Source organism: Cygnus olor, chromosome Z (genome assembly GCF_009769625.2).
Source record: "Cygnus olor isolate bCygOlo1 chromosome Z, bCygOlo1.pri.v2, whole genome shotgun sequence".
Classification (NCBI taxonomy): Eukaryota; Metazoa; Chordata; class Aves; order Anseriformes; family Anatidae; genus Cygnus; species Cygnus olor.
Genome location: NC_049198.1, coordinates 76,404,603 through 76,476,691, shown reverse-complemented (window position 1 = coordinate 76,476,691; position 72,089 = coordinate 76,404,603). Strand labels below are relative to the sequence as shown.

General features: G+C 39.7%; 2 protein-coding genes, 1 long non-coding RNA gene and 2 other non-coding genes across 7 annotated transcripts in view; 2 read left to right on the top strand and 3 right to left on the bottom strand.

Moving 5' to 3' along the window:
- Positions 1-29,309: 29,309 nt before the first annotated feature.
- LOC121061934 (cytochrome c oxidase subunit 7C, mitochondrial) lies at positions 29,310-59,011 on the bottom strand. The gene is made up of 5 exons (XM_040541412.1): positions 59,001-59,011; positions 54,788-54,797; positions 31,539-31,696; positions 30,478-30,623; positions 29,310-29,408 (listed from the first exon to the last, which is right to left on the bottom strand). Exons 3-4 carry the CDS (start codon positions 31,611-31,613, stop codon positions 30,507-30,509), a joined length of 192 nt encoding a protein of 63 aa, XP_040397346.1. The 5' UTR covers positions 31,614-31,696; positions 54,788-54,797; positions 59,001-59,011; the 3' UTR covers positions 29,310-29,408; positions 30,478-30,506.
- LOC121062400 lies at positions 30,058-30,119 on the bottom strand. Its single transcript, XR_005815536.1, has one exon. It is a non-coding gene; the product is annotated as a small nucleolar RNA Z39 (small nucleolar RNA).
- Positions 31,060-31,123, bottom strand: LOC121062401. Its single transcript, XR_005815537.1, has one exon. It is a non-coding gene; the product is annotated as a small nucleolar RNA Z39 (small nucleolar RNA).
- Positions 31,696-43,068, top strand: LOC121061936. 3 transcript variants are annotated; one of them, XR_005815337.1, is made up of 2 exons: positions 31,696-31,895; positions 40,979-43,068. It is a non-coding gene; the product is annotated as an uncharacterized LOC121061936 (long non-coding RNA). The 3 variants fall into 3 exon arrangements; XR_005815339.1 differs by lacking the exon at positions 31,696-31,895 and adding an exon at positions 31,904-31,941; XR_005815338.1 differs by lacking the exon at positions 31,696-31,895 and adding an exon at positions 36,032-36,088.
- Positions 59,012-70,817: 11,806 nt separating the features above from the next.
- The window catches only part of LOC121061933 (phosphatidylserine decarboxylase proenzyme, mitochondrial-like), a 1,643-nt gene continuing 371 nt past the window's right edge, over positions 70,818-72,089 (top strand). The window contains 3 exon segments of the mRNA XM_040541411.1: positions 70,818-71,788; positions 71,791-72,019; positions 72,022-72,089. The exon segment at positions 72,022-72,089 is cut by the window's right edge and continues 371 nt beyond it. Coding sequence (XP_040397345.1) covers positions 71,021-71,788; positions 71,791-72,019; positions 72,022-72,089 — 1,065 coding nt within the window. The 5' untranslated portion in view covers positions 70,818-71,020.

Here is a 72,089-nt window from a genome sequence, read left to right as displayed (position 1 = left end):
GTGAACGTCATTATTACATGGGTTTGAGGTACAGCAGTACCTTCTTGTGCTGCAATAAGTAGAACCACAGAACCATAAAATCATAGAATGGCCTGGGTTGAAAAGGACCTTAAAGATCATCTAGTTTCAACCCCTTTGCTCTGGGCAGGGTTGCCAACCAACAGAGCAGGCCGCCCAGTGGTAAGTAACTGAGTTGTGGATGCAAAACACAAGGTAATACCACCTGTTGGGCCATTTAGAGATGTTAACCCTCATCTCTACCAGAAGGCCCATAGGTGGTATAGTGGTTCCCTGTGGTGCTACACCAAACATTGTAGAGCACCTAACAGTGAACCACGTGTGCTTATTTCACTGCAAGTGACAGCATGTGGAAGGTCACAGCCATGCCTCTCAGCTGCGTTTCAAAGTGAGGGCTGACTGGGCTCTGGAAGTGATACCAGGACCGGGACCTCAGGGCAGGAAGGGCACCCAAGGGCCACCAGAGGCAGACAGCGGATTTTCTGAGACTCGCCATCAGGGCCCACCTGGGGGACAACACCGTTCCCCACTGTGGTGCTGCTACCTGTTATGGCAGGCACCCTTCCCCCAAGTTTCTTCTCAGCCCTTATCATTTCCACTTTGCAGCTAAGGAGAATTGTCCTCTGACAGGACTAGTAACCCTTCTTTCAGTCTTACACATATATATATTCAAAGCATATTCACCCTTTCTCTGCCTGTTCTTCTTCACGCTCCTTTCTTTTGAAGGACCCTTAAAAGACTTCCATCTGCCTAGCTCTGCAAGCACACCACAGTTGTGACATGTAGCTGAAACCCTGTGGGCATGTCTGAAGTTGAGTCATTCCTGTGATGTGTCTGGGACACATTTTGTGCAGAGCTGCCACGACAGCCCTGGTTGTCTCCTACAAAACTCTGGACCAACAATTTCACTGCTTTTGAGCTCATTGTTTTGTCCTTAATGATGTTGAGTGTTGTTTTTTTGTAGCAGGGCTCAGTCAGTTTCTGCTTTTCTCACCTCAGGTTTTGTACACGATGGTGCTAAAATGAACATGCTCTGCTGAACACAGCTGCCCTCAGCTTCTCCTTCATATCAGCAGCCTAGCTATTGCTTCAGCTCTTGGCGCAGCCTGGAGCTTGCCCCGATCTGGCCTACAACTCCAGGCCTGGTGAGCTTTTGTACAGAGGGCCCTTCGCTGGTCCGATGCATGCTGTGCTGCCTTTCTCTGCTGAGTCAGAAGAGGAAAATCAGGTTTGCTTTTCTGCTCTGGAGGATTCAGCTGGGAATTCCTTCTATGGAATTTTTCTATATTCTTTTCTACATACTTGTGGAAGTGTCATAGACTTACCAGACTTCTTATCTGAGTGTGAAATGAACATGGAAATACCAAAGTGCTGTGAGGAATTTGAAGCTGGGAGCTGAATGAAGCATCCCCAAAATACAAAATACAGGTTAAATGGTTAGCTGCACCTCCTCTGACATATACAGAAGTGCTCAGGGGAAAGACAGCTCTCAAGACCTTACAAACTTACTGTTGTTGAAGGAGAAGCATACCTAGAGTTGAAGGCCAACCTGTAGATTTAACGTCCTAGCTACAGGTGGCTAAAACCTTAAGTGTATAGATACCCAAGCTGGACTTTAATACGGTATTGGGAAGAAGTTAAGATATTGCAGCATGCAGTTCAATGTCATCTGATTTAGACTGCTTTTTAGATGAAGCCCATGTCTTAGGAGGCCTGTACAACGATCCACTTGTAATCCTTTTTCATGTATGTATAATGACAGCTCCTCAGTATGGACACTCGTGTTGATCTTTTCTGTAGCAGAATGACACAGTAGAAACGAAAAGAGATCTTGTCAAGCAAAGGTTTTCACAGAATAATAAAAAATGGGATTGGAAAACAAAGACGACCTCATGAGGTCACCTAGTCAATGTTCTGGTCCCAATTATAGCTAAACCATTTGTGACAGATGTGTGTCTAGCTCTTATTTTTCTTATCCCAGCATGCCTTTAGTCTTTGGCTGAACTTATTCTATTATGGCACTATCAAGTCTCCATAAAAGATTAAAAGTTCTCTTTGAATAAGAGGCTGTACGTTGTAAGAAAAAAATATGTACAGCAGGCAAGGGAAGAATTCAGAAGAAAATATCTGACCCAGATACTGCTATCGTGACTAAAACATCTCCTTTAAAATAATTGAGGATTTAATAGATAAATAATCATTACAACATACACTGACATAAAAAAAATGAAATAAAAACACAATGAAAAAATCAATTATACTTTAAAAGGTGTTAATAGTGCTTATAATGACACATAGAAATCTCATGAATAAACAGTTAATGTTTACTGAATTAAAATTTTGGCTGAAAGACAGCATACAAATGCATACTATTATTACTAGAAAGAATCATGTATAGCATTTTATTATGCTGCTTTAACTGCTTTAATGGGAAGGTGTTGTTTTGTTTTATTTATTTATTTCTTTTTTTTTTCCCTTTATATGTATCTAGCTTTTGTTTTCCTTGATGTTGTCATCTTTCTCTCACATCCAAAAATCCTTCTCTTGGTGCAGGCTGAAGCCTGGGAAACATTTAGACCGCCAACATACAATGCAAAGCAACATGGGTGCTATGTAGGTTTGCTGTAATTACATATTTTTGGCACAACGTCCCTTGCCTGTGATGCATTAAGGGTCAGTGAAAGAGTACATTGTACTTAGAACCTTGCAGAAATTGAATGCATGCTGCAGAGGGCAGTATTTACCAAGAAAATTAAAATAGGCACATGGGTTAAGAGGGGTGAACAATGCTTAAAAAACACACAGGGTGTTTTGATCCATCTATTTTCTTATTCATTTTAATCAGGTATGAAGTATGGATTCAATTCATTTTTTTTCTCCCAAGTTCATAGATCTAGAAACGTCTGCACTCTGAATTTTCTCAGGATAATATATATATATATATTTATATAAATATAAAAAAGAGAATGAAAAAACAATATTTACTAAGACGATATCTGACAAAATGTTATGTCTGAGACAGGCAGTTTTTATATTCTGAATTTATTCTGGTCTGTAATAATTCACTGGAAAATGATGTAAAAGTCAAGATGTAATCTCATAGAAATTAACATTATTCTGTAGTTTTCCACAAAAAAAAAAAAATACATAAATAAAAAGCACTAATAAAATGACTGAGTAAGATAAGATGGTCAAGTTCCATTTTAATGTTCTCAGAGAAGATGAGCATATCACTCTCTGTACACAAAGTATTTTGTATGTTAATTTAAATATAGCCATCCTGCTGGTAATAATCTACATATTGTAAACTCCCTGATGGATGTTGCACAATAAACAAATTCAAATTTTCTTGGGAATTAAAAGGGAAGTGGGAAGATATCAGGTAAAAGAATTAAAATGTCTCCACATGTGGAGCTCTCAATATCAGTATATCACAATATTCCAGTCATAGTCTGACTGCATATTTTATCACAGTAGGTAGCTTTAAAAATTATTTATGAGACTTGCAGAACACTTAGTGTACCAAAGAAAGGACAAATCACTTCTGCTCAGTGTATGCTTATGCTAAATTCTCACTGGTGTGTAGCAAGTTTAAGAAAAAGCTTCTCCTGTTTTCTTTTTGAGGACAGCAATACAAATGTGGTAGCAATCAGTGTCAAACATTTTGTGGGTCAGCACATGTACCCATGCACTTTCACAAGGCTGGGAAACAGCTTTCCCTTCCAGCTCCACAGACACATAACAGCAACGCAAGCTACCCCATTGTCAGTGGAAACTGTTCTCAGCAGCCTTTTGGTGGGTTTTTACTTGACTGAATTAATAGGGGAAACATGCAATCAGATCAATTTTATGAGTGTTAGTTTGAAAGGAACTTTTATCTCCAAATCAGGTTACTTCACTCAGATCTTTAGCTGTTGCTAATAAACTCTGAGATTTGATCTTCGCTGAGAGACTGAAGTAGACTCTCTGTTCCATTATATTAATTAGGAAAATCTGAATCTTGATCCAGTCACAAGTACAACCTCCACAACACAGTTTTCTTGCTTGCTATACGTCCTGCAAAGCAGCCAAAAATAAATATGCATCGAGATATCCTGGCCTTAGAGGACACCTTGTCACTTGCTTTAGTCAGTGGAAGTGTAGAGGATGCAAAGGGACTGGCTTAACTACCCATACCTGCTGGTCCTCTGCTCTGGATGGAGCTGGAAGTTTTAAGTTTTTCAAGTGGTGCAGTGAGAGGTGACACCTGCATAATTCATGTAATTTGTTTTATGCTGTTAACAGTAGTAATTCTGCAGCTGAAGAAAAGAAGCCATCGAAAATAAAATAAAATTAAAAATCATACAACTGTATTATTGGAGGAGAATATAGGTTCACTGTGCTTCCCAGAATTTACCAGCACTCATTCAACCCTGCTTCATCAACCATAGGTGTTTACTATGCACATTCACCAATTTCTTCCTTGCTGTGTGTCATATGAAGGTAATAAAGTGTTACACATTCCTCTTCACATGAAGACTTCCGGTGATTTTAGTCACTTTAAAAAAAAAAAAAAGTCCAGGAAATGTGTTGGTTGTTATAAGGGAAATAAGATGATTTGCCTATGAGGAGGAAAGAGCTAGCTTTTTTGAATGTTGCAAAAAGCAATAAAAACTTCTGATGTACTGACTTGTTAGATTCAAGCATATCTACATTTGAGAATGCTTTCAGAAGACATAAGATCATTTTGACACTAACAATGGTATAAATACGGAAATGATACAACAGTAAGCTTACTTATTTTTAAGCAGTGGAATAAAAGACCCTAAATGTATAGCAGTGGTAAATGAGTTTGTGCACATTTGAAAAATGCCTGTTTTTTTTTTTTGTTGTTTTGTTTTTTGTTTTTTTTTTTTGAAGATGCTTTGGAGAAATAGAGAAATACATCTTCCTCTAAGAGGTAACCTTTCATGTCATTTATTTGTCTTGTTCTGCCAAGTATTGAGGACACAGGGAGAAGGGAAGACAGAATAATGCTTGCAAGGTTTTTCTCTGTCAGAATTCAACTTTTCATTTAGAAATGTAGTGTTAATGTCTCCTTTTTATTTCTGCTTTAAACTCTGACTTTATGTAACAACAGACTGATTTTGAGCATAGCAAGCTTTCACTGGCTCCTACATAACCACAGTCTAAGCTGTCAGCAATATCTACAGGATCTTTTTACATCTCCCTCCTCTGCTATAAGCAGCTGAAATAGTTGGTCACAGATTTATAACTGAAACTGTAGATACATTACTTCTTCATGAGGAAACAAAACCTTTTTTGAACTGCAGAACTAAACCACTGTCACAGAATAGATAAGGAAATTGAAGGAGGTGTTCAGAAGCCATCTCACCATTGCCCCCAAACCAGGATTAACTAGTTTTAGCTCTAAATGCATTGGTTGCACCCACAGGTGGAACAATCTGATCCACAGAAGTTAACAATGAAGACAGTAGCGTTGCCAGTTACTGACCAGTGACCTGCAAAGATTAGCTGCGTTGAAGCCTCACACTGAGTTAGTTGGGGAAATCTTTTCAGAGATTGAACAGTCTTACTTGTTGAATGTGAGCTGGCTTTGTGTCACCTCCTTGTTTTTTGTAATCTTTGGAGGAAAAAACAAAACAAAACAAAAAAACTTATGACAAGAATCTTCTGATTTTGATAACCTTTCAGTGCAGCAGCAAGATCACAGGTAGAATTGGAGTCAGCAGTGACATTTTATTTCCTTTCCTTTCACTAACATGTAGAAGAACAGGCTTGCACAGCTCTAGCGTAGAGGTGAGAACCCCAGAGGTCCCTGACTTTGTGGAGGTTTACATGTGGGCTGTTTTGCTGTCTCACTCCCAAAGGCTCTGCTGTCTCAACTCCCAATGGTTGGACATGCTCCCAGCATTTACTGCAGGCTACTGATTGCCTCAAGGAGAAACTCTATGGATAAATTTTATATACAGTTGCAATCGTTCAGATTGGACAGTGGTATCTTTGACTCATTTTAACATTTGAAATACATTATGCTAGGTCATTTGCCAGCATAGCTCCTTTTGCTTTTAAAAAGTGCATTACTTAAAATGGTTGTCCTAGTATGGACACACTCCAGTAGATGCTGTTGTTTGTGAGAGAGATCTTCTTTTCTCTCTTAATGTTATGATCAAAACCAGTGAATCTTCATGCTCTCTTCATTGTGGTGTGTAGTTTCCATGCAACATATGCTTCCTATGAGCTTTAAGAGCAAACCCTTGCTCTATGCAAAATGGAAGACCAAGACTGATGAGAAGTTTATAACCCAAGAAAAGACAAATAGGAAAGCTCAGTGGTTCAGTGAAATGTACATGACATGAAATGTTAACAGTTAATACAGCTCAGCAGGGAGCCCAGGAAAAGATTATTTTCTCTGAAAGTACAATACTAATCTTTGAGACAGATACCAAGATTGTTTCCTGTTATCTTATTAAAGTAAACCTAACTACAGTAGCAGGCTTAAGGGAAATGAGACAAAAATCTAGTCATAAATAACTGCTTATAGCCATTTGTCTTAGCTCCCTCATATCTGCTATTGCAGTCAGGTTTGCTACAGTAAAATAACAAAACAAAATATTTTGTTGCATATATAAGAGCAGCATCAACACATTCACTTGGTCTTGGTTTGATTCCCCACTGGAGTTAAGAGAATTCATTTTGCTAATTTCAGTGAGTGATGGAGCATTGCTCTTACAAAGGAATTGGTGTGATTCCTGGTGAATTGTGTCAAGAGATGTTTTTAGTGTCTTTCATCTATACATAGATTTTCTTTATGAAAGTCTTACATGCACATTTGACACATTGTTTGTCTCTGCTTTTTCATCTGAAAAGAACACCATAGCAATATCTATTTTAGCTTGGTCTTGCGCACTCTACCCTTTGAGTAGTGAACCATGCTGCTTTATCTATTCAGCGTGGCAAATTGGTTGGGTTGGCAAACCCAACTCTTGGCACACCATGAAGGTTCCTTCCCACCAAACCCTGGACCAGATGTGTACAGGCTGTACTTTGTGAAATGGAGTTGTGACTTGTAAGAGCTTTGAAGTGGGTCCAATTATTCCATTTCCAGTCTTGCCTCAAATTGCTCCCCATCATATATGCCTATTCCTCAGCATGTTTTAACTGCACTTAAGGCTAAAAATAATATAGAGCCGAATGTCATATAATGATTTTTTCTAAATAATCAGTGATAATATGATAAGGGAAATGTTTATAGATTATCTGACTACATTGATGTACTAACCACATGTCCCATTAGGTAAGTGCTTCCTTGTATTCTTACTTCACACATATAAACACTGCCGAAAGATATAGCATCAGATGTTATCAGTGCAGTAGGAAAACAACAACAAAAACAGACAGACACACACACACACACACACACAAAGTTGCCTCAATATCCTTACCTCCTGAGGAAAAAAAACATAGGTGCAAATTAGTAAATACTTTGCCTGTAAACTTAAAAACATGTTTGTATGTGTCTGAGACTTAGAGATTTTTTTGTTTGTTTTAATCGAAGAACATTGGAAACCTGAAATTTTAATTTCTCATCAGGAAAACAGTAGGCTTCTTCTTGCATGTCATGGAAGGATTCTTCCCATGTCCAGAAACAAAACTGGCACAAGAAACTGGCCTGGGTCAGTATAACATAGATTACAATAATCAGAAAAACATTGACTTCAGTGTGCAAATGCAATTTTCATGCTGTTTCAGGGAACTGCAGCATGCTGATCGGCCTGCTCGATCTGGCTGTAGCATTAGGGACATATTTACAGAGCATTTCTGAAGTACTTTCCCAGCAGGTGCACGTGCCCACAGCCCCTCTTCCTGAGGAGCCTGCTGGCAGAAGCCGAGCTGCCTGACCTGCCACCAGCACATCAGCATCGCCAAAATGCCGGCTGTGTGGCAGTACCCAGTGCTGCCTGGGTTATCAGCACACATGGCGATGGACCTCGAGGCACAGCACATCGCCCTCCTGCTCTGCTCTACACGGCTGTGGCCTCACCTCGAGCACTGAGTGCAGCTTTGGTTGCCACATTATAAAAAGGACTTAAAACTATTAGAGAGTGTCCAAAGAAGGCTTCAAAGTGGTGAAGGGTCTGGAGAGCAAGACGGATGAGGAGCGCCTGAGGTCTGTGGGTTTGTTCAGCCTGCAGGAGACTGAGGAGAGGCCTCGTGGCAGCCTGCAGCTTCCTCACGAGGGGAGCGGAGGGGCTGGTGCTGAGCTCTGCTCTCTGGGGACAGCGACAAAACTCGATGGAACGGCATGGAGCTGGGACAGGGGAGGGTCTGGCTGGAGGAGGAAAAGATTCTTCACTGACAGGGGATTTGGCCACTGAAACAGGCCTCCTGGTGAAGTGGTGAGAGCAGCAAGCCTGCTGGAGTTCACAAAGCGTCTGGGCACTGCTCTCAGACATGTGCTTTGGTTTTAGGGGGCGCCTGTGTGGAGCCAGGAGCTGGACTCGAGGATCCGTGGGGGTCCCTTCCAGCTGCGGACATTCTAGCATTCTGTCATCAACCTCAAGAAAAATCCAGTGCTGGATATGCGAGTTTCAATTGCTGACATAAAGACACAACTGTGCAGGTAAGGTGCTACTTGTTTTTGGAAACAGAAAAACTATGTTCGATGTGCTATTGGTTTGTTTTGCTCTTCTCACTGAAGAATCTCTTTGCAGCTGAATGTAAATGTGGACAGTGTTGCTTCAAATGAGAAGGGCTGACAACTGGGAGTGACCAAAACCAGGCTCATACTGTAAACAGTTGTGAGATGTTAGCTATGGCACTTTCCTCCACTGACAGTATGTGGAATAACCCTGTGTAGCATATTGAAATACCAGTTAATTTAATCTTTTGCCATCAAGAAAGTTTAGCTAAATGTTATTTCCACAGTATGGATAAAAACGAACCATTAAGAAAACTAAAAGCCGTAGAATCAGGACCCATGTCCCAATAAAAGAGTTTATGAGTTTGAGCCCAGTAAACTTGTCCATATTTATCAGACTGTCTGTAGAAAAGCAATTTCCTAGCTCTGTATTTTGCCTCCAGATCTGTCTCATGTGCCTGTTGCACATATATAATTTTGTTTGTAAATAGCATATACTATCAAGGAAAAACATTAACAATTTCAGGCAATGAAAAAGAACAAGTCTTAATTTACACAGAAGTACTCAAAGGAATTTAGGAACTGGTCAAGCTTGTAGTAATGACCTTCTTTATTTTGACATCCAGTCACCATTTCTCTCAGTGGGTTTTGAACTCTTGTTTTAGTAGATTGGCATTATGACAACCTGTGTATTGTAGCTTTAAATTACTTTGTAGGCTGATGTCTACTGAATGAAAATAGAAAATCAACGAAAGTTGTTTTTTTTTTTTTCCAGGTGCTTGCAAACTAATATGTTTCCCCGAGGGCTAGAAATAAAGCGTCTTATTAAATCACATCATAAATGACCCATGTAGCACAGTTTATTTTACATTACCTAGGTAAGGAGGCACTGAGCCAAATAAATCAAAGTGAACAAGGCAATAATTGTTCCTCCTTTTATATCACCTAAAATATGGAGGTAATGAAGGAAATGTGATTAAAGTGAGAATGCTTTATTAGTAATAGGCTTTTTTTTTTCCTTTCTTTTTTCTCCAAGAAATAGTGCTCACTGTGGGTAGAGAAACACTTTTCCCTATTTTCAAGCTGACATTTCATATATTTGAAAGGGATAATACTGTACTTGTAAAGTAAAATCAAGCACATTATGTAGGTGGCTGCTTCTTCTTTTCCTTTTTAAATCTAGAATACAGATTTTATGAGTTGGATTTGTTTTGAAATTTTTCTCATGACTTCTGACTGTGAGAAATCATATGTTCAGGAAGAGGTCAAAACATGTCTTCAGTGCTTGTATTAAAATTTTTATGACTTTCTGGAGACTAAAGACCACCAGAGATTCTTTCTTTCATGTGCCAACTAGTTTCATTGAAATAAATGGAATTACTTAATGGAGGTTACGTGGTGAATCTGTTTCTTAACTGAACTGTGTATTATACCCATTAGTCTTCAGTAGGATTAAGATTTCACAGAGTAGCAAATTAGATTTAATCATTACAGTTTAAGTAAATGAAATAGCAATATGGCCCAGAGCAGAAAAATGGCTTTAATTATGATTAAAAATATAAAACAAAGAGAAATATATCTTCCTGATCAAGATTAATCATGCACTTGCCAGGTCTGAAACACAATTAGATTTTTAAAGGTGCACCTAAAAGAACTGGATGTTTAAGATTTAATATTCAAACCTTTTTGCATAAGAATGTCCCTACTGTCTCAGACGCTGGGTCATCTTAATTCAGTGTCCTCTCTCTGAGGTCAGCCAGCAGCAGACATGCAAGAACATAAGAAGTATGGCAATTACAGAATTACGTAGAAGTCCTAATTACAGAATGATATAGAGGTTCTTTCTGGGATACCATGCCTTTCTGGTTTATGGTCAACAGTTCACACTGAATTTGGGCCATGTTGTTTATTTTGTGTTGATGGGCCTGCAATGTTTGTATAAACGTTTTGCTATCTCTTCCGTACTTTCTATTCCCTTGGAGCAATGTCTTCTGCGATGGAGTTACACACTCTGCCAAAAGAAAAAAAAATCCTTCTGTTTGTTTAGGGTCCTAATCATTATGGAATTGAGAAATACTGACTACTTTCTATTCAGCAGAAGTTGCCTGGCAGTACTGAAATGGAATGTTTCTGAGTGACTATGTCATGAGATATAAGTTGCTGGCTACACTGTACTTGTGTGTCACCTCTCTCATCTGTAGCACTTCCAATTCTACAGTTTTCTGGTAAAAAATTTTTGTCTTGTTGCTAACTGAAATCTCACATGCACTGAGTTTTGCATTTTTTTTCCTACTTCTTATCCGCTTATCCGTTTAACTGCTTGTCTTAGTTTGAGTCATCAGATCTGCCTCAGTCACCCACACCCTTCCCCATCAGCTACATTTACCCCCATGCACAGGGACCACCATCCAAGCTCCATGGGTGGTGCTGTTCTGCACATGTAATTACAATTATATGGATTTTGAAGAAAGACTGTAGATGTAATTTGATCTATTCTGAAGATACTTTTCTTTACTCTTCGTATTGAAATTATTTTAGATTCCATTTGGTCAATTATTCAGATATCAAGAAAGAGATATGTATGTCTGTATGCATCATTTCTTCCTGATGTGTAATTCTTGATCAATTCTGCTGCCATTTATCTCTGGAACTGTGTTGTGCAAAATACTGTAGGATGGCTTTGCATGCAAATATGCATACATGAGCAAATCATGCGAATGGGCTGTTCTAGATAAGGTAGGCCAGCACCTCACAGTGATGCCATATTCTACCTCAAGCTTGACTTCTCCTTGCATGTCAGTATCTATCATGCACTAGGAGCAGAAAGGGTCAGGACAGGTCAAACTCTAAAACAGGAGGAGTAGGCAATGAGAGAAACTGTAAACAATCCCGTGCAAACCCTGGCTATTCAATTAGCTGAGTACCAGAGAAAATTCAGCATCGTTTCTCCAAGGGAGTCCTTCAGGAATGGACTGAATACACAGACCTGCTTGTCCTACCCCAGGGGAGCAGTGATCAACCTTGGCACACTGGGTTGTAATCTACATTTCCATTACTGGCAGGTGCGAAATAAACCGAGAGTTAATGAAGTGTTTTGTAATCCTTTTGGGATGTAAAATCATTCTATAAGTAGTATCAGGCTCAGTGGGGGAATGACTCTCTTGTATGCCAGAAATGAGTGGAAAGGAAGAACAGTGCATGAGATTTGTAAAAGTGCTTTGATAATTTAGACATCTAAAGCACTCAAATTCACCTTTACACGAAGCACAGACCTTCTCAGAATATTGTTTTATCCTCCCAAATTACCCCCATAGATTATAAATGAATTTCTGGAGCCAGATCCCAGAATTGGCTCAGGAGTCAGATACTTGGGAGGAGAAGAGAGAAAAGAGAGCTGGGCCAGCTCCCACCAGCTGTCCAGAGACATGATCAACTAATTTGTGCATCTGTGCTAACTCTAACCTGCCAACCAGTCTGTGAAATACATTGATTATTTGGATCTCCTATACTATTGTAGTATAGTATCTTTCAGGATGAGTTTCTATGTTTTAAGGAGGAAGAAAACCAACTAATCAGTATCAGGAGTATTAACACTTTTATTTTATTTTATTTTATTTTATTTTATTTTATTTTATTTTATTTTATTTTATTTTATTTTATTTTATTTTAATTTTTTATTTTTTTAGTGGTCAAATAGACCCAATGCACTACATTCTTGCATTAGGTTGCAATAACCATCAAACAAAAAATTGACTGCATGATCCAGGGGCTGTAGCCCATGCCTTAGCACCATCTGGTGAAGCAGGCGTGATCCTCTCTTCCATACTGTGTCTGTGTTCATGCCTAAATGTCTCTGTCTCACTGAAATCAGCAATTATTTTGGGTACAGGCCAACAGGAGAATAATGAAGGTTATTGAGAATGGTTTCAAAAGATGTTTTTTTAGCTAAATAGCTCTGTGCAAAGGGAGACATTCCTGGGCTGTCCTAACAGCCTTTTGGTGTAGGTCAGTGAGGATAACAAGCAACACTTGCCATGAGTCATTTCTGACAGGATTCAGGACTGGATCAAGGAGCCTGGTGCAGAAAGCCAAAATATGATCAAAAGGATGGTTAGTGTTTGTGCTCTTGGCAAATGAGCAATACCTGCTTGTAGGTGGTGGCTTGAAGCCACAATTGAGCTGTGTACAGGTTTTGTTTATTGCCGTGGAAGATAGCAGAAAAATAAATGCTCCCTTTGTATGTTGTCTGTTGTGTAAATTGGCAGCTTTCAAGTCAACTGTTCTAGATTGCTATGCACATTTTGGTGGGATGGGACTGGGGGTTATGAACATTGCTTTGGTAAAAATGTTTTTATTTTATAAAGTCCATTGTAATTGAAAAGGTTAGAGCATATCCAAAAAAACATGAAACAGATTGTGCTAATATGTGTTATCTTAATCAAATATGTCATTTGAAGGGGAACCAAATGTGGTCATCGCTTTATTGTCACTACGTGGTCATTTGCTAGAAGCCAGTAAAGTAAGCACTGCTTGTTAAAATCTGAGTGACCTTTTCAAGGCTGAGCAGAGTGCTAAGTATATTAAGTAAGTCACCTTTCCTTATCTGGCATGACAGATGTTTGATTTGGTTGACATTTTCAGGAATGCAGAAACGATTATGACTTCAATTGTTTATTCATCAGAGGTTGTGAAGTTAACTGATGTTGCATATATACTTTTTTATTTTGTACAATAAACTGTGATATTCTTTTGGTCTGATGTAAGTTTATCAGTGTTTAAAAAGACGTAAGCAGCATTTGTGTTCTTCATGGAAAGGTCATTTCTTTATGACAAGTGATGTTTTAGACACAAGCGGTATATTAGGGAAAACTCGGACATTTAACAAATTATTTTCTAGGCGTTACAGAGAAATCAAGCAATTGTGCAAACCTACATTAAAAGGCCTCTAATTCTGAGCCTCACTAAATGAAGGAGTACTCTGGTCTTTTGACTTCTCTTTGAATGGGTGAGTAATATCTGCTGAATTGTTCCCTTGGAAATCTTTCCCTTTTCTTTGGTAACTGTCCAGAAAATCTATTTTTTTTTGTCAAAAACCATATAATTTTTATTATAGCAACACAACAGTGTAAAAACACTGCCTGTTGGTAAACTGAGGCATGAAGATGATTGCAGTCCTTTGGACTTTTATACAAGACCACTTTAACTGAACAAATAAATGAAGTAAGAATTAGACAACTTTTATTTGGACGTTGCAGTGCTATTTAAGTAATAATTCTGTGCAGTGAATGAAGTTATAGGAAAGTTATGTTTTATGGGTAACCAGTACAGTATAGATGAAAATGTTAGTTGGAAAGTTTTACAAATAATTTTAATTTCTTCAATCTGAGCATATTTATTCCTACGTAACAAATACTGTTTGTCTGTAACAGAGAGCAACTCTGCGCACTTCAGACAGTTCTGTAAATTACTATCCTTACAACAAGATACACATACAAAAATACAAAGAAAATCAATTACTACAGAAAGATGCATCAAATAGTGTTAAATAAAATTGTAGCATAACACATTGACATAATTTTGCTTTTCTTCTTGTAGAAATGCTTTTCAGTCCATCAGAAATTCAAAATAATTTCTTAATTAGCTAGCCTTAGAATATATCTAACTTCTATTTTATAGCTCCACTGGCAAACCAAAACCAACTGCACTTTTTATAGGAATTCTGCATTTTTTTAAAAAATATACATACATGGTGGGTTGATCTTGGCTGATCACCATGTGCCCACCCAGACACTCCCTCACTCCCCCACCTCAGCAAGACAGAGGGAGTAAATACAACAAAAAATCCTCATGGGTCAAGATAAAGGCTTTTTAATGACAAAAAGCAAAGGTCATTCACGGAAGAAAAGCAAAAAAAAAAAAAAAAAAAGAGATGTATTCTCTACTTCACATCAGCAGGGGATATTCAGACACTTCCTGGGAAGTTAACTCTATTCCAGCCAGACACAGTACAGCACGTATCTCAAGAAATGCACTTATCTTCTCCAAGGTCTGAAAACAACTGGTGAAAAACAGCACCCCCAGGCCCCTTTCTGCAGGGCTGCTCTGCAGCCACTCATCCTCCAGTCTGTGCCTGTACCTGGCATTTTCTTTTGTTGAACTTCATGCTGTTGCCAAACAGCCCATGCTGCAGTGTATCCAGATCCCTCTGCGAGGCCTCTCAGCCCTCTAGAGAGTCAACAGCATCTCCCCACTGGGTATCGTCAGCACACTCACTGGGGATGCTCTGCACAGCTGCATCCAGATCGTTGATAAAAATATTGAATAGAACTGAGCCCTGGGGAGCACTGCTAGTGACCGGCCGCCAGCCCGATGTAGCCCTGTTCACTGCAACCCTTCGGGCTCTACGATCCAGTCAGTTCTTTGACCAGGATATGGTGACGGACAATATCTAAATACCTTACTAAAATAAGAAAGATTATGTCTGCCACCTTCCCTTCATCTACCAAGCAGGTAACCTTATCATAGAAGGAGATCAAATTACCAGGGCAGGCCTTTCCCTTCATGAACCCATGCTGACTAGGCCTGATAATAGCCTTGTTCTTTAAATGCATTCCACGATCCCCCAGGACAATCTTTGTAACTTCTTCAGGGACTGTAGATTCCTGGGTCTTCTCTTGTGCTCTTCATGTGCATGGGTATAATGTTGGCTAGCTTCCAATAGGCAGGGACCTCCCGTGTCTCCCATGACTTCTGGTAATTGGTTGAGAGGGATCCAGCAATACCATTCACTAATTCCTTCGCCACTCGGGGGTGAATCCTGTCAGGCCCCATGGACTTAGGAACATTGAGCTGATACTGCCATTCTCTCACAATTTCAGTGACCGCAGATGGATAGTCACTGCTCTCTCAGACATGGTCCTCCTTTTCCTCTGCCTTTTCCTTATTCTTGCTTGTTACCTGACCATCAACTAAAAGTATCAGTCCAATGTTTTTGTTTGGCCTCTTGCTGTTGATACACTTGAAAAAGCCTTTTCTGGCCATCTGGCACCATGGTGGCAAGTGTCAGCTCAAGCTGAGTTTTGTTTTTCTCATTTTCTCCCTGCAGATGTGAGCTGCAGCTCTGTACTCCCCCTGTGATGCCAGACTTTGCTTCCTTGCTTTCTGAATTTACTATCTTTCTAAGACAAAATGAAGCACAACGTGACAAAAGAACCTGCAGAGGATGATGACGGATGGGGAGGGAGCAGTGAATTTTGATATCCTGACTGAGTAGCAGAGACGTTACACGACCAGATGGCATATTGCCTTCGAAAGTGCTTTTGACTTTTGAGTTCTACTAGAAGACTGGAAAAAATTTAAGTGTCAGCTGTTGAATTGGAGCCAATCACTAGCGCCAAATGGGAAGAGCATCGGTGTTTCCTAAGTATTGCTAGCAATGGAGAAACTTCAGCTTTCAAGTTTCAGTTTTTCAGTTTCATCAAAACAGCTAGTGAGATGACACAAATTTGAGTGAAAGAAAAAGTTTGGGGTTAAGGTAAGCAACAAAATATTTATTTTAAATACACAGGACATTTTTTTCCCTAAGTGATTGTCAGTTTCATAACTTCTAATTTTTGGGAATATATCTTTGCATGCCCTGCACATAGATTTGGTGTTCCCAAAGAGGAATGGCAGGCTTTTTCTGAAAAAAAAAAAAAAAAATAGGACCCATCTGAACCACTTCAGACTGAGGATTCACAACTGAATACCTTGGATCACCAACAATTTAGAAAATACAAGCCAGAATAAGGAGATCCACTCTGCTGCTTTATTTTTGCATTCCTCCTGTGACTGTAGAGAGCCTAATTCAGTAACAGTTAATGTCATAACATCTAAACTGTAGAGAAAGCACAGTGGAGATTTACCTCCTTGTGAAGGTGAATGGGAGAGTGAGGAGAATTACCTGGGAGAAAATTAGGTCCAAATTTTCCTTTCCTTTCCTTGCCTTGCCTTGCCTTGCCTTGCCTTGCCTTGCCTTGCCTTTCCTTGCCTTTCCTTTCCTTCCCTTTCCTCTCCTTTCCTCTCCTTTCCTCTCCTTTTCCTCTCCTTTTCCTCTCCTTTTCTCTCCTTTTCCTCTCCTTTTCTCTCCTTTCCTATCCTTCCCTTTTCTTCCCTCTCCTTCTCCTCTCCTTTCCCTTTTTATTTCCATCTGGTAGGTGGACAAAGACCCTTCTGGCAGTTTTATTTCTGTTGCCAGTGTGGGCCTTTCTAGCCTTAACTTAGCATCCCTCATCCAGCAGTGCCTTCCACTTTCTCATCCTTACTGAGATAGTTTCAACTGTTTTTCTTTCCCTCTGTAAACTTACCTTGAGTTGTCTTGTATTTCTGTTTGGTCAATAACTTTTCAAAGGTCACTGATTTCTAAGGGAGACCAAAGGTTTTATTTAGTAATCTTAACTGAAAATTGCTGGGCAGGTTTGTGAAAGGAATGTTTTCAGTTGCTGACATATTGTATTTTTCTTCTCCTATAATTTCATGAAACCTTCAAGAATTTGTATCTGACAGTAATGCCATTTTCAAAAGCAGAATCTCTGGTTGTTTTCTCTCCTGCATGACCTGATTTAGAGGGTGTTCACATGGCTGCTCGAGGGGGACCCACATTTAGTTGGAGAAAGCACCAGTACGGGGTCACCACCCATCCGAGGGAGCTTTTATACAGAATGTGGGAGACCCAAGTTTAGTTTTTAGTGATCTCTTGTAGCTTATTGAGAATATGCTTTGCTCAAGTTTACTGATGAGATTGTTCTGTCAATACCACCTGCTGGAGCAACATGACTTTTCAAGGATTGTTTAGCATCTGCTGCACAGGAAGGATGGTTTGGGCATTTTACTAGGAGAGAAGAGACCTGAGTTTGTGTTTTAATAAATATAAAACACTAATTGTATACAACTGTACTTAAACTTTGAGGGGGGCAACCACCCCCCTCAAGTCCTCTTGCAGATAATATTAGGTTGATTATCAAGTTAGGGGCTTTTTATAATTAAATGAAAACTGAACCACTAAAAGCAGTTGGACATGTCCCCTACCTTAGGCATGGCTCCCACCTTGATACTACAAGGGAGGCACTCAGATCAACTCAGACAAATGGGAGATCTGAGCCCCATCCTTGTGCTTGATAGTGTACTGCTGCTTTGCTCGGACTTCTGGGTTTTGCACATCCCATTCTTACAGTTGCCTCCACTGCAATATCTGGAAAATTAACTTGAATGAAATTCTCAAAAAAATGAACTAGTTAAAGTTTTACTCTTTACTTTTTTTTTTTTCTCTGACATACTTAGAACTAAGTGTAACTAGAATTTACATTGGTTTATGTAAATTCATTTTATAGGTAAATTTAAATTAAGCTGATGTAGGGCTGCTCTAAGGTGAAAGCAATGTCAAAGCAGGAATTAAATAAAGTTGAAGTAATTCTGAAGTTGCACCTTCAGTTTGTTAATTACCCTACAGATAATCTTCAAAGGGCCCTTTTGCATTACATGCTGGGCAGAGGTGCTTAGAGTGGGAGTGACAGTGATGACAAGCTAAATGATGTTGTATCTAAATGCTTTTACAAAACACCTCTCCCTTTGTGCTGCCACTTCAGAGTAAGAAAAGGAAGAGATTACATAGGGGTCACCAGCCTTTTTACCCCATCCTCTCCAAAAAAAAAACCCTGGCACCCCCCCGCTTTGGAAAGCTCGCACTGAAATACTGCCAGCCGGGCTCTGGAGAGGCATTTAGAGCTCCTGACGGCAGGCTGAGATAATAGTGAGTTAATAGCATAACTGCTGCTGGCTGGCTGGAAACAGTTTTCTGCAGTATTGGATTCAGAGGACAGCACCGCGTCTGGAAAAACAAACAGGAAAAAAAAAAAAGGGATGGCCGTGGTGTGAGGGAGCAGGTGCACTGCCCACACAGTGCTGGAGCGTGGGGACGAGCATGTCTCCGGGAAAAGTTTCCAATTAGCTGTCCCTAAATCTGAAGCAGCAGTGCTTGAGGCTGTCAGAAAATAGCTCCGACAGACAATGACTTAAAGAGATGGATCTTCTTTAGCGAGACAGATCTTTAGCTTTCACTTTCAATTATCTGTGGTTCGTGAACACATGCAAAAAGAATTGCTCATTCATATTAATGAACTGCATATGTATGTTTGCTTATTTTCTTCTCCTATCCTGCTGCTGCTTCAGGCAAGATATAACAGTTTTGGTTAGCTGCAAAGCCCAATTTAGGCAAATATCAGTGCTGAATTATGCAGCAGGCTAGCGGCTACTGGCTTTTCCTTCCCAAAGGATGAAATCTTTCCTTTTGTAGTTACAAAAGTATATTTAGTCCAGAATTATGGAGCACTTTTTCAGCTAAGCTTAGTCTAAAGAACCCTTGAGCAATTCTGATTGCAGTCAAAATTGTGGAAAAAAGAAACAAAACCTCAAATCACACTCTTTCCCCCCCTCTCCTCCCCTTCTACCACCAATCACAATTTTTACAAGTTTTTTTTTTTTTTTTTTTCATCGGCAATGTACATGCAAGGTACATTTCCACATTTTGTTGCTGGCTCTTAGAGGTTTAATTAGGTTCTCAGCAATGCTATTTATACACCGACATTTTTCAAAGAGCTGCATGCTCTACATAGCTAATGAAAAAGGTGGTACAACCACAGAAAAAAAATTAATATTATTCATGGGATGTTGCAAGAGAAAATGGAGCAGTGGATCACATTAATTCCAGCAAATACTATTATTTTAAACTCATTTAAATGCAAGTCAAACTTACTGAACATATCATCCTAGAGAGCGACTAACATTTATCTTCTTGCTATAATCAGAGCAAACAGTCTTGGGTTAGGAAATTGGTCATAGGCTGACACTCACAGTTTGCAGGAACAGGCCATTAGTACAGCTGGCTCTGATAAAACCTACGGATACCACAGAGGAGGGGCAATTCTACCTTTATGTTTTATTTAATTGGAACTATGATTAATTGCATGCATTCCCATCTGCACAGAGAATCCTACGCTCACTGTCACTTCAGAAATACATTCCAGATCTGCCGTAAACTAGTAAATGCTACCCTGAAGTCTGTGTTTCCAAAACCATATGCCCACTAAACCTGCAGTCTTCACATTTTTCTACCTGTGTCTTTTAGTGGTAATTGGAGGCATAATTACAATGTCTATAAAAATAAATTGTTATCATGTTCCTTTGATATCCACTGCAATTTCAATGTAGAGAATTAAGCTGTTTTGCCCCACTCTAAATATTTTGACACATGAAAATCATGATCACATGTAGTACTTATGGCTATTTAACATGTCCCGATGAGGTGGGAACAGGCAGGAATATCTCTATAGCACTGGACAGGCTGCATTATATCCCAGCTCTTATATGACTCGGTGAATTATTTGACCCTTCTATAACTGTATTTTTTTTCATGAAATTGAAAAAAATCATTGCCTTTAGATGGTAGCAACAAAATTAATTTTCTTTCTCTTTCTTTCTTTCTTTTTCTTTCTTTCTTTCTTTCTTTCTTTCTTTCTTTCTTTCTTTCTTTCTTTCTTTCATTCTTTCTTTCTTTCTTTCTTTCTCTTTCTTTCTCTCGCTCTCTTGCTCTTTCCCCTTCCCTTCCCTTCCCTTCCCTTCCCTTCCCTTCCCTTCCCTTCCCTTCCCTTCCCTTCCCTTCCCTTCCCTTCCCTACCCTTCCCTTCCCTTCCCTTCCCTTCCCTTCCCTTCCCTTCCCTTCCCTTCCCTTCCCTTCCCTTCCCTTCCCTTCCCTTCCCTCCCTCCCTCCCTCCCTCCTTCCTCCCCTCCTCCCCTTCTTCCTCCCTTCCTCCCTCTCTTTCTCTTTCTCTCTTTCTCTTTCTCTCTCTTTCTTTCTCTCTCTCTCTTTCCTTCTTAGTTGTAGTTATTTTTTTAAATAATATCCAATGATATCACTACATTGAGACTCTGGAAGCCAGCCAAGACAATGAAATACATTGTATACATGACCTTTACCTTTGAAGAACAAAAATAATTTTCATGTGTTGGCCAGTACCATACTGTCCGAGCGCTCATCCACTGCTTATGTTCAACAAGAACGGCTGCTAATTTGGTTGTCATGACAACCACATCTCTACTTCCATATTTTCTTCCTCAAGCCCAATCTGTTTATGTACCTCAAAATTGTTTCAGTTTCCTACGTTAACCTCAGTAACCTAAATAAACTTTTTGTGACCAGAGGAGTGGAAAAAAAATAAAAGGAAAAAAAAAGGAAGAAAAAAAAAGGAAAAAAAAAAGAAAGGAAAGGAAAGGAATAGCAACTTACATTAGAAAAGATTTTGATTTTTTACTTAAGTATGTAATTGGTAGTTAAAAGATCACTGTTTTGTAATTCATGCTCCAATTATTATATAGGGTAATGTATCACTTCAAATGGCTGTCAGTATCTTAAAAGTTCAAATTCTAAATTTTAGAGCAAGAAAAAGTAGCCTTAGCCTAGATTTCTCTTGTACTTATATGCAGATCTACTATGTAAGGGTTGGGCACAATGGTTCAAGAATGTAGGTCATCAAATCCAGTATCCTATCTCCAACGTAAGCTAATACCAGGTTCTTTCAGGCAGAGATGAACACAACTTGGAATTTCTGTTATCTAATCTAATCTGTTCTTTATCTAATCTAATCTGTTCTTTATCTAATGCCCATTCTTCTCTGAAAATTGGATCTGAAAAAGATATGTTGTGAGGTTAATTGCTGAATAGGAAATCCAGGAAGATTTGAACTGGAAAATCAATATATATATATATATATTTTTTTTTTTTTTCACCATATAAAAATATTTACCCCGTTTTATATAACTGAACACAAGTCCTTCATTCCTCCCTCCCATTCAATACTAAATTTCCTTACTGTAGGTAAGTGTATTGCTTACTGATGTAGCAGTAAGTTGATGCTCCATCTGCTCTGCCCCCAAAATAAACTAACAAAATCTTTTTGTCCCTTACCCTCCATGGAAATCACGCCTTGGAGCTGTGAGCTGTGAATTCTCCTTATTGGAAATAGTAATATTTTTAAGATGTGGATGAGTTAGAGAAGATATCATTTTCCTAACATCCTTTGCTAAACTAAAAAGCTCTAATAGTTTTATCCTCCTTCAGCTTGGAACCTTTCCATGTCTGAAACTATTAGATTTTTTTTTTCCCCGTCAAACAATATCTGGGTAGAATAAGAACATTCCACATGGTGCTCAAGAAATGGCATGCCACTTACGCATACAATATCACTGGGATACCTGCAATTATGTTTATCATCCGTTTCTTTGTAAGAGCTTTACACCGTCCTTGCCTTCTTGATTACCACTGTACACAACGGATGTTTTCATGCTTGAGTAATCATGACTCATTCACAATACATCACCGCCACAAGAACTTTAACTTACTTCATTATCACTGTCCAGTTGTCAAAACTGAATTTCATCTGCTATCATATTAAGAATCGGCTACCTCTATACACCTCTGAGACAGATAATATAAACTCATCAGACAAATATATTTGGGAGATTGCTTCACTATCCTATAGCTGTTTTCACTATTTGCTACCTCTAAACATTTCTAACCTCTGAAACACTTCCTCTCCCCATCTAAATGCTTGATTTGGCAGCTGCAGAGCACTTGTTATAAAGACTAAGAAAATTCAGCTATGTTTATGGGAATGAGAAAAAGTAATGTTCCAGAGTACGCCAGAAAGATCTTCAAACTGGAAGGACTCCAAGTATTAAAATATGAAGGCATCTAAATTGTATCTTCTTGCATTTAAGTTCAAGCAGTTTTTAAGACTACTGGTAACTAACATCATTAAAATGCCGAAGTGTGAACATCTCCGGAAACAAAAGTGAAATTCCTGAGTTTGAGCCAAAATAGACTTTGTGAAATGGAAAATTATGACAAGAAAATTGAAAGAAAAAATAATCAGAGAATGCAAAGGATTTTTTTTCACATCTAGCAAGCCAAAAATGTTATCATTCACACAGATGTCCTTTAACCACTGTCTAGTTTCCTTTGTACAATTTTAATGACAGAAAAGCACTATTTACATACTACTTTTTGCCTGCAACATCAAGCCTGTTTTATTTTCCCACCTCATTTCTTTCATTTTTTTTATATTCTATCAAGTCAAGTTTTTAAAAATAAGTATTTCATTATGTGTATACTCAAGCTATTGTATAACTGAGCATGATGGAACACTGTTTTTGGATTATTATTATTATTATTATTATTATTATTATTATTAACAGCATTGCTTCCTGATCCCAGCACAGAGAGCTTTTCCATTTTTCCATTGGTTATCATTTGGTCTGCCCTAGCATTTTGCTGTGATGGAGGGGCTTTCTACCCCGTGATGCTAGGAATGAAAGGAAATAGTGGAAAGATGCAACGGAGTGGTTAGTAGTACATATATTTCAAAGACCTACCTGATTTTCATAGAATGGATAGATAAGATTTAGGCCAGAATCACTTTAGGAGTAGCAGTTAAAAAAAAAAAAAAAAAAGGTTCAAGGAGGAACGTGTTCTACGGACTGAATATGCTCCTAAAATCAAGCTAGAATATAAACAAAGATATTCATATAACAGAAGAAAATAAAGAAACAAATGAAAACAAACAAACAAAAACCAAATACAATCTGGAATTTTGTCTCTGTGAAATTAGAGTCAGGTGTCTGATATTAAGGATAGGAACCATAGGAGCCTTGTATCTCTGTATGACAACCAGTATTTTCCAGCCAAGCAACCAAATGAAGTGTTTTACACTTTGCTTTACTGAACAGTGACGAGACTGTACATAATCTAGTAGTAAAAAATGTGTTGTGGTAAAAGGCAGAATGCTTCAGTTTGTGTAAATATTTGGATCAAAACAGATCTGTTAATGTTTCTATTACAGAAGCAAAAGGTCTGAAAACCTAAGGGAACCAATTGCCAAGTCAGAGAGAGAACTTACAGACTTTATAATTGATGGGACTTGGAAATTACTGCAAAATGGTCGAGCAAGTCATATAGAGAAATAGATCAAATCTAAGGGGACTAATTACAGCTTTGAAGGCATGTAAAAATAAATGGAGTTTACAATGAGTGGAGAATATGGCGGCTCATTTTGAAACTTACAAGGAGCAGATTTCTATTAAAAATACAAATTAAAAACTGGAGAACTGCACGGATCAAAATCAGCAAGTATACTTAACATTCAAGAAAGCTTGAGAAAATTAACTGAGCAGATTAAAAAGACTACAGTTTTACTAAACTTTCTGCTTAAATGAAAGATCAATTAATAACAGGACAACATGAACATGGGTTTATCAAGCAATAGTTTATCAAGTGATTTAGTCAGCTTATTCAAAGCAGGAATGATGTGGCTTAGTTTTTGTATCATTCTTACCAGCACACCGAGAGTAGTAAAAGTATGTGAAAGCGGACAACAACCATCAACACAGTGGAAGCTCATATCATTCCCCCAGGGAATGCCTTACACAAATTATATATAAAAATGGTAGGATATGTAAGGTTATGGCTACTGTGCTTCATATTGGTAATTTTTGCAAGTTGATAACAGGGTTGGAAAAAGGGTCCTAGTTTGAAAATTCATTAACTAGCACCTCTTAGACCTTTTTGTTCATAAATGACTATGATCCATCAATGTAACACTACTATGAAAAAAAAAATATTACAGCTTTAGAATACATTACAGAAGAAGACTCTAAAAATATTATCTAAAATTATAATAAAAATAATCCACCCAGATCAAATATATATTTAAAGAGAAAAAGTATAGGGTAAATTAAAAACCATCAATCCGGACTTCAGAGCTCTGGGCATAGTGATCAAGGGTCTGGGAGCCCAGGTCATTTTTTCCTCAATATTTCCAGTGAGGGGGAAGGATGGGAGGAAGAGGAGCTGGATATTCCAAGCTAATGACTGGCTGTACTGCTGTTGGTGTCAACAGAGTTTTGGTTTCTATGACCAGAGAACCCTGTCTGAAGATCAAGAATTGATGAATAGAGATGCGGTCCACCTCACTAGGAGGGGCATGCCTGTCTTTACTAACAGGATGGCCAACCTAGTAAGGAGGGCTTTAAACTGGGAAAGATGAAGGAAGGGGAAAGTTACATGGATGGGGTAGAGAGTAAAAAATGTCTCAAGTCAGGATGCCTCCAGTGGGTGCATGCAGCCAGGGAAGTGAGTGCAGGACATGAATACAAAGGATCCTCTTCCACCCCTCCCAGGAAACCTGTAGGGTTGATCACCTCCCTGAAATGCTTGTATAGCAATGCATGTAGCATGGGGAATAAACAGGATGAATTGGAGATCTGTGTGAGGTCACAAGGCTGCGATCTCATCACAATTATGGAAACATGGTGGGATAGCTCACGACTGGAATGCTGTCATGGAGGGCTACATGCTTTTTAGGAAAGACTGGCCAGGAAGGCAAGGTGGTGGAGTTGCACTTTATGTGAGAAGGCAACTGGAGTGCATCAAGCTCTGCACAGGGGTGGATGAAGAGTGAGTTGAGAGCTAATGGGTAAGGATTAAAGGGCAGGCTACCATGGCTGACACTGTTGTGGGAGTTTGCTACAGGCCACCTGATCCGGAGGAGGAGATAGATGGAGCCCTCTACAGACAGCTGGAAGTAGCTTCTCAGTCACAGGCCCTGGTTCTCATGGGGGATTTAAACCACCCTCATGTCTGCAGGGAAGCCCACAAAGCTAGGCACAAAAAGTCCAGGAGGTTCCTGCAGAACACTGATGATAACTTTTTGACACAGGTGGTGGAGGAGCCAACAAGGAGAGGTGTGCTGCTGGACCTTACCACTTACAATGAAGGGCTGGTTGGAGATGTGAAGGCTGGGGGCAGCCTTGGCTGCAGTGACTATGAGATGGTGGAGTTCAGGATCTCACGAGGAGGAAGCAGGACAACAAGTAGGATCATAACACTGGACTTCAGGAGAGCAAACTGTGGCCTCTTGAGGGACCTACTTGGAAGAATCCCATGGATTGGGGCCCTAGAAGGAAGGTGGGTCCAAGACAGCTGGTCAGTATTCAAGTATCACTTCCTCCCAGCTCAAGATCAGTATACTCCTGTAAGAAAAAAGGTAAGGAAGGGGGGCAGGAGACCTGCATGAATGAGCAAGGGGCTCCTGGCAAAACTCAAACAGAAGAAGGAATTATACAGCATGTGGAAAAAAGGACAGGCCACTTGGGAGGAATATCAGGACACTGTCAGAGTATGCAGGGATGTGACCAGGAAGGCCAAGGCCCATTGCAAGGGAGAGTGATTGCAAGGACAACAAGAAGGGCTTCTTCAAATACATTAGTAGGAAAAGGAAGACAAGGGCCCACTGCTAAATCCATTCAGCAGCCCTGGTGATGAAAGATATAGAGAAGGCAGAGTTGCTGAGTCCCTTCTTTGCTTCAGTCTTCACTGCTAAGACCAGCTCTCCGGAATCTCAGACCCTGTAGACAAGAGAGGAAGTCTGGAGAAAGGAGGACTTTCCCTTGGCTGAGGAGGACCAGGCTAGATATCATTTAGGCAATCCTGACACCCACAAATCCATGGGCCCCACCAGGATGCAACCATGCATGCTGAGGGAGCTGGCCAATGTTATTGCTAGGCCACTCTCCATCATCTCTGAAAGGTCATGGAGAACAGGAGAGGTCCCTGAGTACCGCAAGAAAGCCAGTGTCGCCCCAGCCTTCAAAAAGGGCAAAAAGGCGGCTAGTCAGCCTCACCTCTATCCCTGGAAAGGTGATGGAACAGCTCATCCTGGAGGTCATCTCCAAGCATGTGGAGGATAAAAAGGTGATCAGTAGTAGTCAGCATGGATTCACCAAGGGGGAAATCATGCTTAATCAATCTGATAGCCTACTGTGATGGGCTGACTGGTTGGGTAGATGAGGGGAGAGCGGTGGATGTGGTCTACCTTGACTGCAGCAAGACTGCAGTGACACTGTCTCTCATAACATCCTCATAGGCAAGCTCAGGAAGCGTGGCCTAGGTGAGTGGCTGGTGGATTGAGAACTGTCTGGATGGCAGAGCTCAGAGGGTTGTGGTCAGTGGTGCAGGGTCTAGATGGAGGCCTGTAGCTAGCAGTGTCCCCCACTGGTCAGCATTGGGTCCAGTCCTGTTCAACTCATTCATCAACAACCTGGACGGTGGAATCGAGTGCACCCTCAGCAAGTTTGCAGATGACACAAAGCTGTGAGCAGTGGCTGATACCCCAGAGGGCTGTGCTGCCATTCAGAGGTACCCGGACAGGCTGGGGAGTTGGGTAGAGGAACCTCATGAAGTTCAACAAGGGCAAGTTCAGGTTCCAGCACCTAGGAAGGAATAACCCCAAGGACCAGTACAGGCTGGGGGCTGACCTGCTGGAGTGCAGCTCTGCAGAGAGGGACCTGGGAGTCTGGGAGGACAGCAGGCTGACCATGAGCCCTCGTGGCCAAGCAGGACAATGGTATTCTGGGGTGCGTGAGGAAGAGTGTTGCCAGCAGGTCAAGGGAGGTAATCCTTCCCCTCTACTCAGCCCTGGTGAGGCCTCACCTGGAGTGTTGTGTCCAGGTCTGGGCTCCCCAGTACAAGATTACAAGAAGGGGTTAGACCAGATCATCTCCAGAGGTGCCTTCCAGCCTCAGCCATTCTATGATTCTTTGGTTGAGGAGGTGAAGAAAGGAGACCTTGTTTTAAGCAGATTAAAGGCACTGGTTTGCCCAGCCCACAAAACAAACTTTCCCAGAAGACGCTGGATCACTTCAAATGCATCAAGGACTTGGGAGTTGAGGGGAAAATTAAGACAAAAAGCTATTTAACTTCAGAATAGAATCAATGATAGGTGTAAATAGATTTCTCTTGCAGATATAAATTGTGTGATTCTGCAGCAGGCTTCTATTAGAACTTGCCTTGCACAGAGAGACAAAAACAGGTTTGTCACGGAAATCACCCAGCTACAAGTACATTCAACTTCCTCATCTGCAATAGGAAGCAAGTTACTTTGTCATTTAGGAGCTCCATTTTGATTTTTGCATAAAAAGGCTATTTTTGTAGCACCTAAGTTCTTCTAAGAACTCCTGACATTCGACCAAGACATGGTCAACTTTTCAAGATTCCTGGTGTCACATCATTCTGTTACCAATGCAAATAAACACACTGGTTGCTCTTTTGAGATGCAGGGGCATACTCAGCAAGAAACAAGCTATACCATATACCATTACCTCACTATTCCTCAGCTGTGGCCATACAGCATTCTTACCGAATCCTATATAGCTGCTTGGGATCTTTCCTCTGAGACTTTTCTTCAGTCCCTTCTTTGCAGCCTTTGCTATTTTTTTCCAATCAAAATCACCATGCTTCATAAAGCTTCCTTTTAGGTATACTGATAGATTTGGCAACAGATAGTATCATTTTTTTTGTTCCCAGCTCAATCACTTTAAATATTAGGTGGTGTTTCACTGCTGTTATATACACTTCTACTGATACTATCTGATAACACACTATTATTAGTACAGATTTTAACTGTATCATCAGAACCTGAACTATTAAAAAGCAATCATTCAGTTGAATGGCTGACATGTTGCAAGCTATATTGAATACACTACTGGAACAGATGGGACTTGTTTTAGGGGAAGAAGTAAACCAGAAAGCATCACTTAATGAAAGCAACTCAGAATAGTTACCACTTAACATTATCATAAATAATACTAATTATTATCAGGAGTTGGACTCGATGATCCTTATGGGTCTCTTCCAACTCAGGATATTCAATGATTACGGTAACAGTAACAATTACTGGGTTACATTAGTGCATTTCAGGCACTATTTAGCCAATGAGGTAGTCATAAGGAAAGTGGAGATTAAAACAACTTTCTACCCATGCTGTCAACAGGACTGTTAATTTAAACATATCATACTCCACTTGGAAGATGTATCCTGACAGCATTCTTCAGTATTTTGATTGATCTCCACTACACAGGCCCAATGTTAGGCATGACTTTGCATGTAGAGACTACAGCTTCAACTGTAAAGCTATCAATTCTTTCCAAACAGCTACTAATTTCAAGTAATATCAAAGTCTTGGTAAGATATTGACTAGAAAATGTTGGTAGCAAAGATTCAATGTTGTAATTACTGTTGCTGTACTTGTTTTCAAGGCCACTGCATCATCTTAGTGTGAAGGCTAATGAGATCTGAAGGGCACACAGCAACAGTAATACAGCACAGAAAGGAGCTACAGTAAACACAAGCTCTTCAGAATGACTTTGTAAAAGCAAAGTCAAATAGAATGTTCTCAACTAATCAGCCCAAAATACTGAAAACACATGCAGCATGGATTATGGTGACAGTATACCCGTATTGTCAGGTTTAGGGGCTATAATCTATCCCAAACAGTTATTCTCCGATTAGTCCAAAGACTATCGGAGAAAACCACATAGCTTAGTAAAACTACTTAAACATTCAGCCAGCTATTTTAAGCCCAACTTCAGTTTTGAGACTGGATGTTTCCATTTCCCTAGAATACTAGGGTTTAACTTAATGTCAACAGACTGCAATTTGAAAGGCTTCCCAGTGTAAACCAGTTGTAAAAAGCACTGCAAGAATTTCACAAAATACACAGCCCAGGACCTTCAGATTTGACATTTATTTAGACATCTCCAGCATGGTACACAATTGCAGATATCCTTTTTTCCATTTAAAGTTGCCGTATAGAAGACTTCAACTCTGCAAGAAAATGTAGAAGAATTAACAAGTTTAAGGACTCTTAAACCTCTGCATCTAGAGCAAGCTACAGAAATAATTTCACCTTGATGATATATTTTAATTTTAACATGCTTTAATTCATCCACCACAAGTTTCTGCAGTAAAGGCCTTTACTTATATGAACGTGTACATTCCTAAATACTCTAATACTGCACAGGTCCCCTCTTTATTTAAGTTTAAGGAGACAAAACCATCAGGTTGGCAAAAGCATTATACAGGTGACTTTACAATTTGTGCCAATTCTGACATTCCAGCAATCGCTGTATTTCCTTCCAAAAACTAACACAGTCATGCCAGCTCTTCAAAAATACTGTTTCTCAGATTAGAGAATTAACAGCATCAGGTATTTCCAAAGTGGAATCAGTTTAAGATAAACAGAAGAGGACTTCCGAATGAAAGTAGCATACTTCCAGAGGCTGGAACAATGGCGGAGGCTTGTTTTGTCTTCAAAAATATCATCAGCATCAGTTAACAGCATCTGCTGTTAATGATCTTATGTTAAGTGCAGTTTGCACTACAAATAAATAGGAATGTTTTATGCTGGTGTTGTGGTTGTTTTGACATTATCAAACTGGAACTGAAGAGATTTTGTTTTCTGAGTTTTAACTGGCATATCAGAAAGCGTTTACAGTATCACAGATTCTCATACTGTTTTGTTTACATCACATATGCCACATATCCATACACATTGTGTGAAGTATAGGTTTGTTTTCTCAAAAGAATTTCTTTTATAGTTATTAAACAATTTAGTACCACTCCACTGCCAGTTAAACCAGTTTAAGACTATCAAGAAGCTGCACTCAGAGAGGTGTGGCTTTGGGGCAGTCAAAGTTCACAAATCAGTGAGTTCTGCAGCCCAGCAGAGCAAACTTAAGCCTACTCATCATTTGAGTTTAGAAGGAACTGCAAGCCACAAACTGTAAGCAACTGGTCTGGGAGGTATTAAAAGTTATAAAGCTTGTAAATGAGTTTAGATTCTCTCAAGCTCAGTTTTGATCACTCTGCTAGAATAACAAACAAAATCAGTTACCCAGTTAGTGCGATTACAGTCTGTCCCCTTCATTTCTTAAGAAGCTGGTGTCTGACTATAAAGAAAGGGGCAGCAAATCCACTTCCAAAGAATGCACACATTACTGCAAGTAATCGCCATTTGTTGTCCACAGAGAATGGAAGGTTCTAGAAAAGAAAATGAATTTTAGTTCTGCAATCAATATAGTACATTTTAATTACTTTCTCATTTGCTTGACAGCAGTGAGAGGCCCAGAGTGCTAACAGGTAGATTACAACTGACTGCAAATATTCATTCTCAGAATATTTTCCCTTCCTTTCAGGCCAATTGACCCCGTCCTTGCAATAGTTTGGAAGTGGCCTCTGGAAGTCATTTTGTCCAATACCCCTCTCATCACCAATTCACATTAAGGAATAAAGAAACCAGTTTGGTCAAGGGCTTGTCCAGTCAACTGTAAATGTCTTGATGCCCCACAGACCCCACAGCCTCCAGGCAACTCTTTCCATTGCTTAATTATTTTTATTACAAAGAACTTTTTCATCATGTAAAGTATATGAAATTAAGCTTTAGATGTATATTTTAAAAGCACACTAAGCACAAAGGTACATCAGAAAGCGTTTACAGTATCACTGTTTCTCCTCATACTGCAAAAGCTCATCATCTGTACCACAGAACCAGAAGGCTGCAGGGAAGGACACCAAAGTCATCTGCATCACCTTGCTGTGGCCATAACAGCACTATCTCCAGACTCCAAATCCCGTTGGATACCAGCTGCAGAAGTGCCAGCAGAGCACTCATTCTGCTCCTCACAAGACCACCCAGCTCCCTGGAACCTTAAAACCCGACTAAATGCCAAAACTTTCCCGGAGATGACTGAGGGACGAGCTCACCTTGAGCAAGCCCGAGGCAGAGCAGGCCTCCATACAGCTCTCGGGGTCAGTCCCAGGCTTGCCTCCAGCCACAACCCTCACAACCCTCCCGCAGCCAAGCCCCGCCATCCCCATCCACGGGCCGAGGCCTGCCCCACGACCTTCGTGCCGCGCCGCAGCGGGTCGGGGCCTCCTCCATTTCCCTCACGGTACCTTCCCAGGCCCGTCCTCGTAGTGGCTCCTGCGGAGGGCGGAGGTGGCGAACCTGCGGACGCCGGCAGCCAGCATGATAGCGACACAGAGCGCTAACCCCCTCTCCCCTGCTCGACCTTCCCGCAGCGCGGCCCGGTGCCCTCTGGGAAATGGCGGCACTGCAGGGAGGAGGGGAGGGAAACAGGAGCAATTCTAGGCGCGATGGGAGTTGTAGTCCTGGCGGTGATCACGTGGTCAGAACGACAGTGTGTGATTGGTCGCGAGGGGTCACCGGGCGTTTCGCCGGTGATGGAGGCCGGCCGCCATTTTGTGGCTGGGGTGCTTCCCGTGCGGGAAGAGGAGTGGCGGCGGCCCCAGGTGAGGGGCGGGAAATGGAGGCGGGCTGTGAGGGACGGGCACCACGGTACGCCACTCCGCTTACAGGAGTAGGCGTGACAGACCCATAGAACCTCAGTGTTACCTCAGGATAATCCTGCAAGTAGTTGGGGCTAGATTTTAAAGGAGATTCCGAGTCCTTTCACTCGCTTGTAGAGCGGTAGAAACGGCAGAGACGCCTCAAAATCCGTGCTTGGTCTCTGCAGGGCTACATCCACAGGTCACTGGGCATCGGTTTAACCGGTGGCAATGGGTTTGGAACTGATAAAAGGCAAGGGAATGTAGGCGAGATAAATAATAGCAAATATTTTTTGTATTGCGAACTTTCAAGAATATATTCAGGCATATTCTTTGAAGGTTACACTTAAGGTTGGACAATACAAGAGAAAATCAACACCATTCATGTTTGGAAAAGGAATAACAAACCCTGCAAAATAATTTCTAAAATGATTGTATCCGTCTTTTCTTCTTCACGTGCGTTGTTCCAAAGGCATGCTTTTTATGCTTTTTTTTTTTTTTTTTTTTTCTCTCTCTCCCCAGTACAGTTTGATGCTCCAATTTCTTTATTTGTTGCAGGGACACAACTTTTTTTTTTTTTTTTCAAAAGTTTTTCTACATAATTACATAGTATCTAAGGAAAAATCCTAAAACCAGGATTTTTTTTTTTTGCTTGTTAACATGACACATTTGTATAGGTGGGTTAATTGAACTGCAAATTTGAGCAGTGAGACGTAATTACGTTAGTTTCTATTTAGAAAATCTGTTTTGGAAAATAGGGTAATTAAGGAACAATAAGGAGCTGTTATTACAAGTTGTACTGAGAGGCAAAATCTATTCAAGCAGAAGACACAGAAAAGCAACATAAAAAGTTTTTTGAATACTTAAAGTGTGTTAGGATGTATCTCTGACTTTCTTGGAATGTAGCTCTTGAATTATCTGCAATATAATTTAGCTGTGTAGTTATAATTGAGTGTTTTGCAAAAATAGGAATTATCACTTTTTTTTTTTTTTTTACCAGAAATTTTTTGCTTTGTTGTTCTGTTGACTGTATAGGGACTCTGTCGAAATCCATTTGGAAATTGGAATTTTGAGCCCAGTCATCCTCATCTATATGCTTATTGGTGTTGTCATAGAGCTTCAAGAGATCTGTAATGCAGAGCTTCTCGTTACGGAATAGTCACCTCCTCCTACTGTGGCCATGATCTTATTTATTCAGACACCTGCTTGCTCTAGAATTGTTATATGTCTACTAAAATGTACTGTACAGCTTACAGCCTCACAATCATGTAGTTCTTCTTGGAAACTTTTGGAATAAATGTGTATTGTAGTTGCTGCTCAAGGAACTTTTTAATGGGGAGCTTAACGTAATCATTAGTCATTCAGATGGTTTTCATAATTTCTCTTAGGGGTTGTATGATCATGTAATTTGGTCTTGGTTATCTGTTAGTGCTTATTTTGTCCACAGATCTACCATAGGCTTTTCATGAAGGTGCTGTGCTGCGTCTTTCACAAAAGCAGACTGTAAAGTGTCCAGATTTCAGCTGGGATAGAGTTAATTTTCCTCCTAGTAGCTGGTATGGTGCTGTGTTTGGGATTTAGGATGAGAACAATGTTGATAACACACTGATATTTTAGTTGTTGCAGAGCAGTGCTTACACAGAGCCAAGGACTTTCAGCTTCTCACACTGCCCCACCAGCAAGGAGGTTGTCGGTACAGGAGGAGCTGGGGGGCACCCAACCAGGACAGGAGACCCAAACTGGCCAAAAGGATGCCCCATATCATAAGGTGTCATGCTCAGCAATAAATCTGCATGTGTGCGCGCACGCACGTGTGCACTTTCTGCTCAGGATATGGCTGGGCATCGATGAGCGTGTGCTGAGCAATTGCATTGTGCATCACTTGCTTTGTATATTATTTGATCATTACTATTATTTACCCTTCATTTTCTGTCCTATTAAATTGTCTTTATCTCAACACATAAGTTTTTACCCTGTGTTTCAGCTTTTCTCCCCCACCTCACAGTGAGGGTGGGGGGGATGCGAATGGCTGGGTGGTGTTTAGCTGCCTGCCAGATTAAACCACAACATACAACCTAAACATTTTTTTCTTTTCTGCAGTGAGTAATAGTACAAAGGATACACTTAAGCTTGTTTTTAGTGGACTTGTCTTTTGTGAGTGCTTCTTTATTCCTTGACCATTAATAGGCAATACAGAACTCTAGCACACCATTTTCCAGTTGGTAGATGTAGTTGTGGTTTAGCTAGCTGTGTTTCAGATGTTTTCCTCTCTCTTGTTCTGTTTTTAATTTTATGCGTCAGAGTTTACAACTCTTTTTCTTCACTTTTCAAAAATGCTTTCCTGTTTCTGCTAGCTTCCCATGCTGATTAGCCCAGCCAGGTCTCTTTCTACCCATTCTCAAGCCTTTCCTAATTGAAATTAATACTGCGATGGTGCTCTGCTTCTTACATGGTAGTCTGCTTACCTTCTGTGGTCACCATGCCACCTACAAGGATATAATTCCTGGATTTTTTCCTCTTTTACCTTTTTTTTTTTTTTTTTTTTTTCTCTCTTCCTGTAGTGGATTCTATGTTGTTTGTTGCTGCTGAAGAGATGCTGAGTATAGGTGTAGATCAGTGTTACTCAGTGGCACCTCATTGGTGAAATTTTTCAACCAGACCAAGATCCTTCCTATTACTTAGGACCAGGTAAACAGTTCCTTGTTTTAGTTTGTTCTCCAAGGCAGCAAATGCACAAAGCAATCATTGACATGGTTTAAAATTTATTCTCTGTTTAACATGACTGTGTAGTTTTTGCTCAAGGATATTTCATTCACTGAGTTCGATTGCAGTTCTTGTCCTAATGCTATTGTTATTATTATTTTTATTATTTGGCATACTGCAGCTGGTGTAGCCATCCTGGTGGGAAGAGTGGTGACACAATACTACATTGCTGTTACTGGACTTTGACCTTTCATACATACAGATTTTGTTTTACTCATAAAGGCCATTAGTTGGGAAGAAACATGCTAAGCAGCCTGTAGTAGAAAATATTACTCCATCACTGTCAGAGTTTAGTCACCGTCCCTCCTATGCATATTGAATCCTGATACTACAGTGTTTTGCTGATCAACTTAATTCTGAGAAGTCTGTGATAGGTTGAGGTGTCATCATTTTCTTTTAGGGTTATGTTGCATATATCCACACAGATTAATGTTAGAAAGGACAAAAGCAGTAGATTTGGTATCCTGACTTCCAGATAATCCAGAAATCTTCTGGATGACTCTTACAGTGATACGGTTACAGGCTTTTATTAGAAATAGTAGTTTACTCCTATAGCTGATGGTTTGCAGATCTTTTCTATGTAGACATAAACAGATGAATTTTCAGGAGTAGCTGTTTCAGTACTGGTGAAGAAATTCATATGACGACTCACATCTGTTTGCCTTCAAAATATGAACTAGGAAATGAAGTACCTCAGCCTATTAACAGGCTACAGTAATTCTGTCCAGTCCGGGGTTTGAGAAAATCATGCAGGTAGAGTTTAGAGAAATAGACTCATTTGCCTTTTTGGCAAAGAAAGATACTACCTTTCAAATTATTAGAAATGTGATGTATAAATTATTATAAATGTGATATACTATAATGAGGGATATGTATACTACATATAGGTGAGTGATATGTATACTACATATAGGCGAGTGATATATATACTATAGAAGGTAATCAGGTGTCAGAATGGATTGTTGTAGGAGATAGTAATTTTTCCAATGGGTGCCCTTGTAAAAATACTGTCTAACACACAGACCAGTTGTGGGGTTTGCGAATGGAATTACTGGGTAAAATTCTCTGGCCTGTGCTATGTAGAGGGCCAGAACAGATTATTACAGTGGAACGTTCTGGCTTTTAAACTTACAGATACTTGAATCTAGCCTTTTAATTTATATCCAGCTTTTTATATGTACAATTCTTTTTTCTTTAAAAAAAATAAATTATTAGTTTAGATTTCTCAGGTTATCTTCTTTATCTTCAATTGCATATTATGTTTTTCTGCTTGTGAATATGACTTTCGTATGAATTCTTTCAGGTACTGCTTCTCACTGGTGCTCACTTTTCACTACAAAAAAAAAAGCTTTTCTTGAACTATAAGGAAAAATACAAGTAAGAAAGAAGAACAGGTAACTAAAGTAGATAATTTTGGATGTCTAACTTTTGTGATCTTGATGAAAGAAGCATAGAAAGCTTAGGGACATCTTAGCAGGGCCATCATGTTTCTAAGCTCCTTGTGTTCTAGTCACAGATAAAATGGTACCAAGATACAGGTCTTACTGATTTTTTGGTCCTGTTTTATGAGTGGAGTAAGTGGGTATTTTTCAATACTGAAATTGTATGTGGTTAAGTTCAGGTGTGTGCATTTCATGAAAATATTTTAGTAGCATATATTCCCAACATTTTTAGTAGTATCATGGACAGTGGCCTCAGGACACAAAACGACTATTATGTAAGACATATAGGAAAATATGGGTTTTCTTTAGAAATTATCCCACATATTTGTTGGCAAGATAAACTATTTTGTGTAACAGTTAAAATTAGAAGTCCCCTCCCTCTGGTTGTAAGGTCAGGATGAATCACCTGTAACTGACTTATTAACCATAAGCTCAAGCAATTATTAAATTTCAAATAATGAAACGGAAAGGTTGAAAATAAGCTATAAGAGGTGGTATATAATTGATATTAGTTACATATTCATAGTAAAGGTGTAGGCTAACAGAAATATCCGTGATGGAGATAGGATAATTTACCAGTGTCTCACTCTAATTTCACAACTGTAGAAGAGTTTCTTTCATAACAGTAATTTAGCTTACCTTATATATGACAGGTCTATTTTTTAGCAAAGTGAATATTCTGAACTTTAAAAATATATTAAGAACATGAAGAAAGAATAGTATTAAAAATGATATGGGGATCATCAACTGAAAAAAGAAGTGATAGCTTGTGAAGCATCTGTATTTAACACAATGAAAGGCTGAAAAAACTGGAAAAGAAAAGAAAGACTGTTAGTTTAAAATAATTCTTACGTTAAGAAGTTACTTTCTTTGCTTCCAAAGATCCCCTGTAAGTCACTGGAAAGTAAAATCAACTAGTAAGAGGAATTGTCCTATGGAAACAGTTACAATACAGTTGTAGACATTGTTAGTATAAGGATGCCTGTGACAGAATGTCACTGCAAGGGGTGAGATCTTTTAATATTTTATTTTGGTTATAGCTGTTAAAAACTGCTAAGCTTTCAGATGTGCAAGCCTTTTGTCAGGTCTGAAACTGATGCAGTAACTTCTGAAGATATATACAGACTGAAAATAACTTATGTAAGTCCCAGTTCAAAGGATGATGGTTGTTTTTGCCAGGTCTTTTTTATTTTATTTATTTTATTTTTTTTAGTGGACCATTTCACAGATCCAGTTCACTATGTAGCTGTACAAAATCTTATGCTGGTCCACAGAAAGGTGTAGAATAGTTGTAGCAATTTAAAGTTGGAAATGGGAGGGGATAGAATTTGTGCTTTTCTTGGTAGCTGCATCACTTTATTTAGGCAAAAGGTTTGTACAACTGTACTTTCAGTAATGAATACATATAGTCACCTAAGGAGAACTGAGAGATTATTTGGGATTAAGACATGAGAATATTATTACATGCACAAATTATTTACTGAGTTGCAGATTCTTAATGTTCAGTGCAATTATGAATTTTGTTTCCCAGGATCATCCTTGATGATATTCAAGCTAAGATACTACTCTGATAGATGTTACAGTATGTTGTGATTCTATATGCAGGTTTCAATTTAACCTGACATGTTACAATCAAGAGGATAAAATCATTGGGATTTCTTTTTGTACTGGAATATCTTTACATGCAAAAGTCTACCTCACACTTCCGTGTGAGCCATCTGCCTTTTTGTTTTATTTTGTTTTTATCAATTGCTGCTCCACATATACAACTCAAGTTTTTGTTTAGAATTGTGTAATTAACATTAATGACATTTTACAATTATTGTATCAGACATAAACGTTAAAGAACATTAAACAGAAATAAGCAGTTAGATTTTCTGTTTTCAACCTGGATTGAAATGCTATGGTTTCTCCGTTTGAAACCTGAAAGAGGGTCTATGTGTTCAAATGTGGTCTGTTTGCTCTAGTTTGTTTACTATTTGTACCAGTTTGTTTACTGTTAGGATTGCAATTAGAAGTAACACAGTACCAGTGTAATTCATATTCTTAAATCATAACTATGAAAGTCATAGGAACTTCTTTGTGGCATTCCTGAATATTAGGCAGACAAGTCACTTGTAAAGACTGTAGCATCAAATCTTTCTGAAGAGCACAGGTATTATAAGAAGTTGGGCGTACATTTATGGATTAAATGTTGCTTATGAAAGCAGGTTGAACGTAGATCTACCTGGTAGTGCTTAGTGACAATATTGCAATGTACCTAGATAAATTATTTTAACACAGTGGGGGATTTTTCAAAAATTGCTCCTTCATATAAATGATTCCTTATGGATGTGAAGTCTCATTTGTATATGCAAAAACATGGTTCACAGGCAAAAATGAGCATCTGACAATAATGTTTTACCCTGACAGATTTTTTCATTAACCTCAAAGCCCTTTCAACCCTTAAATTGTCAGCCTCTTAAAGCCCTTTAATTGTATCTCACTGAAGTTCACATAAAATAGGTATTGGAATGTTTGTTATATGGAATCTATTTTAGAGGCTTTGCAAGAATCTGTCATGTAAAGGGTAAGTCAGAGCTACTTTATAGTATTCATCTAGTTTTGAGGTCTTCCTGTACAATGATGTATGTAAAGCTCCCTTTTTGTTGTCAGAGACACCAAGACAGAAATGGTTTATAATTACAGTGAGAACCATTGTAATTGCTTGCATTTTGAACTATCTCATTGTAACAATCTTGGCTTGGTTGCTAAAACTTTTGTTTGAAGGAGCTTTCCTGGCTATTGGAAAATCTGTGAGCCCTGCAATCATCATGTTTATCCTAAATATATTTGCAGGTGCAATGCTCAATTTACATAGCTAATAATAACCCAAAATGCCCTTAATTTTTCTGCCTCATTTGTACTGTCTTTCTCTCTCTCTCTCTTTTTTTTTTTTTTTTTTTGTGTGTGTGTGTGTGTATAGAATTTAACAAGGGATTTATGGGTAACTTTTTTTTTCTTCTCTCTTTTTTTTTTTTTTCCTGTCAGAGGGATTAGAAGTTGTCTTACTGTTTCTTCCAGTATTGTATCAAGGCAGTATATATTATAGTAGGCTAAAGTCTGTGATATTCTGGGATTCTGGGTTAACTGAAAAGCCTAGTGTAATGCATAAATGCTGTTGAGTTTTGAAGAAGGTCTTTAACCTACCTAGGAATTTTTTTTTTAATTATTATTTTTTTTTTCTCCTGTGGATAGTTAAGAGACCAAATTATACTCAAAATTCCAAATCAAGAGGTTGATGTACAGTGAGTTGAAAAGGGCTTGTTAGTATACCAAACCTGACCTACTTTATATGTGGTAAAGTGGTATCACATACATAGCATGAATACAAATGCTATTGGTAGGAAGAGGTGCTTTACATCAATACAGGCATTCCTGTCAAGTATACTGAATTATGTTAACTGTCAGTTTCACTCGCATGTTTAGACACTTATGTGCAGATTACAGCTGGTTCCAGTATACGTACTTTAATTAAAAAAAAAAAAAACCAACAAAAAAAACTTCCACCACACTTTAAAGCAGATTAGTGATACCTATTTATTTACTATGCCTAAAGTAAGTATTGGTAAATCTGAGTAAAAGATCATAAAGAAATATATCTTAAACTCCAGACATTTGGAGATCTTAGCTTAAAAGTAATACTTTAGTACTTGATGGTGAAGTATGGTACGAAGAGGGAGCTGGGCTTAAGGATAACCTTCAAAATTTTACCTAGCTTCTTGAGTTTTTCATGTTATGTATTTTTTTGTCATGTTTACAGCCTAAGTGAAGCTAATGTTATGTGTGAATGTTTATATGCCTCCTTGGATAAAATCAGAACCCTCTGGTCACTTTCAAATATATTTGACAAAGGATACTACAAAGTTCCTGTAATCACCATGAAAAAGAAATTACAATGTATGGGAAAGAAAGATTGAGAAACATTTGAAAACTGTGATCAATGGTTGTTTTTTTCCTTTCTTCCTTCCTTTTTTTTTTTTTTTTTTTAAATCATGGTAGCTATGTGTTCTATGTGATTACCTCTGGATTTAATTGGGCAAATTAGGCTGCCCTTGAACATTAGGTGTTGAGCCTAACAAGGGGAATGAAGTTTGCCCAGGCTAAAGAGACTGCAAAAGTAATAGTTAAATGTGTGGAGTAGTTTGCAGTGAGAATTTGTGTTGGTGGAAGTATGATTATCATTAGCGTGGACTGTTTTTCCTTTGCTATTCATTTATTTATTTTTGTCTATTTTAACTAGTCTAATAAAAAATGAAAAAAAAAAAAGAGAAGCTAAAATGTTAAAAGCTTTGAAAATATGTGCTTGGCATTCTGACTGTTACTCAGAATAAAATCTTGCTGGCTGCTGAGCTTACTCCACAGTATGAGATATGAATAATCACCTGCCGAAGTTTTTAATGTGTACCTGGTGAAAAGTGGTTCTAGCAATAAAAGGGTATGTTTATTCACCTGAAGTGAAACTACCTGGATTTAAAACAGTGTGAAGAAATGCAGAGGCTCATGGTTGAGGTTGACAGGGATGTAGCATCTTCCCTCATTATGAAGACCCATACAGTGTGAGGATGATGTAAGCCTTGTGGAAGGAGCACGGCCTGCTGAGAAGCGATCAAGTCCTTTAGATGTTATGCGTGCTCCAGCCGATGTCAGCACATCCTTGCACCAAGAATGTGTCAGGACTGCTTAAGGGTAGAGGAGGCAGGTGGTCAGAGCTGGAAGCTGTTAGACAGGAGGCTGAGGGGGCTGCCTGTAAGCTTGCCTGCTACAGAGGACACACTTAATCTGTTTTGCTTGTGTTTGTAGGGGGAGCTGAGCAGTCATGCACCGTGTGGGTGCCGATGACTCAAGGAAGACGAGTGCCTGGGAGACTAAACTTGTGCCACGAGGCAGGAGTCCCACTGACCAGTGTCTTCACGATGGTGTCTGAAATAGTGCTTCTGCTGTGACCAGCCTGGCAGGCAGGTAGAGCTCTGGCATTGTTATGCAAAGATCAGATAACAGAGTGCAGAGGAGGCATGAAAGCAAGTGGTTATTGTACAGGGACTGCAGCATAGGCGTAACCTGCAGGTGGGATATCTAGGGAATGATGTGGCAGCTGAAGTGTCATTTGCTTAAACTTCTGTTCACCTCTGAATTTAGACCAATGTTATTATGTTATTGCTTAATGTTTTGGGGAATAAGGGAAAAGAGAGCTGCAATTAATTTGAGTGGGACTTATGAAAACCTGAGCTGATTGCAGGCTCATTGTCCCTTGATATTTAAACTGATTAGCTGGTTAGTATTTCTCTGAGAACACTCAGTTTCAAAGAAAACAAAACAAAACAATAACGACAACAAAACCACAAACACCTGGTTTCAAAAAAAAAAAGAAATCAACAAAAAATTGCAGTTAAAATAAATGGAAATGAAGGTGGAAAAAGGAAGATTTTTATATTCTTTATGAAAAAAAATGCCAAACTGAATCTGCCTGCAATTTATTAGACCAATTTAGTTACATCTCTTGTTACTATTGTTTTAAATACATTCAGCATGCACTTTCTGGTTTGATGTGTTCAGAAACTTGTTGTTAGTCATAAGCAATAGCTCTCTGTATTATTAAATTTCTCTCCTTAATAGCAGTAGATTGTTCATTGGTTAAGCAAGTATTACTCTCATTTTTCTTGTTGTCAGACTATAAATTCACTTGTGACAGTCCATACACAACAGCTTTTAACTGTGTGTTTTACAAGGATGCTGCCAATGGAATTACTTCAGAATTACATTGATAAAAGAGTAGTAGCTGGTGTTTTTAAAAAGTATTTTCGAGATACCCTAAGCAGACATGTCAGTGTTGACAGGAGGTGAAATTATGTGACTTCAATTTTGACATTGCTGAGGATTTAAAAAGAATTTAATATCTTAGTTCTCAGGGCTCAGAGCTGGATCTTCCATCAAAGCGTACTTCTAAAATATATTCTCTTGATCTGCAGCATTTTTTTTGAGGAAGATGGCTTGTCCATCTATTGACAGTCGTAAGGCGAAATAGTGAGCTGCTCTGCTTTTCCTTGGGGCAAGTGGAGATCCTCTGATAACGTGTTGAAATACTCATAGATTCCGTGGTAGTGATGATACTGATTGGGTGGTTTGCTTATTGTTAACCTCCGTACTGAGGGTTCTTTAGAGGACAAGGCTAATGTGGCTCTATTGCTTCACAGTGATCTTATTGTTACATATATAGCTATAAACCTATATATACGTGTGTGTGTGTATATCTGCAATGTATATATATATACTAATATATATATTAAAGAAAAGAGAAGCAGCATTTACAGTTATACTGCAGCATTTAATATGAAGTCCCAGGAGTCTCCTTCTTGTTTTCCAGAAGCAGTATTTCTCCCTTCTGTAAATATGGCACCTTAAACTACGTGCATTTCTTATCTTACTTTGTTTCAGTTACTAACATCTCAGTTCAGTCAAGATATTTTATTTACTGGAGAGCAATTCGCTTTCTCCACTGACCTGTCTGTTTTTGATCTCTGCTCTAAACTTTGGTTTTAAAGAATGTTTTTGTAATATGTTGGCTAAATTGAATGTATCATCTATACATAATCATTATCTTGAAATATCAACTGTTCAAAATGCTGAATGCAAAATAGACTGATGGTTTCTACTTTATGCTGTGTGTCAGCATCACTAGGTCACTTTACACGTTTGCTTATGAGGTCAACAAAGAGCTATTGTCTGCCAAAACACAGATTTTTTTTTTTTTATATTTGTTTAAGAACTGGCTGTGTTCGGTCAGCATTCAGGCATGCTGAAGAGATAGTGAGTTGAATTTTATTTGTGAATTTGCTGTGTAATTCAGGCAGTAATGATTCATTAAAAATCAGGTTAAAAAAAAAAAAAAAAGGTAAAAAATATCAGGCAGTAGTGATTTGCCCAGAGAAGCTGTGGCTGGCCCATCCCTGGCAGTGCCCAAGGCCAGGCTGGATGGGGCTGGGGGCAGCCTGGGCTGGTGGGAAGTGTCCTGGCCCATGGCAGGGGGTGGCTCTGGGTGGACTTTAAGGTCCCTTCCAGCCCAAACCATTCTGTGATTAAATATGAAGTTAAAATGGAGTGATAAAGAAGATGCTTTGCATCACTACAAGCACTAACAGGATAATTTATTTAGTACAATCGTATCTTCAAAATGTTTTCAACTATCGCCTAACCATAGTTTCCTGGATTTCCACAACAAAGGCTGTGCATTGCTGCAAACACAGCCTAAGAACCCTGCTGGAGTCAACTGGAATTGGGCTCTGAACTCTCACAATGCTGCAGCCCTCCATTCCTGAAAACTTGCCATATAAACTCAACATAGGATACAGTTGTTCCTTTGTACCTTAGTGTGAACAAAGTAAACATTGCTTTCTAGTAGAAAGATATCTCCTTATTTTTGTGGAGGAGAAAAAACATGCACAGTGCATTCCAGAGTAGAGTTCACACAGAAACAAAATCCAGTTTACCTTCCAGGAAGTCACCTGAATACGTCACAGGAACAGATTGCTGCCACAGGCTGTGGCAAATGATGTGCTTAACATTCCCATTAGGAAAAAAAAAATCAGTTACTTGGCTCTTGAGCTGTGTTTGCAGCTTTGCACAAGCTTTGTTGTGGAAACTGTTCTGTTGTTGGTCTGTTGTAGAAGGCTAAGCAACCAGGAGGGTCATTCTTTAAGGCTTCTGACCAATAGCCTCTTGGACACCAGTCTGTGCTAGAACCTGGTTTGTCCATGTCTGGATGTCAGTACATCTTTTACCTAACGCTGCAGGAGTCCAAAGGGTTTGATCTTCAGAAAGCCTTAGAGCTCAGACCCTTCTGCTTGAACTATTTGCTGTGTAAGGAAGTTATGTATTGCTAAAAGACTGTGACAGTCTCTCTGCTTAAATTTAATGCAGATCCCTATTAAGGATGGTACTACCTTGGGTCCTGAAACAGCCACCTGGTGTTATGAAAATGCAGATTTGCCCTTCTTATCTCAGAATGCTTAAACTGAACTCTCTGTACACTCATTTGACACTGATCAATCACCTGACAGAATGCCTAGAAATGCTCTCTAGAAGTGAAAAGACTTTTTGTACTCCTCAGGGTATGGGTTTAGTAATAGAATGCTAAATCTGGGAGAGATGGGACAGCTTGATAGTGAGACAGACTGCAAGTCCAGCAGGAAGGGAAATGAGGCTAGAATATGTGTGTTGGTTTCCTTTGACGTGGCCTGACTGTGAAAAGGAGTGGTGTTACGGCTCTAGCCATAGAGTCTTTCTCCCCCTTTCTTTTCACAGTTTGGAAGCCAGTCAGTTCTCCCAGTCAAGCTTGTGAACCAGCACGCAGATGAAGGTGAGTTTGGATGCAAGTGGAAATTGACGCCTGAGCATTCACGACAGTATGGAGATACTAACGTTTGAGTATTAGGCCCTGAGGATGCATCCAGTACCTTGCATGAAGTCTGTGTAGAACCTGAAACTCCAAAATCTCTATTCAGAGCTTTACTTAACCATTTACCTTTTTTTTTAATCAACCCAATATTTACTCACAAAATTAAAAAAAAAATCCTCTTAAATGTCTGAAGAAATACACCCTGGAATTGATTTTCAGTGAATTTACTGAGATTTTTCATCCTATATGGCTCTAAATTATCAAATGTTTGGTGTATTTATTTATCAAGCACTGTGAAAAATTTCTGTTGCTTGAAAGGTATTTTTTTCTTTTTTTTTTGTTTTTCATGTGTCATCTTCATCTTATTCTGTGTCTTGAAGAAATCTGTGCAAAGCTTCTCTGAAGAATTTGATAGTTTCAGCAGCTTGTTGCTAGGGTCCAGCTCTCTCCTTTGAAACAATTCATTTTGTGAATGACAATTCAATACATTTTATATAAGGGAATTATTACAGGCTAGACATGGAGATAGCATTATTATTATTATTATTATTATTTTTCTACTGCACATACTCAATTGCTTCATGGAATTTCATTTCACAGCTGGAAACTTGACTCCTGACTGGAGTCGTATGATACTTGCAGTTTTTGCTTTGACTACTCAAGTGTAAAAATGGCTAACTTTGCAAGAATACAGTGTATTTAATCCAGCTCAAGAGTGTCATATTACTGTTGAGCAAGTAGTTCTTGTCTGCAAAAATAACCGGACTTGAAATCGAGGAAATCTGAAGCAGAAAAATCTCATTTTCCTTATCTATAGGCAGTCAGATTGAATCAAAGGTTATTTATGCCCTGTCTTGATCAGAATATAAGATGAATAAAGTTTTATTCTTATTTAAAACTACACAAACCCAAGCAGATTGATAGTCTATTATACTCACCTGATTCCTTCTGTTCCGGCAGCACTTAAACGCAGTTAATTCTGGCTAAACTGGTTGCCTCAGAACGGGGAGCAGGGCCTGGAGACCCTTGCTACCAGAAGCACTTCCTATTAAGTTATGTCTGAAGTGTGAGATGAGGGAACTTTTTGTTTCTTGAGATTGAGGATGTATACCAAAAACTATTTCTGCCAGTCACGTTACCAGAGTTAAAATATATTCTGTGTTTTATCTTTTTCCCAAATCCAAACTCTGTTTCAAGTCCTAGTCCCTTGGGCCCATTTCATCTTTTGGTGTTTTCAATGTCCATAAGCAGTTGCCCAGTATCAGTGAACACGTAACCTTCTGGCTGTTGTAGGACCCATCTCAACATACTCGTATGAAGAAATGAGGCCAAGGCTTGACATTATCCCAGCTGTATTCCATTGGGAGTCTTTCATTGGGTTTCCAGCTCCCCATTAATGGAACTGTGCTTACAGTCTGAGTGTTGTTGAAAGGAAAGACTTGGAAATTCTGCTGTAGCAGATGTTTATATTCTGTATCAGTCTGCATGATAGCTCCATATCGTCCTTCTGTGGATGATGAGACCTTCTTCTGTTTGTGAAGGTGTCTCAGTCTATATCACTCTCTTTTACACTCCAAAGAGGAGCCATTTGCTAGTTTATTTTCCAGTAAATATGCTTCTATACCTGTGCTTGTATAGATGTATTTATATGTATATACATACATATCTACAGCATAACTAAGATTTTCTCTTTAAATAAGCAAAGAACACTAAATCGCTGTCCCTTCCTTAAAACCATTCCCTTCAAAAAATCAGTGTGATTGGTAAATGCTGTATGCCAGTTTGAATGTAAAAAGGTCTGTTTACTTGTGCGGATAGGTAGACTATATAAACACCAAACAAAATAAGAAATGTAGGAAGTAAAGTCTCCTGCTTAGTAATAAGACTTAAGAAGGTTTTGTGCAGAGTGCAGGTCCAGTAAGAGAAGAACTCAAAACCGAAAAAGTTCACAGCAGTGCCTTAAACTACAGTATTCAACTCTAGCTCTGGAGTACTTGATGCTGGCTGGACGGCTGGGCCCAGAGAGTGGTGGTGAATGGAATTAAATCCAGCTGGTGACTGGTCACCAGTGGTGTTCCCCAGGAGTTGGTGTTGGGATCCATCCTCTTTAATATTTTATTGATGATTTGGATAAGGGAATTGAGTGCACCCTCAGTAAGTTCGCAGATGACACCAAGCTGGGGGGAAGTGTCGATCTGTCGGAGGGTAGGAAGGCCCTGCAGAGGGACCTGGAGAGAATGGGTCAGTGGCAGAGGCCAATGGGATGAGGTTCAACATGGCTAAGTGCCGGGTCCTGCAGTTTGGCCACAACAACCCCATGCAGCGCTACAGGCTTGGGGCAGAGTGGCTGGAAAGCTGTGCAGAGGAAAAGGATCTGGGGGTGTTGACTGATGCTCATCTGAACATGAGCCGGCAGTGTGCCCAGGTGGTCAAGAAGCCCAACAGCATCCTGGCTTGTAGAAGAAACAGTGTGGCCAGCAGGACCAGGGAGGTGATCGTCCCCCTGTACTCAGCTCTGGTGAGGCCGCACCTCGAGTACTGTGTTCAGTTTTGGGCCCTTCACTACAAGAAGGACATGGAGGTGCTCCAGCGTGTCCAGAGAAGGGCAACAAAACTGGTGAGGGGTCTGGAATGCAGGTCTTGTGAGGAGTGGCTGAGGGAGCTGGGATTGTTTAGTCTGGAGAAGAGGAGGCTCAGGGGAGACCTCATACAACTTCCTGAAGGGAGCTTGTGATGAGGAGGGGGTCTCGTCTTCTCTCAGATAACTAAAGATAGGACTCGAGGAAATGGCCACAAGTTGTGACTGGGGAGGTTAAGATTAGATATCAGGAAAAACTTTTTCTCTCAAAGAGTGGTCAGGCACTGGAACGGCCTGCCCAGGGAGGTGGTGGAGTCACCATCCCTTGTGGTGTTCAAGAAAAGCCTAGACAAGGCGCTATGAGATGTGATTTACTAGCTTAGTGGGTAGTATTGGTGATAGGAGGACGGTTGGACTAGATGATCTTGTAGGTCCTTTCCAACCTTGTGTTTCTATGATTCTATGAATGTTGATAACACACTGCTGTTTGAATTGCTGCAGAGCAGTGCTTACACTGAGGTAAGGACTTTTCAGCTTCTCACACTGCCCTGCCAGTGAGGAGGCTGGGCGTGCAGGAGGACCTGGGAGGGGACAGAAGCAGGACAGGTGACCCTAATTGGCCAAAGGGATATTCTGTACCGTGTGCTGTGGTGTGTCCTGGTTTTGGCTAGGATAGAGCTAATTTTCCTCCTAGTATCTGGTAGGGTGCTGTGCTTTGGATTTAGGATGAGAATAATGTTGATAACACACTGCTGTTTGACTGGTTGCAGAGCAGTGCTTACAGTGAATCAAGGACTTTTCAGCTTCTCGCTCTGTCCTGCCAGACAGAGTGCAGCAGGAGCTGGGAGGGGACAGAAGCAGGACAGCTGACCCCAACTGGCCAAAGGGGTATTCCGTACCATCTGGCATCATGCTGGCCAAGTAGTGTGGGGTGGCAGGCTTGGGGACGGCAGGGGGACAGGCTGGGCATCGGTCAGCGGGTGGTGAGCAAGTGCATTGGGCCAAGCCCCAGCACGTTGCAGTGATTTGTGTCTCTCTGGAATTGCCAGGGTGATGACACACCTTTTTCAAGCCTTTCATTCTGCCATTTTGTTAGGATTTTGCACCTGTTCAGGGGTGAGCTTCCAAAGCACTGGAGGTGTCCACTGCTCTAGATGCCTGCCCATATCCTCCCACACTGCCTGCCACTCATAACTCTCCTGCCTCAGAACAGATTCTCTGGATGGCATTCCTAAGTAGGTGGTTAACTTTGTTAACCAGCTACTTAACCATTCCCAGTTAGGCTCAGGCTGGTAGAGGCGTCGGGTAGTTCTTGATGCCCTTATGATATCTTCCTCTTCATCTTCCTGTTCTTCCAAAGGATGTTTGGATGGAAGTGGATCCACCTTGGTCAGAACAGACCTGGGACTCCCGCAGCATGTCTTTGCTCTCTGCTCTCCAAGCGCACAAAGAGTGTAGCAGGAGTGCCCGGCCAGCCCCCTACTTGTCATCGCGCAGGCTCCATCCCAAGCATTAGCTTGGAGCCACCAAACACCATGGACATGCCACAGGCTTACCTGCAAGACATCCCGGCAATAAACCACCCTGTTGCCGACTCTCAGGGGTTGTGTGAGTGCTTCTTTCCCAACCCCCAGCCCTTGTGCCAGAGGTGGCATCCCTTCTGTACAGAGCCTCGAGGAACAGCACAAGAGAGGACCCAGCTTCCTTCGGGCTGCTGCACTGGAGTGACAGCAGGAGTCCCCGAGGGCCACCATGCACCTCTAACATTTGTGAAAATAGACTGAGGGGTGAAAATAGGAGTGTGTAAGCAATTAGAGGCGGCTAATTTCTTATCCTAGGAGTGAGTTTCTCTAGCTGAGTACTTGGTGAAGACAGATGTGGAGAAGGCTCAGGTACTCAACAACTTCTTTGCCTCCGTCTGCACTGGTAGGCGGGCTTCCCAAGTCTTTCATTTCCCTGAACCCGTAGATGGAGGCTGGGGGAGCAAAGTCCCACCCACTGTAAGCGAAGAGCAGGTTCGAGACCGCCTGATGAATCTAAACAACAGGTACAGGTCTATGGGACCTGATGACATGAATCCCAGGGTGCGGAGGGAACTGGCTGATGTAGTGGCCAAGCCTCTCTCCATCCTAGTTGAAAAGTCCTGGCAGTCGGGCAATGTCCCTGGTGAGTGGAGAAGGGGAAACATCACGCCCCTTTTTAAAAAGGGATGAGAAAGTCAGGTCGTTTAGAAAGCAGAGGAACTCCTACTCGGTCTGGGGAGGGAGAAGAAGATGAGGTAGGCTACTCCAAAGTGGCTGGGCCATCAGAGGAACAGGAAGACGAAGAGGAAGATATCATAAGGGCATCAAGAACTACCCGAGGCCTATACCAGCGTGAACCTAACTGGGAATGAGTGGCAAAAGCACCCTATTGGGACTGGCGCGGATGCTCCATGCATCCTTGGCATAGGCTACCTCAGGAGAGGATATTTCAAGGACCTTTTTTCTTCAGGGAGCCAATCTATGCAGGGGACAGGCAGAGATGGTCTTTCCCCCTTGTTCACTCCCCCCTTCTCCTTCACTCGCCTCTTCTCCTCCAGGCTAGTTACGATAGCTAATGTTTCTATGATTCTATGATACGTCGACAGTGGTTTCAGGGAAGTAGGAGTAGTGAAGCAGAGGACTGTGGCTGCAGGTAAATACATCAGGGAAGTCTGTCTGGGAAAAAATAGATGAGAAAGAGACTAAGGACATAAATTATATAGTTAGTGGAGTGGTTATTGAATATCCATGGGATCAACAGCTTCAGATTGAGTTTTGTGTTACTATTCAAGCCTGGATTCAGGAAGGCTTTTAGCTGTACGAATGTGTGGTATTCAAGTATTTGCTGAAGTGCTTTCAAACTGAGAATGGCCTTATAGGTGAGCCCATGTTTATGGGTGTATCTGAACTGGTGTCTAGATAAAAGTAAAATACCAATACATACTTCTGTCAATTAATCTCTAAAGTGCACACAAATATTTTATCTGTTAAAACTCTTGGAATGGGAAGTGACAATATAATGAACACTTTCAGGTTTTATTTATTGTGCTTTGTGTGGTGTTTATTCTTTTGCCTCCCACTAAGAATAATATATTTGTTGAGAGTATAAATATTTTTTCACCTCTCTTGCTCTTTTGGTTAAACATTTCATTAGTAAGACAATGTCTGGGTGTTGTATGGAGGCAAACCTTGGTTGGTGCTACATGAGATTATGATAAAATTTATTTATGTTAGTTTGTAGTTTTTAATTTCTTTGACACTGTTGAAAGATTCATCCAGCAATTCACTTTTGCACTGTGAATATAAAAAACATATTTTACAGTTAGATACCAACTGCCTCTGGTTGTTTATATTTTTATATTCCCATTACATGAAAAATATAGTTTTAACATATGGTAAGCTTATAGATATGCACATATATTCTACTTAAAGTTTTCTCTTTCTCATCTAGTTATAGATATGTATTGATATGAAATAAATTTAAAAATCCATAGCCATCCACAATTTGGAGCTATATAGATTCTTTTATCCCAAACAATTATCAGAACAATAACTTTTGAACTGGAAAGGGATTTTAATTTTGATTCCTATTTAAAAATGTCACTGAATATGCACTTTTTCTCCTTCCCTAGGTTTCCAAGAGTAAAGCAAGAATGAAATAACCGCTTGCTCTATTTGTCTTATTTTCTTCTGTTAGCATTCTGTGCCTGCTCTTATGAATCCACTTATATTATTATGTTTCTAAGAACCTTTTTGTGCTATTTTTTTCTCTTCTTGAAATCTTGACCTGCTAACTGTTCTTTTCATAACTATTTTGCCGTTATCTAATTCTAGCTTTCTCATCTTTCATGCCTGTAGTTTATGGGCTTTTTCATAGCTTTTTTTCTGACAACTGAGCAAATTCATCAGAAGTTTGAGCTGTGATTATACAACTGTTCTCTCAGAACTAAGCCTTGGATCGTAGTGTAAGAATTAAAGTTGTGTTTTTGCAGTGGAAAAATTCCACTAACCCTGTATATTCAAAAGTGATTGAGCAGTTGTAACAGTGGGGGGTACGTTAAGCAGATAAGGGGACAGGGGAAGGTCCCACTGTCACAAAATAAGGAGGATGGCTAAGAAAAACAAGACAAAGAGGTGTGGAATCAGCAAGAACAAGAAGCTACAAAATCATGGGCCCCTCCAGTTCCAAAAAATGGGGAAATCAAGGGCTGGTCAAATAAAACTGTACATACAGGGCACAGTAACAAGTGTCAGGTAGGTTGTGAAGCTGTAGTACTCAGCCGGTGAGGAGACAGGAGGAATCAAGAGTTGGGTAGTAGGGGATATAGGGCTATGCTACACTTCCATTGCATGCTCCTGCTTGCAGGACACCCACCGTTGCAACTGCAAACAAATTAGCTTCACAAGACAGCCTGTCTTAGAAAATTATTGGGATATTTCTCACAATTTCTCAGCTGATCACCTATGAAAGTTACCTAGCTCTTTACTTCAAAGGAAATTTCAGGTCACTTGCTCAGGTGTCCTGTAGCCTCGAGGCCTCTTTCATTTTGAGGCATCTTCATTCCATGTGTAAGGCACAAGTACAGATCAGCTTTCAGTTTATGCTTGAATTTATGGTAAGCAAAAAAAGATGACCTCATTACACAAAGTCTGGATCTGAATTTCTCCTTAATCTGTGATTTAGATTTGAAAGGGTCAGCAGCAGCTGCTGACTTTATGGATTTATGCTCTTTGATGCACATAAAGAATGAGTTTATTTTATTTCTTCGTCTTGTGCCTGATGCTATATGATCTTTGGAGGTAGTCTTGTCAAGTCTCAGACTGAGTGGAGCAGTAATTCAGGTCCTGAGTAGGACTTGGCCATGAGACTGCTTCAGAAAACACAGGTGCAGAGAGTGTTCTGCTGATGTATAGTGCTTTTCTGTGCCGTTCTTTCCATGTATTAATATTTTCCCTGACTCCAGACTGCCCTCAGCAGTTCATTCTAATGATTCTTTTTCAGGGCAAATTGTAAATAACTAACTAAATAAATTACATGATGTTTTTTCATTTTCCAAACAATATGTTATTTTTTGTGGCTAGATTTCTGTTTGCCTACAGACATTTTATAACCTCTTTAATTTAACTGAGGAGACTTAAATTACAGTATGTCCAAAGATAATGAACTGTTCTTGTTTCTAGTCAATGGATGTCATTCCAGAGGAGCAGAAGAAGTTAATCTTTTGTTTGCATGTAAATGCACAGAGAACCTGTACATGTTATTTGGTATGGCAGAAGGGCTATGTTAAAACACTTCTGAATGATAATGGTACTCTGAAATCAAAGCTATGCCCTTATTTTTAGGGAATGCCAGTACAGTGTCCTTACCCTCCCATGACGAGCTTCAAAACTGCATGTACTTCATAAGAAAAGCTATTTGTGGTGATGATCCACATGAGACTTTTAGTTACTATCAGTTCTGCTGTGTAAGAGTAAGGTTGTTAATATTGTGATATGCAAAATGAGGTAACATGTTGTAGTGGGTTTATATGGCAAGGTTCTGGTAGCAGGGGGCCACAGGGGTGACTTCTGCAAGAAGAATCCAGAAGCTGCCCCTTGTTAGATAAGGGCCTGCCGCTGGCGAGAAATGGGCCAATAAGTGATGGTTTTTGTGCCTCTGTGAGAGCAGATTTAAGAAAGGGGAAAAACAAACAAACAAACAAAAAACAACAACAACAACAGAAAAAAGCACTGCTGCGGAACAGCAGCTGGGAGAGAGAGGAGAGTGAGAAGCAGTCCCGCAGCCCCCCTGGTGAGTGCAGCAGGAGGGCAGGAGGTGCTCCAGGCACGCAGCAGCAGTTCCCCTGCGGCCTGTGGAGAGGCCCCTGGTGGAGCAGGCCATGGGTCCCACATGGAGCAGATCTCCACGCTGCAGCCCATGGAGGAGCCCCCAGTGCAGCAGGTGGATGTGGCCTGGAGGAGGCTGCGGCCCATGGAGATCCCCCGCAGGAGTAGGCCCCGGACCAGAGCTGCAGCCTGTGGAGGGGAGCGCTCAAAGCAGTGAAGGAAAAGCATCAGGAGGAAGGAGTAGCAGATATAACAAATAAATATATATTTTTTCTTAACAGAATATTTTGGTTTTGTTATCTTGTCTCAGAACTTCATTTCTGTAAAATGTGATGAGCATTGGGAGTCTTTCTCCAATTATGTACAGAGCCCATCTAGAGCTAGAGTTTACAGAACTAATCTAAAACTTCAACATATTCCAAGTCCTCAAAATTCCAAAAGTACAAAGTTGCATTGATTGACCCAGGTTGTTCTGAAATTTGGCTTGTTTGTCAGTCCAAGACCGTACTTCCATTGCTAGCTAGGTGACAATCTCTGAGACTCTGTCAGTCTCAGAGATTCAGTTACAGCCCTGGAACTGACCACCCTTTATTTAGAGATTAATGCTGGAGTAAGGCTGACCAAACGAGGAATAACATGTAAACTTTTATTTTCATAACTTTTAGTATGTGAGGAAACTTTGCCAGTTGGTGGTCAATGCTTGGTGTACCACTTGGCTGTAACCACAGGTTGAAGTTTGAGTTTGTTCTTGCTGTGAGATTGCTTCAAAGCCTTGGTTGTTGTATAGGTCACAGATTTGTGTCCTCGCTAGAGTGTATATTCTTTGTCTTACCTTGTAGCAAAATTAATTCTTTTTCCTGATACTAGCTTTGAACCTACCTTGGTTTTCTTCAGCCTCAGATTTGTGCTGGTAAGGTGTTTACTCACAGTTGTATTGAATGGTTAGAAAAGTGGGAATGTTGTGAATAAATCCAACACATAGCTCAGGCAGTATGAACAGACAGAAAGAACAGCTTAAATTAACATGTGAGGTAATGATAACTTAATGAAGTATGCTAGTGTGCGCATATGTCTGCACATATACAGTATAATTTGATATGGCTATAAATATCATAATCAGAAAAGCAACCATTTTCAGGTGGAATGAATACTCTTTATGAAGAATACTCTTCATAAAGAGTATTCTTTTGTTGAAACTGGAGCTAGAGAAATTTCCTGGGAAAATCCTTGAAATATCTCAGTAATACTTTTAAGCTGTAAGGTTTTGTTTTGTTTTGTTTTTTTCCCAGTTGTTTGAAATGAAAATTGTGTATCAGTCTCTGAGATACTTTTTACCAGAATATCTCTAAATGAGAAGCTAAAATCAAAGGATTATAAAATAGTGGACGTTTTCAAATCTTTAACTACCCCTGTTTTGAGATGGAGGATTCAGAATTATCAGGACTTAGAATTATCAGAAAGTTCTCTAGATGAAAAAAAAACACTGCATAGAATCATAGAACGGCTTGGTTTGGAAGGGACCTTAAAGATCTTGTAGCTCCCTTCTTAACCTTGTGGAAAAAGTTTCTGATGCCTTTGACTTAAGAGTCTGCTGGAGTGAACAGAGAGTACTTTGTTTCTGACAGTTCATGAGGTGAAGAATTTAAATGCTTTGTTTGGACTTTTTGCCCTCTCTTTTTGTTCTAGAGAAGAAACTGAAAATGAATGTTATGTGACAGGAACTTGTTTACTTGGGTTTAGGCTCATTTTAATTCAAAACAACTTATTTTAAAGCCTGTGAAAAAGTAAGCCTCTGCCTTGCTTAAGAAGGCAGAGCCTTCTTACAGCCAAGTCAACCAGTGATGTCAAGCAGAAGAGAAGGAAAAAGACTTCCACCCGAAGCATTATTCCTTACAGAAACCCTCACCCACCCAGTTATAAACCTCTGAAAGTAAGACAGTGCATTATCCTCCTGTTTCTGTGGATATTAGATAAAAGTGGAAGAAAGATAATATCTAGCAAAGATGTAAATTAAATGTTAGAAAAAAGTCACTCTGGGCCTCAATTCAATAAAAGAATTGTTTGAGGAAAGATAAAAATACAGGCTAATCTAATAGTGTAAAATATTGATCTGTGAGAATTCATAAGATACCTAATAGCAAACTCAATAGGTTTTCTAGAGCTTGTAGGATGAAAATCCTGTCTGCTGCCTTGTGTCTTATTCTGATGGTTTTATCCAAGGAAAGTAGATACAAGACCTGCATGACCTGCATTCACCATAGGTGGATATAAATGATGATAAATGAGAGAACCAGTTAAAGTTTATTTGAAAGTTCCTGTACCAATGACATGAGATGGAAGAGAAATTTGGAAAAAGAAAAAAAAAATCAGACCCTTCCAATATTTCCATTTTTTGTGCTGATATTTGACTTGAAGTTAGGCTACTCAGAAACAAATACAGAGCATATGGTGTCTCTTGAAAACAAACAAACAAAATAATAATAATAAAAACAAAACAAAACACACCACTTTTTTTTTTGGGGGGGGGGGGGGCAAAAGGGAGGGACTACCTGCAACATAACATCCACAGCATGGTGATTGTTTTCCATCTACAAAGTGCTTGCATCTTACCTTCTTAGCACTGAAGAGACGTTCAGAATTTCATTTCATCTGTCTCTGGGGAGCTGGATTTGAAACTCTACCCATACTAAAAATGAATGGTTGTTACTTGGATTATCTTTAGTCTTCACTGTTTTCTATGGCTTTTGCTCCTAAAGCAACCCCACAAACAATCATGTTAAGAGCTACAGTTTAATAGATTATGTTACTGATTATGTTTGCAACACACCAAATTCTGTTATTTTCTTCTCTGTCATTGGCTATATATTTACCTGTAAAGCAAACAGAAGAGGTCAAGTCCATATGTGCAGCTCTTTTCTCTAGTTCGTTTTCTTATGGAGAAGGAAAAATACAGCATATGAGGTTGATCTTTATATAGTAATGTCTTTTCAAATATGAATGAACTGGTATATGGTCTGTTCTACAGAGAAACCTGCAAGATAATCGCCTGTCGGAATGCCATTATGCTGAATTGCTTAGTGAGGAGCTTATAAAAGATACTAAGGTTGATGGGATGTCTAATGTTCAAAGCAGCTCAAGTTTACATATTCTAAATACGAACTGAGCCTGAGAAGCAAATGCATTGACATCGTGCTGAGCCAGAGCTGATGCTGCAGTACAGACAGAAAGCCTTTACTCCTGCAAACATCCGCTAGAGCAGAGAATACAAATGTATTTTAACGGAGGCAAAAGAGGGGGAAGGGGAGTGAGTGAGGTGAATGTTCAAAATTTAAATAGTAGGTGTCTGCTAACTCAGTTGAACTGGAACAAGTTTGGAGATGCTGACATGAAGGGGCACTGGAGGGTATGGGATCATAATGAGAAAATGGGGGAGGTTACGTCTGCAGCTGCTACAGCAGTAGCTAGCTGAAGGCATACAGCATACTGAAGGACCTCTGAAGGTCACTAATCTATCAAAAACTAACTGGCTCATAAGTGGTACTAACATTTCTATTGTATGTGCAAGTGTTGAAAATGTCAATTACTACAATAAGCAGTGCAATTTTCTTGTGCAAACTGATAAAACGCAACAGGGAATATTCAGTTAATACAATGATTTCATTCAGCCATCTAATGAAAAGGAATTTTTCTGTTGAAGATTAGGAGTTGGATTAGATGCTTTTTTATACAGTGACAAAACAATAATACTAAGTGCTATAAAAAAAAGTCTTTCTTAGGCAAAATGTAATTTGAATTGTAGTAGTTGTAGGTTTCCTTTAAATATTTTACTACCTAATAAATATTCCAACAACAATGTAGATGAATTTTAACAGAGTGTCTTGCTGTTACTACTTATGCTAATTTACAAGATTTACCACAATTACCATTCCTGAAAGCTAAAAAATAGTGAGTTATTTCATGAACACATAAAACAAAGCCTTTGAAAAGATTTAACAGGACTCTAAAATGAAATATTTGGCTCAGATATAATTTGAGTTGGATACAAAATTAAGGTTCACTGTCATTCCTGACATTCATAAAAATAAATTATTGTGTATTGTTTCTTTCTCTTTATTTCAGAATACAGATCAGTTTGAGAGAACCTAGAAACTTTCATTCTTTTATTTCTGAGGGTATTAGGGGGTTGCTCTGCGCATGAAGAAGAATACATCCAAATAAACAATCAACTGTGGAACCTGTCTTACAAGTTTATGTATGGTAAAACAGAAAGATTAGTCTTTTAAATAACTGGAGCTTTGTGGAAAAAAAAATAAAATCACAAATGAGATTCCCTTTTTAAGGTTATTTCCCTGTGTTCATTAGGACATCTCATCTGTAGCCATTTCAGAAAGTAACAATTATAGAGGGATCTTTTTCTTAAGGGATTTTTTAAAGGGGAGGCAGAGAGAAAGTGAGAGTTCACCGTATTACTGTTCAGAGGTAAAAAACTTGTTTGTAGAGAAATGACTGACAAAATTACTGATGAATGGAATAGAACTTATTAATCACTGACAGAAGAAGTTCCCTTTGAGAGTTTAAAGGAAAGAATTTGTGTCCTTCTGTCCCAGTGGTGTGTGTTCTCTTATTAATTTTTCATGTGCGTCTGTCTATCTGTATATACACAACATACAGTACTTTGTAAATATTACTTTGATTTTTATCTCATTTGGGGATCCAATACTGACCACTTTAAGACTTAAATTCATAAGGATACTTTTTTTTTTTTTTTTTTCCATTTCTTTCTTTCTTTGTGATCATCTGGAAGAAACATAGTATAAGCCTGTATTTTGTAATTTTCTGTGGAGTCACTGATAAATATTCAGTACTAGAATAAATTCTTTTTCTCTCAAAATTATGTGCATGTACATAAAGGCATATATAAATTTAACTGATAAAACTTCAGTGAGGAAATAACTTTCTTGACACTGGTTTTTAAGCTGGCAGTTTACAATTAAATTAAGTGATGTGTGAAGTTAAATTCTCTAACACTTAAAACCTTTAGTCTTTGCTGAAACAAGGTAGTTGAGGGAAAAAAAAAAAAAAAAAGGAAAAGAAAAAGAAAAAAAAAGGAATACCAGCAGCACATCATGTAATTTCCTCCCTTCTGCCTCCCTCATCTAAAATCGAAATGTCATTTCATCATTTTTACCTCAGGTACAGAGTTAAAAGTATAAAAACTTGTAAACTAACTCACCCTGATTCCAAGGAAGGAAACAAGACAAAAATGTGGATTAAGCCAACCAGGCATACATGACAAAACATACAATATGTAGTTGGAATAATGCAAGTGTAAGCATAGAAGTTATAAACATTTCTCTCATCCTCTGACTGTAGCCATGGAAAGAATACACTAATTTGTAGACTTCAGTCATTTTTTCCTCCAAGTATTCAAGAAGTATTCTCTGTGCTGTAAAGCAACAACTCCAAAACCTGATAGAAAGTAAACTCAATATTTTTGTTACATGTAATATATTTTTAAAGGAAAGATACTGATAAATGTGTAAAAATTCTCTTTAGAGTCAAATAAAAATACTGAACTTGAGCTGCTCTTCAGTATTAACTAGTACATGTCTGCTGAAATGCAATTGATAGTAACATATTTGAGATAGGATGCTGCTTCAATTTCACTTGAATATTGGGGTTACTTGTTCTAAGAAAAAATGGAAGCCTGGAGATTATTTCCATTTATATACTTCAGCTGCTCTGTTTGCAAAGTATCATAGAACTGTAGAATCATTAAGGTTAGAAAAGACCTCCAGTATCACGTAGTCCAACCGTCCCCCTACCACCAATATTACCCACTAATCTGGCATTTACACTGCTTTGAATATTGACTTGTGATCACAGTCTAACATAATCACAAGGAATCCAGAAATTTGTGCAGCATGTGCCACACTCTGGTTCTGAAGAGGCTTTTGTACAATTTTATTATACTGTTCTTTTTCTTCTCATGCTGATATAAACTTACCACTGCTGTGTAACACCCCGCTGACAGATGCTTGCTGTCATGGCATTTGGCTCAGGCAGTAGGCAATCAGGATCAGTATTTGACTTTGTATTCGTCCTGTCTGTAAGTACAAATGAATCTCAGTCTTTAGTGTGGTTGTCCAAATAACAAAGACTAAGCTGAAAGTCTGCGTGGTTGTGGAAGGTGATTCCCTCTCAAAACTCTCAAGTGCTGTGAAGCTGCATATGTATGGCTACTCTCTTTTGTACACACAAAGCGGCATGCCTCAGTCAGGACGAGATGCATTCTGCCATCTAGGTGGACGTCAGTTATTAGTTATTGCAATCACTCTGAATGTCTGGAGAAGGCAGCACTAGAACTAAGGTTCAGTTGAATTTTGTATTTTAGGATAACTGTATTTACTTCATGTGATAAGTGTACAGAATAATCCAAATAATTTCTTTCCTGAATACTTAGTTATTTTTGATGTTTTGAAGTAAATCTGCTAAATTGTTCGGTCATTAAAAGTATTTCTGTAAATGGGTGTTTTAAGATTTTGTCACTTTGTGAAAAATAACCAGGAAGGAGGAAATAAAATTGTGCTTTTAAAGGTAGCTTGAAGTAGTGTGAGACTTTGCCCAGTAGAAAAAAAAAAAAAAGATATTGGTGTACATAAATTATGTAAATTCAATTGTAAAAGTATTTGAAAACATTACTATAAAATTATGTATGTGTTGCTTAGAAACCAAAACTGTGTTGTCCCTCATCCCCGCCCACTTAAATCTTTATGTTCTTGTCCTTCTCCAGTTTAATTTAAGGTGAAAATATCACACATTTATGCTCATCATATTTTTGACCTTGAAGTAATAGGTGCTCTCAGTGTTAGTTGTTCTGAGATTAATCAAAGTTTAAAAACACCTACAAATTTCTTTCAGACTAAGAGAAAGGTCAGAATGACTAAGGGAAGAATGTACAGAAATAGACTTCTCCAGGAAAAAAAAATAATGTTCATGGTCAGGAATACTGCCCAACTAGGTAAAAAACTGTGAAAGCTTCTTTGAAAAAAATCATAGAAGCATAGAGTATATTGAGTTGGAAGGGACCCACAGGGATCATCGAGTCCAGCTTCTGGGTTGTCCAGCTCCAGGACCACCCAAAAATCAGACCCTGTGTCTGAGAGCATTGTTCAAATGCTTGTTGAACTTGGGAAATCTTGCTGTCCTGATCACATCCCTAGGCAGCCTGTCCCAGTGCCCGACCACACTCTTGCTGAAGAATCTTTTCCTCACCTCCAGCCAGACCCTCCCCTGTCACAGCCTCATGCCGTTCCCTCGAGTTTTGTCGCTGTCCCCACAGAGCAGAGCTCAGCGCCAGCCCCTCTGTTCCCCTTGTGAGGAAGCTGCAGGCTGCCACGAGGCCTCTCCTCAGCCTCCTGCAGGCTGAACAAACGCAGGGACCTCAGCCGCTCCTCATCCGTCTTGCTCTCCAGACCCTTCACCACTTTGAAGCCCTCCTTTGGACACTCTCCAATAGTTTTATGTCCTTCTGTTGGTGCGGTGCCCAAAGCTGCGCACAGGACTCGAGGTGATGCTGAAAGAGCGCAGAGCAGAGCACAGCAATCCCTTCCCCTGACCGGCTAGCCATGCCGTGCTGGAGGCACCCCAGGATGCGCTTGCTGCTCCTGGCTGCCAGGGCCCACGCTTGACTCATGTTCAACTTGCCGTCGACCAAAAGCCCCAGATCCCTTTCTGCGGGACTGTGCTCCAGCCTCTTGTCCCCCAGACTCTCTGTACTGCCATGGTTGCCTGTTGCCAGGTGTGGAATCTGTCACTTGCTCTTGTTAAACCTCGTATTATTGGGGATTGGCCAACTGAAGATCTCAAGATCAGCTCAATTTGTCAAGATCTCTCTGCACGGCCTCCCAACCTTTGATGGAATCAGCCATTGTTCCCAATATAATGTCATCTGTAAACTTAAACATCTTTTATTCCTACATCCATTTCAGTTATGAAAACATTGAAGAGAACTGTGTTTTAACTTATTTTAATTTCTCCATGGATCTCAGCTTTTGTATGGGAAAGAAGGAGGAAGAGGCAAAGAAGTGTTGTTGTCATGGTGTGACTGGTTCTACAAGTTAGACTCTTACCAGAATGAAGTAAATGTAAAGGGTACCAGAGAAGTTTTTGTGAACAGCAATACTTAAATGCCCAGATCCTTCTTTGTAGCTTGATTTTTTAATGTTTGTTTTGCATTTGCTTTCACAGTTCTCAACACAATTATGTATGACTGAATTAATATTTCCATTGTGTTTTCCTTAGCTAGAGGAAATTCACTTAACAACTATGACAGAGAATAACAGTATAAAATAATTGCTGCCCTTCTTTTTACCTTTTTTCACGTAAGTTTACCTTTAACAAAGCCAGATCTCAAAGAAAGATATTGGACATTTAAACAATTTGTAAATAACATCTCCACCTAATTTGGTGCTAAATACATTGTGTTTTGAAATTTTATAACTGTAATTGGTCCTTTTTACTAATTTCTTGAAGCGATGCTCCATTTTCATTTTACACATTTTTAAACTTGTTATTTATGGTTTAAATATTTGCAACATGAATTTAAGTATTTTTATAGACTATCTTTAGTGCCTTGAACCTGAATAACATGCGTTACACTAGTCTTTTGCTTGTGGACATGAAGTTTGAATGAATTCGAAAATAAATGAAAGAATGGAAAGTGAGATCAAGTACAGCATGAAAAAGGAGGAAGCTTTTCTTGAAGAAGGCAAGGTGCATAACAGTAAGGAAATAACAAAAGTAGTGTTTTTAGAACTAAATAGAATACATCAAAACCATTTGTACACAAGTGTAATTACCCCATGACACAAATATCTGTTTTTAAAGATGTGAAAAAAGGTTACTGGAATTAGGCATTGTACACATATGTCATCATATCCTTTTGGATCTTTGTTTCATCAAGAGGGTACGTTACTGGTCTTTCTGGACATTCTCATTTGTGGTTGTTGTGGTTTAACTCAGCAGGCAGCTAAGCACCACACAGCTTACCAGTGGGATGGAGGACAGAGAGGACAAAAAAAAAAAGAAAGAAAAAGTAAAACTCATGGGTTGAGATAAAGACAGTTTATTAGAAAAGAAAAATAATGGAAAAGACATTATTATTATTAATAATATATATATATATATGTGAACAACGCAAGTGATGCACAATGCAATTGCTCACCACACACAAATGGATGCACAGCCTCTCCCCTAGGAGTGGCAAGCCACCAGACAACTCTCCCAGTTTTGCAGTTCCACATGACACCTTAGGTTATGGGACATCCCTTTGGCCACTTGGGGTCAGCTGTACTGCTTCTGTCCCCTCCCAGCTCCATGTGCAGCCCCAGCCTCCTTGCTGGCAGGTCCATGTGAGAAGCTGAAATGTTCTTTGCTTAATGTAAGCACTGCTCTACAACAACTGAAACATCAGTGTGTTTTCACCATTATTCTCACCCTAAGTCCAAAACACAGCACCATACCAGCTATTAGGAGGAAAATTAACTCCATCCCAGCCAAAACCAGGACCAGGTGTTAAGTATAAAAGACTTAATATTTTCATTATCACCTTAAAATGTTTGGGCTTAAACCAGATTAAAGTCATGCAAGACCTATGTTGTCATTAGGGATTTCACTATTTTATTTAGAAAAGTACAGACTGCACCACATCCTTGTCAGTCTGCACGCTGGAAAGCACTGTGACTGCTATTTTGATTCCAGTGGCTTTGGTGTGAGTCCTAAATCCCATAGATTGGGACATTGACGGTTCAGCAGTCTGCTAGCTGAGACTCTTGTTCACAGGCTTTATGCTGTATTTTGAATTCTGTTACAGTAGTTCTTAATATAGCCATCACCATTTTCTCAAGAAATGGCTACAAAGGAGAAATAGACAGTGTTTGCTGTGGTTAATGATTAAGTTCACATTATACATAGTGCAGGACAAAGAAGGGACTAAATACCACCATCAAGCAGGAATAAAGGAAGCTCCCCAAGTTCACAATTCTAGTCCCACTGAAAATTACTTCTGAAAACTACAGAAACTAGTTTTTTGGAGCTTGTCTATGTGACACAAACTGTCCTGTTAACACGCTGGGTACCTCTGTGTATTTATCTTTCCTCTTTCTTCCTTGTCTCCATATCTTCTTTTCTGCAGGAAGACAATCTGCATGCATGGGCTGGAGGTGAGATATGCTATACTCTAGTACAGTTGGCAAGCTCTTGAGTCTGAATGAGAGTTCCAGCCTCTTGGAAGATGTCTGCTCCACACCTTTGTCAAAGCTTTTGTGAACTACAGAAAGAAATCCTGTCAAGCTGTCTGCAAAATATTCACAGGTATTTGGGATTCTGTGTTGGTAAGTGATCCAAGATATGTAAGGAAAGATTCTTGGGATTCCTTAGGTAAGGAATCAGAACCTTCCAACAAATTTACTGAGACCAAGGGAATTTTACCAGATTAAGAGATGAAAAAGTGATTGCAAGTTACTGCCTTGTAAAAGTATTCTTAACAGAAGCGCACATTGACAAACAGATGGGAAAAAAAAATACAAGTGCTGGACCCTTTTGAATTGATGTTAAGTATGCCTTTGGTGACAGGATTTCACCCCAAACATTCAATTTCTGAGATGATTGCCAGCTCATGAAAGAAATGTGCCCCACCTAAATAAACTTCTGTTTGCAGAATAGATTTTTTTCTTTTTTTTTTTCCTTTTTCTTTTCTCTTTTTTTTCTTTTTTCTTCTTTTTTCTTCTTTTTTCCTTTTTTTTTCCAAGAGATACATTTTGATGGTAGACATAATGCAGACACAGATCCACTTCTTTTTCTTTCAAAGGCCATTAAAGTCTAGAATTTATGCAACGTGAGGTCTAGAAGTATCTCAAGCTGTGCAGAACATTGTTCTACATACGCTTCTTTGAAAATCCAGTTTTAACTGCAGATTTTCTACCGGTATATTATTTTGCATTTATTTCTAACAGTGAGTTCCACTGGGCAAGAATAGTATGATGATATTGGCATATTGCTAGTTGTCAAAGAAATTAAGAATAGTAATCTAACCTTAAAAATTAATTTCACATATTACTTAGAGTAATTCTTTGAGGTGAAATCCTTTTCCCACTGACAGTCGGTAGGCTGACAATCAGCCACTGAGTCAGTAGGATTTTTTACCTCTTTAATTTCTAATCCTTTTACAGATCTGTTTTTGATGCATACTTGTTTGCTTAGAAGACCGAAGAAATGATAGTGAGACTAGGCAGTATCTTGGAAATATGTTTCTGTGGTGTGGCTGGTGGTTTTCATTTGAGCAGCATTACTTAGGTAAGATTGGCTATGTGAATGACAACTGAGTTATGTTTTGTTTCATGATATGAGCAGGATGGCTCTTTGATTTTATTTAGAGTTATTGAGAGGAACACTGCAAGAAATGATTATTTTGCTAGCTACAGTGGGGGAAGGGGAAGAGGAAAAGCAATGGATTCAGAAATTGGTGAAGTGTTATATCCTCCCTACTCCACCCCAGAAGAAAGAAGGAATATATGGGTATTTTATGGAGCCTAAATGTGTTTGCTGGGAAATAAATGAAAGCTGTTTTCCAGAGAACACTTCCAGTGCATAAACATAAGTTAGGCACTAAGTCATAGAGACTTGTCACTACTATGGCAGTATTTCTCTGAGAGGGCTAATACTGCAAGTAGGACAATTGCAGTTACATGGAGAGATTCCCTCTCTCCACTCACTTCTTTGGTTTATTTTCAAAAATGTGTTCTGTGTCTCTCTGAAAAAGTAATGACTCATTCTTGTCTTAAATGTGATAATCTAGTTTCCACCTTCTTCACCCGTATGCACAGAATACCTACATATGAGTAGACTATGGAGATGAATTTCTCTGTAGGTTTTTGTTTTGTTTTTCCTTCCTTTCTCCTGAAGATCTACAACAGAGTGACAGCATTGGTAGGCAAGGGAAGAACAGCTAATGCCATCCAACTTGACATATGCAGAGCCTGTGATACAGTCCCACACAACAGCCTTGTTTCTAAATTGGAGAGGCACGGACTGTTTGGTGGAAAAGGAATAGGCAGTATCACTGTATCCAAAGAGTTGCAGTCAATGGCTCAATGTCCATGTGGAGACCAGTGGTGAGTGGTGTACCTCAGGGGTCCGTAATGGGACCAGACTTGTTTAATGTGTTAATTAGTGGCATGGACAGTGGGATTGAGAGCACCCTCAGCAAATTTGCTGGTGACACTAAGCTGGGTGGTGCTGTTGATATTCTAGAGGGAAGGGATGCCATCCAGGGGGACCTAGACAGGCTTGACAGGCGGGCCCATGTGAACCTTATGAAGTTTGACAAGACCAAGTGCAAGCTCCTGCATCTGTGTTGAGGCAAACCCCCAAATCATTAAAGATTGGGTGATGAATGGATGAAAAGCATCATTTCGGAGAAGGACTTGGGGGTTACTAGTGGGTGAAAAACTTGACATAAGCCAGCAGTGTGCACTTACAGTCCAGAAAGCCAACCATACCTTGGGCTTCAAAAGAAACGTGGCCAGCAGGATGAAGGAGGCAATTCTCCCCCTCTACTCCTCTCTTGTGAGACCCCACCTGGAGCCCTGTTCAACTGAGCGGCCCCCTGCACAAGAAGGACAGGGACCTGTTGGAGTGGGTTCAGAGGAGTCCACAAGGATCAGATGGCTGGAGCACCTCTACTGTGAAGACAGGCTGAGGGAATTGGTTCTACTCCGGGCTGTCACATTATTAATGATGAACATGGGAAGCTGTGGATGAAGGAAGCTGAACATAACTAATTTCTGGTTTGCAGTTGCGGCATCTTTTTTAATTGTGGTGCAAACAGTGGTGCAAAATCTATCTGATTTTTGTTTTTAGACTCTCCAAGCTCCACATGTAGTTGGTGGAAAGAGATCATTTGATTTGGAGTGTTTAAGCAAGGAACGAAGGTTTTCATTCACTATATAGATTTGGATTCCTAAAACACCCAATTAATTATTAAATGTAAGTCATTGGAAAACCTTTCAGTTCTTTGCAGCACCAGTTGCCATATTTTGACTAATATAGTCCCTAGATATCCCAGCTTTAGACCTTCAAAAGAAAAAAAGGTGAAAAAATCAGAGCTGGGGAATAAAACTAAGAAACTTAAAATTATATTGACTTCATTCACAGAATCACAGAATGGTTGAGGCTGGCAGGGCCTTCTGGAGGCCATCTGGTCCCACCCCTGCTCCAGCAGGGCCACCCAGAGCAGGATGTCCAGGCCTGGGTCCAGGAGGCTCTTGAAGATCCCCCAGGAGGAGACCCCACAACCTCTGGGCAGCCTGTGCCAGCACTCAGCCACCTGCACAGCACAGAAGTGCTGCCTGGTGTCCGGAGAGAATATCCTGTGCTCTAGCTTGTGCCCATTGTTTCTTGTCCTGCCACTGGGCACCACTGAAAAGAGCCTGGCTCCGTCCTCTTTGCACCCTCCCTCCAGGTATTTATGGACATTGATGAGATCCCCCTGAGCCTCCCCTTCTCCAGGCCAAGCAGTCCCAGCTCTCTCAGCATCTCCTTATTGGAGAGATGCTTCAGTCTCTTCATCATCTTCATGGTGCTTTGCTGGACACTTTCAAGGATCCCCTTGTCTCTCTTGTACCAAGGAGCCCAGAACTGTGCACGCTATTCCAGTTGCAGTACATTCCTGCCCAGAAGTCTTTTTCAGCAACTTTTCTTTCATAATCCTATATTTTTTTTACTGTTTGGGGATTAACAAGATTTCTGAAAAGAGATAATCCAGGGTGTCATCTTGTTGCAGGCTTCCAGTTGTGACAAGTGTAGGAAGCTTTTAAGAACAAGTTAGATATGTTTTGTATGAGACTACATATCATTTTCCCTAGCTGAGCTCTGAAACCCCTTCCATCTGTCTTCCATGATGCTATGATTCATGGTGTAATGACTCTTTTCTTTGTTCCTCCTGACTGGATGGAAAGCTCTTATCCTTTTAAGTTTACTGTGATTACTACTGCAACTATGACCTTACCTCTCCTCTTATTTGTCTGCATTCCCTCAAAAGAAGTGGTTGAACTGACCATTCAGCACTAGACTTTTGAAACACATAGTATTGATATTTATTTGATAGAAAAGGAAATAAAAGGAAAATAATAAACAATTTAAACACAACTAACTTTCTGGAAATTACAGTTGGCTACTTGAAATCTTCAAATTTCCAGCAGTGAAGTGAAGCATTTTCAGCTGTTCTTGAGTCCCAACCAAATTGCTATGGCATTGAACAGAGCTGTGTGAAGTTACTAATTTGGTTGAGTCATACATAATAGCCTGGTGTAACACTTGTGCAAGACTTATTGTTTGGTGTTAGCTTTTGTATTTCGACGTGGTGAAAGATTTATACTGGATTGCATTGTTCAACCCTGGATTTTAAGATACTTTCATATTCTTGGTTTTTAGTCTTATTGTTTCAAAACTACAATATATAAAATTTTGCAGCTGTGCGAAAGTAAAAGTCCAGTTTTATCTATTTGCCATATGGTGTATGTCTGTTACCTTGTGATGTTTCCAGGCTCCCAAAGATGATTATGATGATGATTTATTGTGTTTAGGAAACAAATCTCGATATTTCAATATACAATTAGCAGCAGACATACCTCATATTTAAAGGTTCATGCTTCCAGAGGCTAATATTTGTCCCTATAATGCAAATGGTTTTCAACCATAAAAGTGGTTTTGAATAGAACAAGAGTTAGTTTGGGTTAGTTGTTAGTAAAACCAATATATATATGTTTATATATATGGAAATAAGACACAGCTGAGAGTTTAATTCAATTTTTAAGAAAAGGAACACCTATCTTTCTTGAGCAGATAAGTATTTTTCTGATTAAAGTAGATCATATGTAAATCTGATAGAATTTTATTTCTTAGTGAGCAATTTTTCTCATGTTTCTTCTGTGTAATAAACCTGCTGCAACACACTGAACTATCTAAAATATATATATATTTATATATCATTAGTCACTATGGAACCAAATTACCAGTTTGAAATAATTGCCAATTACTTTTTCTGTAAGGAAACTAGACCTAGATGATTAGGAAGTACTATCTCCATAATTCTGAGAAGTGTTTCTAATTCCAAAACCGTGTGTATAGCACAATCAATCCATTTTCAGAGAAAATGACCTTGTACCACTAGAAAAACAGATTTGCATCTGAAAGATTACATTACAGGAACAGAATTGTAACAGTCTTCATGCAAAAAGAATGTGCCTCTACAGATTGTATTGATAGCTGTCTTGATAAATTTAAGATCTGTAATGGACTGTTAACAGCAGACCACTGCAATGATCTTTTATGCCCAAATGAAAGTCTGCTGATGTGTGAGTTGAATGAAAACCAGCTCTGTGAAACTCTCTGCATAGGACACCTCTACTTTTATTGCTGTTTTAATGTACAGTGGATTCAGTTTTTGCCTTGTGTCAGTGATTAGTAAAGCGACATTTATATAAAAATATCCACATTTATACACATTTATAAATGTGTGCACACAAACCTTATTCTTGTCCTTGACCACAGCTTGCTAAGTTGGATAAATGTTGAGTTGTTAACACTTGGACAATTGGACCAACTGCAGCTCCTCAAGTCAACACTTGTCAGCCATCTGGACCAAATTTAAATGGTTTAAAAATATCTTCAGTATGTCTGTACCAGATGCAGGCACAACTTCAGCTACTTCAACAACTTCAGCTACAACAACTTCAGCACATGCATCTTTCCTAATACTTGTGTGTGTGTAGTTGTTATGACTGTAAGGTGGTAGACAGTCAAACTGTTTGTACTTTTGACAGAGAGCAAGGGCACGTTCTGCCTAAGCTGGTGTGAAAGCCTACATCTGCCTAAGTAGGGCTCTTGTCAATGTTGGAAGTGTTCACTTACGAATTTAAAAGAGCTTATTTAAAAGCTGTTCGTGTTAATTCAAGGTCTAATGTAGATGCTCTCAAATTTGGAGATAATTCTTTCTGCACAACCAGCCGGTGGCTGTGACCCAGCTACATGCAGCCACCTGCTTCTGGTGACTTAATCAATTTGTTGTTCTTTCTGACTATGTCAGAAATGTTAAATAGACCTTGTAATTCTACTGATTTTGGCAGTAGAGTACCTTTAAAAGCAGCAGTCTCTGTTCCTGCTTTTTCGCACTTTCTTATCTATCCCTTCTGCTTTAAGTCATGGTCTCTCAGGTTTCTGAGATGACAGATGTACAGAAGTCACAGGAAAAGGACGCTACTCGTGCTTTAATTCAGCTCCTTGTGTCTTGTAGAGGTGGCTTACTTATAGAGGAACAATTATTTGCAGCCACTTGGAGAATGCAGCAGCTTATGTCCATATTTTGATGTAAGAGATGGACTCTCAAACCTTCCAGGATCAAGACATTTGCATGTAAAGTAACAAGAACTTGTATTTAACATTATTTTAACTGATTTGCATGCTGCCTAATCCTTGTACTAGAAAAATCTGTTACTAACACAGTCCCTTTCATTGTCCCTCTTCTGCATTCCTTTTGAAACAGAACATGATTCTGGTCTGTGTTGTAATTGCAATATCCCTGCCCATCAGTGGTAGCATCTCCAAATTTAAAGATCCATTGATATGACTAGATGTAGGATAGGCCCTGAAGGTGAAGGAGGCTGAAGAAGCCTACCTACACATACATGTTAAGACAAGTGAAAAATCTGGCATTCCTTGAGTGTCCTGTAGTCCTTATTCATAAACTCCTGGAAAATGAGTATTTCTGTGAGAAGCACTGGCAGCTTCTTTCTTGCAAATAGCTTTTTATGCAGCATTAAATTCATTAAGAGGTGAATGACCTTCAGGATTGCTAGTAGATATGCTAGGCTGTAGATATCACCAGTGGCTTTTTATATCAGGTAGTGAAAGCCTTTTCTGGGAGGTGTTCACTCCCACCCATCTCATAAAATACATACGAGCAGGGCAGGGAGGGAGATGCTTCAGGCTACACACAGATCTGCGCAGGCTGCAGCTTGGCCAGATGAAGGGGTTGCTCTGTCCAGCCCAACTGCAGCAGCTTATCTTTGCCTTCCAGCTGGAGGTAACTAGTCCCTCCAATACAGTGCCATAACTTTGTGATTAGCATAAGCATCTTGCGCACTAGGAGTTTTCTAACATAGATCAGTGAACAGACTTGCATAGTTGTACTAATTGATCGGCATGGGTGATGACCTTCATCAGAGGTGCAGGGTAGCTAGACGTAAAGTAGGAGCTCTCAGTAATTCTACAACAGAATTACATGTCTTGTTGCTGCCTCAGGAATGTTCCAGGACAGGAGCAAGATGGCACTGAGCTCCAACACCGTTGTTTTGCACTGACACAGGCCAAAAATGTGATTCATATTTACCTTTGTATTGTGTTGGGAAGAGTGCCAGACTAGCATCTCTTCTAGTCCCATCCTTCCAGACTTCAGTATCCGCTGACTTTTTGCTCAGTGCAAGAGAGAATGAACCCTTGCATTGTATGTCTGAGGATCCAAATTTACAGCTGCCGACTTATTTTTTTTCTCTCTCTTGCTACAGGCAAACTTGGGCTAGCTGATCAATTCACAAAGTACTGTCCTTGTTCTATGTGTGTGCCAGGAAGAAGTACCTGATGCAGTCACTAACAGGTCTTTGCATTTCATATAATTTCCCTCCTGAATATAGTCTTGATCTTCTCTTTAAGCCTTCTGTGATTTCACATTTCCTGTTTTTGAGGACACAGAGGTAAGTGTGCATGGTGTTTTGCTGTTGTTGTAGTAGTGGTTGTTGTTTGTTTGTTTGTTTCCTGAAAAGAAGGTTGTCAATTCTGTGTGTACTTGAAAAACTACTTCTAATGCTGACTGTCAGGAAGGTGAAGAGAAGGACACCAGAAGGACACACAGAGGACGCGGCAGAGGCACATAAAGATGGCGGCAGCCTTGGCGTGGCGCAGCCGCGATGCAGCAGAGTAGTTTGCTGACTAGCTGTAACTTCCTCATACATGAGAACTTGTGCATTAGAACTCGAGTCCTGTGGAAGCAGCCACCTTCTAGGACATTTTTCAGTGACAGGAAGAATTTTCATACTGCTCCGGTAGGACAAGCCTTCCACCGGCGCCCCTTCCATGTTTTGGTGGCTACAGGTGGGGGATATGCAGGATACAGAAAATACGAGCGTTACAAGTTGGAACAGCTAGAGAAGAAGGGCATAGAGCTGGCTGTGAAGCTTGCAAGTGAGTGGGAGGTTGCTCTGTACAAATAGGTACCAACTCGACTACTCTCACGAGCATGGGGTCACCTGAACCAGGTGGAGCTGCCTACATGGCTTCTGAAGCCTGTTTACAGCCTGTACATTTGGACATTCAGAGTAAACATTAAGGAGGCAGCTGTTGAAGATCTGCATCACTACAGAAACCTCAGTGAATTCTTTCACAGGATGCTGAAACCACAAGCACGGCCAGTCTGCTGTTTGCACAGTGTGATTAGTCCCTCTGACGGAAAGATCCTTAATTTTGGACAAGTAAAGAACTGTGAAGTGGAGCAAGTAAAAGGGGTTACTTATTCACTGGAATCTTTCTTGGGACCTCGCATCAGCACAGAGGACTTGCATTTTAGTGAGGCCTCACCTGGTAACTCCTTTCAGCAACAGCTAGTCACGAAGGAGGGGAATGAGCTCTATCATTGTGTAATCTGCCTTGCACCAGGGGACTACCACTGCTTCCACTCGCACCCACTGACTGGAGGGTGTCACACCGACATTATTTTCCAGGCTCTCTGATGTCTGTGAATCCTGGAGTTGCTCGCTGGATCAAGGAACTGTTATGCCCCAATGAACGGGTTGTCCTTGCAGGTGACCGGAAACATGGCTTTTTCTCTCTAATGGCTGTAGGAGCAACAAACGTGGGCTCTGTCTGCATCTACTTTGACCAGGACCTGCATACCAACAGTCCGTGTTACTCACCTACAATGACTTCAGCTTCGTATCCAACAACAACAAGGAGGGAATACCCATGAGGAAAGGAGAACAT

Excerpts from the sequence above, each read along its gene's own strand:
- LOC121061934 (XM_040541412.1), bottom strand. The coding sequence starts at position 31,613 with ATGCTGGCTGCCGGCGTCCGCAGGTTCGCCACCTCCGCCCTCCGCAGG. Across the intron at positions 30,624-31,538 it reads ACGAGGACGGGCCTGGGAAG|AACCTTCCATTCTCTGTGGA; the intron begins GTACCGTGAGGG and ends TTTCTTTTCTAG.